This window comes from Manihot esculenta, chromosome 8 (genome assembly GCF_001659605.2).
Source record: "Manihot esculenta cultivar AM560-2 chromosome 8, M.esculenta_v8, whole genome shotgun sequence".
Classification (NCBI taxonomy): domain Eukaryota; kingdom Viridiplantae; phylum Streptophyta; class Magnoliopsida; order Malpighiales; family Euphorbiaceae; genus Manihot; species Manihot esculenta.
The window spans coordinates 406,109-476,032 of record NC_035168.2 but is presented as its reverse complement, the minus strand read 5'-3'; the positions used below and the strand labels follow the sequence as shown (position 1 = coordinate 476,032).

General features: G+C 37.4%; 5 protein-coding genes and 1 pseudogene across 24 annotated transcripts; 3 read left to right on the top strand and 3 right to left on the bottom strand.

Annotated features, from left to right (window-relative positions):
* Positions 1-9,856: 9,856 nt before the first annotated feature.
* On the bottom strand, positions 9,857-18,167 carry LOC110620332 (annotated as a pseudogene).
* Positions 18,168-18,393: 226 nt separating this feature from the next.
* Positions 18,394-32,814, top strand: LOC110620331 (pentatricopeptide repeat-containing protein At5g02830, chloroplastic). Of its 3 annotated transcripts, none has more exons than XM_043959155.1 (13): positions 18,394-18,956; positions 19,366-19,453; positions 21,435-21,639; positions 22,283-22,390; positions 22,905-23,069; positions 23,204-23,797; positions 28,937-29,002; positions 29,112-29,192; positions 29,334-29,473; positions 30,553-30,763; positions 30,978-31,038; positions 31,206-31,526; positions 32,338-32,814. In XM_043959155.1, exons 1-13 carry the CDS (start codon positions 18,404-18,406, stop codon positions 32,454-32,456), a joined length of 2,712 nt encoding a protein of 903 aa, XP_043815090.1. In that variant the 5' UTR covers positions 18,394-18,403; the 3' UTR covers positions 32,457-32,814. The 3 variants fall into 3 exon arrangements, with proteins under 3 accessions (XP_043815090.1, XP_043815088.1, XP_043815089.1); XM_043959153.1 differs by lacking the exon at positions 32,338-32,814 and adding an exon at positions 31,697-32,308; XM_043959154.1 differs by lacking the exon at positions 32,338-32,814 and adding an exon at positions 31,697-32,306 and having other exon boundaries at positions 29,334-29,431.
* A 354-nt stretch (positions 32,815-33,168) lies between these two features.
* LOC110621323 (thioredoxin-like protein AAED1, chloroplastic) lies at positions 33,169-36,254 on the bottom strand. 2 transcript variants are annotated; one of them, XM_021765556.2, is made up of 9 exons: positions 35,864-36,251; positions 35,649-35,784; positions 35,523-35,568; positions 35,117-35,176; positions 34,760-34,796; positions 34,509-34,588; positions 34,255-34,367; positions 33,990-34,050; positions 33,169-33,591 (listed from the first exon to the last, which is right to left on the bottom strand). In XM_021765556.2, exons 1-9 carry the CDS (start codon positions 36,042-36,044, stop codon positions 33,532-33,534), a joined length of 774 nt encoding a protein of 257 aa, XP_021621248.1. In that variant the 5' UTR covers positions 36,045-36,251; the 3' UTR covers positions 33,169-33,531. The 2 variants fall into 2 exon arrangements, 1 of the variants encoding a protein (XP_021621248.1); XR_006351734.1 differs by lacking the exons at positions 33,169-33,591; positions 33,990-34,050; positions 34,760-34,796 and having other exon boundaries at positions 34,307-34,367; positions 35,523-36,254.
* Positions 36,255-37,196: 942 nt separating this feature from the next.
* On the top strand, positions 37,197-46,127 carry LOC110621325 (two-component response regulator-like APRR7). 14 transcript variants are annotated; one of them, XR_006351671.1, is made up of 11 exons: positions 37,220-37,446; positions 37,913-38,543; positions 39,628-39,789; positions 39,904-40,037; positions 40,311-40,472; positions 41,705-41,828; positions 42,036-42,483; positions 42,598-43,426; positions 45,231-45,390; positions 45,725-45,830; positions 46,019-46,127. XR_006351671.1 is itself a non-coding variant. In XM_021765567.2 (10 exons), the coding sequence occupies exons 2-9, from the start codon at positions 38,198-38,200 to the stop codon at positions 44,052-44,054; spliced, it is 2,247 nt and encodes a 748-aa protein (XP_021621259.1). In that variant the 5' UTR covers positions 37,220-37,446; positions 37,913-38,197; the 3' UTR covers positions 44,055-44,085; positions 45,725-46,107. The 14 variants fall into 14 exon arrangements, 10 of the variants coding, with proteins under 10 accessions (XP_043814878.1, XP_021621259.1, XP_021621256.1 ...); XR_002488965.2 differs by lacking the exon at positions 45,231-45,390 and adding an exon at positions 44,013-44,085; XR_002488966.2 differs by lacking the exon at positions 45,231-45,390.
* Positions 46,128-48,046: 1,919 nt separating this feature from the next.
* On the top strand, positions 48,047-51,785 carry LOC110621275 (WRKY transcription factor 44). The gene is made up of 7 exons (XM_021765491.2): positions 48,047-48,358; positions 48,436-48,503; positions 49,209-49,650; positions 49,737-49,868; positions 50,002-50,738; positions 50,906-51,070; positions 51,229-51,785. The coding sequence occupies exons 3-7, from the start codon at positions 49,432-49,434 to the stop codon at positions 51,410-51,412; spliced, it is 1,437 nt and encodes a 478-aa protein (XP_021621183.1). The 5' UTR covers positions 48,047-48,358; positions 48,436-48,503; positions 49,209-49,431; the 3' UTR covers positions 51,413-51,785.
* A 1,072-nt stretch (positions 51,786-52,857) lies between these two features.
* On the bottom strand, positions 52,858-62,173 carry LOC110620162 (TBC1 domain family member 2B). Of its 4 annotated transcripts, none has more exons than XM_021763781.2 (19): positions 61,967-62,125; positions 61,559-61,727; positions 61,362-61,431; positions 60,095-60,877; positions 59,855-60,001; positions 59,623-59,736; positions 58,736-58,794; positions 58,340-58,406; positions 58,144-58,195; positions 57,944-58,036; positions 57,740-57,823; positions 57,195-57,595; positions 56,367-56,428; positions 55,800-55,869; positions 55,163-55,243; positions 54,689-54,790; positions 54,013-54,134; positions 53,537-53,627; positions 52,858-53,205 (listed from the first exon to the last, which is right to left on the bottom strand). In XM_021763781.2, exons 2-19 carry the CDS (start codon positions 61,603-61,605, stop codon positions 53,119-53,121), a joined length of 2,532 nt encoding a protein of 843 aa, XP_021619473.1. In that variant the 5' UTR covers positions 61,606-61,727; positions 61,967-62,125; the 3' UTR covers positions 52,858-53,118. The 4 variants fall into 4 exon arrangements, with proteins under 4 accessions (XP_021619473.1, XP_021619471.1, XP_021619472.1 ...); XM_021763779.2 differs by having other exon boundaries at positions 61,559-61,788; positions 61,967-62,122; XM_021763780.2 differs by lacking the exon at positions 61,559-61,727 and having other exon boundaries at positions 61,967-62,173.
* Positions 62,174-69,924: the final 7,751 nt, after the last annotated feature.

Sequence of the window (69,924 nt, the reverse complement as noted above, 5' to 3'; positions counted from 1 at the left end):
GTGTGGACTGACCAGTGTGAAGAGAGCTTCGAAGAGCTGAAGAAAAGGTTGACGTTGGCACCGGTGTTAGCTCTGCCAACTAGTAATGAAGACTTCACAGTGTTCTGTGATGCGTCCCGAGTGGGACCGAGTTGTGTGCTGATGCAGAATGAAAGGGTGATTGCTTATGCTTCTAGGCAGTTGAAGAAGCACGAGTTGAATTACCCTACACATGACCTAGAGATGGCAGCAGTAATCTTTGCACTCGAGATGTGGAGGCATTACCTTTATGGGGTTAAATGTGAGATCTTCACAGATCATAAGTTCCTACAGTACATACTGAGTCAGAGAGAGCTGAACCTGAGACAGAGAGGATGGGTAGAGCTGCTTAGTGACTATGATTGCAAAATTCAGTACCATCCGGGTAAGGCGAATGTTATGGCAGACGCCCTAAGCCGGAAATCACTTGGCAGTCTATCCCATATCACAGCAGAGAGGAGGCCGGTGGTGAAAGAGTTTCATAAACTCATTAATGAAAGTTTGCAATTGGAGTTGTCTGGTACAGGTGCTTTGATAGCCCAGATGAGAGTGACACCTGTGTTTCTGGAGCAGGTGGCTTAGAAACAACATGAGGACCCAGAGTTAGTGAAGATTGACAGGACTGTTCAGTCAGGCAAGAGCGAAGAGTTCAGATTTGACAGCAAAGGGATCCTCCGCTATGGGAATAGATTGTGTGTACCAGATGACATGGGTCTGAAGGGAGACATTATGAGGGAAGCTCATAATGCCAGATACAGTGTTCACCCTGGAGCCACCAAGATGTATCAAGATCTGAAGAGAGTTTATTAGTGGCCAGCCATGAAAAGAGAAGTGGCACAGTTCGTGTCAGCCTGCGAAGTATGTTAGAGGGTGAAGCTGGAACATTAGAAGCCGGCTGGAATGCTTAACCCACTGCCGATTCCAGAGTGGAAATGGGAGAGTATAGCTATGGATTTCATGGTGGGGTTACCGGCGATGTCCAACAGATTGGACTCCATATGGGTGATTGTGAACAGACTGACCAAATCTGCTCACTTCATCCCTGTTAGGAGTGATTATTCTGTAGATAAATTGGCGCAGGTGTTTGTTGATGAAGTGGTCAGGCTGCATGGGGTTCCTGTTTCAATAGTGTCTGATAGAGGTCCCCCAGTTCACCTCCAGTTTTGGCGGAGTCTACAGAACGCTATGGGTACCAGGTTGGACTTTAGCACTGCTTTCCATCCACAGATTGACGGACAGTCAGAGAGGACCATCCAGACTATAGAAGATATGCTCATAATGTGTGTGCTGGATTTTGGCGGTTCTTGGAGGCAGCATCTACCTTTGGTGGAGTTTGCCTACAATAACAGCCATCATGCTAGCATAGGGATGGCTCCATATGAAGCTTTGTATGGAAGGAAGTGCAGGTCGCCTGTCTGTTGGGAAGAAGTTGGAGAAAGGGCCTTGGCAGGGCCTGAGTTAGTAGAGATCACCAGCAGAGTGGTGCCCATAATCAGAGAAAGGATCAAGACTGCTGTGAGTAGGCAAAAGAGTTATGCAGATATCCGCAGAAGGCAAGTAGAGTTTCAGGAGGGGGATTTAGTATTGCTCAAGGTGTCTCCTATAAAAGGGGTGATTCGGTTTGGGAAGAAAGGTAAGCTAGGTCCACGGTACATCGGACCCTTTGAGATCTTGCAGAAGATTGGGAATGTATCGTACAAGTTGGACTTACTGCCTCAATGGAGAGAATCCATCCGGTTTTCCATGTTTCCATGTTACGGAAATTCGTGTCGGATCCGGGCAAGGTTCTTAGTGAGCCTGATGTGGAGATCCTTGGAGATCTCACCTATGTTGAGCAGCCAGTATGGATCCTAGAAATCCAGATCAGAAAGCTAAGAAATAAGGAAATCCCGATGGTGAAAGTCCTTTGGAATCACCACAACATCGAAGAGTGTACCTGGGAGACACGGGAGTCCATGCTCCAGCAATATCCTCATCTCTTCTAAGGTTAGTGTTATGTGTTTTGTATGTATGTTTATGTTTGATGCTATGCATGTGCTAGTTGAGGAACATTCGGGGACGAATGTTCTTAAGGGGGGAGAATGTAATACCCGGCTAGATTCCGGCATCGGAATCCCTACCTTCCGGCGGAATCTCCGTTGGAATCTGGAATTTCTGAAGATGCCAGAGTCTTCTAGAAGGGTAAAATGTGTTTCTAAAATGTTTTCACATGATTTTATGGTTTTTAAATGGAAAAGAAATGAGTTTTGAAAAGAATAGGCCAAGGAGGAAGGACTCAGGTTCGGCCGCCGAAAACAGGGCTGTGTCGAGAGTGCTGAAAGAAAGAAAGTTTAAAGTTTTTATGTAAATATTGATCATGTATGGGATTAAACAGGTATATAGGATGTATGTTAGGCTTGCTACGGGTCCCGCGGCCTTAAGCCGATCTGGATCCTAGCGCCGGTAGCGGTCCGATTTTCGGGTCGTTACAGTTGGAGCCTGTTGAGCTTGACCTATGACAAAATTTTTCATAACAGAGGTCAGTTCAGAAATCTGAGAGGCCAGAACAGATGTACTTACCTCATTGGCTCTTCTCTACAGTTGCTTTTCTTCTCCATATTGCCTAGATGAGGCTGCAAGTGTTGATATCAACTCTCTCATCTCCCTAGGTGTCTTATCTGCGATGGAACCTCCACATGCCACATCAATAAATCTCCTTTCGGATGGTAGCAAACCTCCATAAAAGAATTCTATGAGTGACTTGTCTGAGATATCATGTTGAGGACAACCTGTACACAATCTTTTGAACCTTTTCCAGTAGTCATATAAATCCTCATATTGTTTTTGCCTAATGCTACTGATCTCTCTCCTTATGCCAATGGCTTTAGAAGTTGGGAAGTATTTGTTCAGAAAAGCTATTACCATGTCATCCCAAGAGGTGATAGATCCAGGTGGTAAATAAAACAACCAATCTTTAGCACAATCATCAAGTGAAAAAGGAAAAACTCTCAATTTAACATGTTCTTCAGTTATGCCTTGCGGCCTCATGGATGAACAGACAATGTTAAATTCTTTTAAGTGCTTATGTGGATTTTCATTCTCTAAACCTCTAAATTTAGGGAGTAGATGAATCAAACCTTTTTTCAGTTCAAAGGGAACTATCAGAGGTGGATAAGTGATGCAAAGAGGTGCTTGATCACCTATAGGGGCGCCAACTCTCTCATGGTTCTTTCTCTTGGCATTGGTGCCCTCATGGCTGGATTTTGTTGCATTATTTCCTCTCGGATAGCATGTCCAGCATGGGCAGCAGGTTGTAGCATGTGTTCAGCCATCTCAGCGGCTTGATGGTGCAATTCAGATGATTCAGAAGGTGGATCTGCGATGGGGTGTGCTTCCTGCGCAGATTCAGCTTCAGCTGTCTCCCAAAGTTAAGTTGCTTGCTTTCCTAATCTCCTGATTGTGCGCTCAATTTCTGGATTGTAAGGCAGAGTTTCCTTGTGTCCAAATCTAGTCATGAAAGAAAAATAAACAAGTTAAATCAATTCTTCGGCAACGACGCCAATTTTTGACTTACGGTTGTCGAAACCGGTCAAAAATAACCTTTCTGGTTATCAACAATCTTACAACTGCAGATAGTGGTGAAAGGATCGAATCCACAGGGAATTGAAAACTTACTTATCTTCCTTATCAAAACTACTGAAAGCAAGAGAACTGAAAGCAAATTAAACTGAAAGCGGAATAAACTGACAATAAAGTAAGGGGGGTTTTGAGATTGATTGAATTGATCTAAACCTGAAAGCAATAAAAGAAAGCGAATAATAAACATAAGAGATTTCAATAATGAGAAAGATCTAGTCGAAGAATTAGATCCATTTCAGTTGTTGAGATTGATCATTGACACTTAGTTTCCCTTGATAGATTCAATAGATTAGTAATGGAGATGGAAGATGCTTCTCACCACTATGTCTCTCCTTAATCATAAACCAATTAGAGAACGTCCTCTAATTAATCACTAATCAACAAGTTGCCAAGGAACATCCTTGGGCCTTAGGCATCAAAACAACTGTCAATTGCATTAAGAAATAGAGAGATCTAATCCTAGCTACCCAAACGCATGGTGATATTGCTAGATTATGCAACTTCCTTAGTTTTTACACCAAGTGTTCTTGTGTTTGAATAATCCAAGCAATTACGGACTCAAAATTATTCAAACTAACAATATATTATCTTGCAATCAAGAATCAAGTGGCCACATTGATCATAATAACAATGCAATAATGGAATCAAGCATGAAATTGCACAAATATTGAATAACCAAAAGATAAACAACTTATGTTTAGATCTCACAATCCATAAAACAACCAAAGTATCACCTAATCTTCAACTAGAATAAAAGGTTTCAACCACTCATGGCTGAAACAAAACAAGAAAATAAAGAAAGGAAGAAGAAGAGATGGTGCCACTTGCAATCCCGTATGTGTGTATAAGGGAGAGTAGAAAAAGCATGGGGAGGCTCCTTATGTGTCTTTTTATAGTTGAAAGTATTGCCCTAGGTCCTTACCTGCTGCCCAAGTTGAATTCTTAGCTGCTCAAGTGCTGCCCATGCCGCCCATATCTTGCATTGATGAGGTGGGGCCTCTCTTTTGAATTTTGAATTTTGAATGTGCAAGACTTGAGGTGGCATATGTGAATTCTTTGGCTTCTTTGACAAGCTGAATTTGAATTTCAAATTTGAATGTGCATCTTCTAAAGATTTGGCTTCTTTAATAAGGAAAATGATTCTTGAAGATCTTGAATTTCAAACTGCTCTGCAGACTGCACTTTCCTTATTTGGCACTTTCCTTATTTGGCACTTTCCTTATTTAGCACTTTCCTTAATGAGCTGAATCTTGAATTTGAATTTTGAATTCTCTTAAGGATTTGAAATTTGAATTTCAAATTACTTTCCTTATTAGGCTCCTTTCAAGTTGCATTTGGCATGCTTGCTCTTTTTTGCTCCATTTTAGGCAGTTTTAGGGGCATTTTCACCAAATTGTCCCTTTACACTATTTTCTGCAGAATAAGATTAAAATCACAAAATTAGGCAGAGAAAGTGTAAATTAACATCATGATAATATGGTCTAAATTATGCTCTATCAGCAGTTGTAAAATTATTGATAACTGAAAAGGTTATTTTTTACTGGCTTTGACAACCGCACTGTCACCTGTGCTTCCAGACATACTAAGCTCCACATATTCTTGTACAACCAAAAGGGATCACGAAACCGATTGAGGAAATGAAGGTCATGCTAAAGGCCCATACTGGCAAAGGTGTAAGCCAAAAGAAATGAAACAGAGGCATGGTGCCAACCTCAAAAAAGAACCTCGGCACCCATAAGGCCCACCTAAAAATAAAGCTAAGGCATGATACCGATCTCAGAAAAATACCTCAGCACCCTTAATGCTTTACCAAAGATAATATTAAGGCATGGTGCCGACCTCGAAGAGGGAACTCGGGACTCCAAAGCCAAACTAGAATAAAATTAAGGCAAGACACTGACCTCGGAAAAGGACCCTGACACCACGAATACCGAATTACAAATAAAGAAAATTAGAACTTTGGAACAATATGAATCAATACAAAGAGCTGTATAAAGACTAAGGGAAATTACAGGAAACACAGACTTCAAAAATTTGCCTCTAGTGCTAAGTCAGCCCGGAGAAAGAGCTTACAACCTGACTGTCTAAAGGGTTCAGAGAGCCAAAAGGCATAAAAAAATCAAGAAATTCAACAAACAGAATTCAAAATGCAATACGTTAGACGTTTTTACGAGCAAAATATCAAACGAGTAGCTCGACATTATTTACAGACAATATAAGCAAAAAATAATTTAAGTATAGAAATACAAATGACATTCAATTAGACAAAAAAAAAATAAAACAAACAACTGAAAAATAATAGAAAGGTTCAAAAATTTATTAATTATTATTTCCCTACGCCATTCAAATGGGTTACAGAAGCAGTAGGGGAAGGGAAGCAAAATTGACTAAGTCATGTACAGGGTTTCCCTCCTGCAATGTAGGGGGCAAAAAATGGGGGGCGATTCTTGGGAAGAGGATTATCATCCTCTCCATAGTAGACCTCTTCGCCATCGGAATCGAGTTCGGGGGCTCGTAAGTCAGCCAACGGAGCGAAGGAGGGCATCATAAGCAGCTTTGAGGTCCAGGTTGAAGCTTGAAGCGAACATGCGAAAGGTCTCCTAATATATTTTTTCCTTTAGCTCCGCCGAGCCCTTATACTCCTCCAACCGCGCTTCGCAGGCCTATTGAATCTTCTCCTTTAGCTTTGCGGAGTCCTTATACTCCTGCAGCCGCACTTTATAGGCCTATTGAACTCTATCCTCTACAGTTTGGGCATCCCTCAGCAAGGAGGCACACCTCTCCTCCAGGGCAGAAACCTCTTGGCGGAGTTGCTGCTGCTGAAGTCGAGATTTCTCTTCCGCTGAAGTCATGCTTTTAGGTCCTCGATGTATTTTTTAAGCTCCTGCTGGAGGACAGTAGCACGAGCCAAGGCCTCGTCACTCTAGGCCCAAGCCTTATTGCGCTGGCGGCGAGTCTCCTTCAAAGTAGATAGTTGCGCGAGGGCTTCATCTCATTGAGATTCTGCCGCAGTAGCCCGTTGGGAAGACCCGGCGACCTCCTCCCTCATCTCTGCCAATTTCTTAGTGAGGTCTTCAATCTGCCCCCAGAACTTGATAATATGCCCACGAGCCTTATCTGTAGTGACTACATTTTCGTCTCGACGTGCTTCAGCAATGTGCTGGTCCATTGAGCTCTGGAGAGATCGATTTCGGGCATCGATCTCCATAAACACGCCAAAGGACTGCCACGAAAAAAAAAGTAAAGTTAGAAAAGTTAGAAACTCAAAAACACTTTCAAGAAGGACAAACAACTTGCCATGAGGAACATCTCCCTAAGGCTGTCCCTAAGATCCTCTAGGGAGCACGAGCTAAAGACTACTTGCTGTTTGGTAGCATAGGCCAGATGCCTGACAAGGGCCAGAAAACAGGGGTTGAAAGCATCAGAACCCCCCCAAACATCCTCTCACATAGCATCCCGGGCACAGAGCTGGCATAGACTCAGCAATCACCTCGCCAGCGTTTAGTAGTTCGTTGTCTAGGGCAGACGACAAGTGCTCTACCGCCTTTTTCCCCTTATCAACGGGAGGGGAAAGGGCTTCCCCTAAGGGTTCTGAAGTTCAGGCGCATTTAGCAGCCCTGCCTTCAATAGTGATAGCACTCATAACATGAATGGGTGGAACATCCAAAGGAGCAGTTCTAGTGCCATCTTCTGAGCTGCTCTAGCGACTTGCTAATTGCGATAAGCTCCTTAAGAACTTCCTTTGGAGCAAGAGGAGCATTGAAAGAGGCTTGCGGTTTGGAAGGGACCGACGTCCTAGAAGCCGCTGAGCGAGAGCCCCCTGACACTGGCACCAAAGCTAGAAAAGGTGGGGGGTAGGAGTAGAGCAGCGAACAGACGATGTGGGGGCTGCAGCCTGGAAAACCTCCCTAGTCACGTCAACAACATACTTGTTGACCTTAAAAGCAGCCAGAGTGTCCTTCATGCTCTCCCTAGATAGAGTGAAGTTCTTGGGAAGCTTGATGGAATGCATTGGCATGGTGGAAGTTGAAATAGTCAGAGCTCGAAACAACAAAAGAAGAACATAAAAGGAAATAAAACTAAAAAATACCAGCTTTCTAGCAGTCCCGCAGGTTAGACATAAATATGCACTTCTCGACAACTATATTTCTTCTTTACAGAGGTCAGTCGAAGAAGAAAAATTTGGTCTACTAGGCTTAACCTAGGGAAGTCATTATAGCTCTGAGGAACTTTTCCCCATGAGAGGTCGATATCCCAGTTAATCCTTGAGCTTTCCTTTAGCTCGACAACCATAAAATTTTTTCCCCAACCTTTAGTTGAGTCCTTGTACTTCACGAATATAGACAACCCAGTCCGAGGACCGAAGTAATAAAACCCATGGTTAGACTTAATAAGGTGGAAGAAAATACAAAACAACTCGATAGAAGGGGCAAAACCCCAACACAGGTAGATAGACTCGAAACAGCACATGAACAAAATAGAGTTAGAGGACAACATTCGAGGAGTCACCCTAAAATGACTGAAAACCTCGATAAAGAAAGGGGTAAAAGGGAAGGTCAGCCCGAAGTCATGTTGTTTGACAAAAAAAATCAAATTACGTTCCTACTGAATGTCTATCAGGCCAGTCGATGGTAGGTAGGGGAGAATAATTCATTCATTGGGCAAATGAGTCCTAATTTTAAAGATAGTGGTGTCAGAATAGTTGCAAAAAAATAGTTGGTGAAGGAGGAAGGAGTAACAGAAGACACCAAACCCATTACATTGAAAATCCTAGTAGAAGCCATGAGAGGAGTAAAATGTATCTCGGATTGAAAAATTAGGGATTACAGAGAAGAGAAAGAGTAAGATAGCAGAAACAGTACAAGAGGCAGAGCAACAAGTGAAAGCAAAAGCGCAAGTTTGAAATGGGTAAAGGCAAAAAAGGGACGTTTTGACAGAGCTTTCCTAGAGTCACGCGATAATAATTAAGATCTCGAAATTTACCCCTCATAAATTATGGAATAATTAATGAGTGGGTAAAAGGGCATTTGATGATGACCGGACTTTCGGCACCCAGGCCTTGGCAAAGACCGCGCTAGAAAGACTGGGCCTTAGTTCTATTAGGGCCTAGTGCAAGGGCCTACTCTTTGTACAAGCCCAAAACTTGCCCCAACAAGTCGAGCTGGGCGCGAATATGCATGTGGGGACTTGGTCTTAAATATCCGTTAACCCCGTGGGATAATAAAACCCGTGATATCTAAAATCGTGTCTAAGGCACTAGATGAAATTAAATGGATGCCTGACGATAGAAAAGGACACAATACATTCATACATACAGCCAGCATGACTATGATAGGAGAGTACGAGCGCAGGACGTCAATTACACGTCACTAGATGATAAAAGAGAAAAAGAATAAAAAAAAATAAGGAGAGAGAAACCCTAGTGATAAAAAAGAAAAATAATAAAAGAAAATAAGGAGAGACAAACCAAGTTTTCAGAAAAGATACCTAAATCTGACTCCTGATTAAATTTTAGACATCAATTTCTATTCAGGAAAGAATTCCTTTGTTTGAAATCAATTTAAATGTAATAGAATTCAATTAAAATTTTTTATATTAGATAAATTAATAATAAAATTTTAAATTAAATTAAATTTATGTATTATTTTTATTATTATTAAACTACACATAAATATTTATTCTTATAAATAATAATCATTTTATCGCATTCAAAAAATATTATTAATATTTTTTAACATTTAAAATTTAAATTTACATAATTGTTACTATTAAAATATAAAAATTATTTATTTAAATAAACAAAATAATATAATAAATTTTTAATATTAATTATAAATATATTAAATATTAACAGTGATTATTAGATTAAAATAATTTTTATAAAGAGTAATTATTAATTAAAAATAAAAAATAAAAAATAAAAAAATTTAAAAACTAATTAAGTAATTTTGATATAAATAAATTTAGACGAAATTATTTTTCGTAAAATTTTAATAATTTTAACAAAATTTACTTTTAATTCAAAATCAAATATCACAAGAAATTTAAGAGAATTGAATTTTTATACTATTGGTTTTGCTGAATACAATTTTTTTTCAAAAAAAAAATCATTTTTTTAAATTTTTTAAAATTTTTTCATTTGAATTTCTTCAAAATTTGGAATTGCAAGTAAGCGAAAATGATTAACAAAAGGGAAAAATTAAGTATTATACAGCGAATAGCAAATAAAAATATCAGCAATCCCTTACTAGGTAAAACTTAAGAAATATCAATCCTTAGTCACGTTTATGACCCTCTTCCCAACATCATTGTGAATGGGGAAACCTAGTGTCAAAACTACTAAATTAAAAACAAATTGCGAAGGCCACTTGACATGAACATGCATAATAAACTCATTTAATATCATAGATTGAAGGTATCAGGTAAACATGTTTCGCCGAAACCAGGAAGGCTTGTAACTTCCTGAAAGATTTCGCAGAACACAATCAATGGCTAGTAAAGTGGTTATAGGTCAAGAACATCTTTCTGCGGCAGGATCATGGAGTCAACACTTTAAAAGGCATGTAGACATCTGACTCTGCACCTCAAAATTAATTGACACAGCCAGGCTCCTGAATTTGGATTGATGTTTTTGCTAAGCTTGCTTCCAGTTCATTAAGCTCATCTATGTCCAGTTCATCATCGTCATCATCTTCATCTTCATCAACAGTTGTTGCTGCGGTACTTGGTCCATCAGCAGAAGATTTGACATTGGCCTGAGTAGGAGCAAACCCGGATGTTAAGTCAGTTGAAAAGAAATTTCATTTTGCAGTATCCTCCTTTCTTCTTCTTCCTTTTTTATTTTATTTTATTTCTTTTTTAATAAAAAAAGACCTTTGCTTGTTTCAAGCTAAAAGAAGTCGATACTTTACCTTCTCTTCAGGAACATCATATTGTTCCTCTCTTTGATATTCCTCATATGCCTCAGCATCATCCACAAAAACACTAGCATCTGATAGAAACAGCTCACGGCCACTGGGAAGCAATAAAAAATACATGTTTAGCAAATAACACCTAATGGACTAGACGTAAGTGATCATCTCTGTGAGTGTGGAAGGGTGTTTGTGGGAGGTGAATGCATGACCTGATGAGGAAATAGAAGGGGGTGGGGTGGGGGGAGGTTGTGGGGTTGGATGGGAAAGGTAGATATACCTCATCCGATCATTCTTAGCCCTTTCGGCCCTCTGTGCAGCCAAACCAGCATCTCTTTCTTCTATCTTTTTCTTCTTCCATTGCATGAACAACTCAGGAGTCATTGGGGTTGAAGTTGTCACTTTGGCGCGCTAAAACCAAGAACATCTATTTAGCCAAAAACTATTGCATGGTAAAAGTAATGACCATAACAAATAATGACATATAATCTGTTGTAAGATCCTGTTGCTAAATGCAAGGTATTCCTAACATAAGCAAAAATGTTATCACCTGATTTTCAATCTCCTCCTCAATGGGAATCTTTTCACTCTCTTCCTCTAACAAAGCCTTCATCTGTGACTTTAATATATATCCTGGAGGAAGAGCATGTCGATAATGACAATCTTACCCCCATTTGGACAGACCCAAAACCAGCCATATTGTTTCTTCTCCACAGCTTCCAAAAAGTATTTGCAAACCTGCATATATTTACATATAGCAAAAGTTGTACAAATAAATCAAAAATTAAATGTTCAATTAAACGAGAAATGTTCAATGTCTATAGCAGCCCAAATTATGGCAACAAATATTACTCCTTCTCAAGGCTAAACTGATATCCTTTAGCACATATGCCCAATCTGGTTTGCATTTGACTTTTGAGAGTAAGCTTGTATGCATCCTGAATGCATCATGCCACAAGCTCAACTATGCATGTACACTGAGCTTAAAGAAATTGGACTTCAAAAATACCATACAGACACCTCTGTCATCTTGCTTCATCTTGCTTCCTTGACATTCCCTTTTTATCCTAAAAGAACCTCCTTTTCTATCTAATATCCACAACATTTCTCTTAATCATGTAATCTCTCCACTAATAATTTTATACCCACTCTTAATACACTTGCTTGATCATTTTTCCCCTTGTGAAATTGACAAGAACCCTCAAAATCACTCTCTTTATATGTTTAGTAGATTTGTTAACCAATATAGAAGGTTTCTAACTATGAGGATTCAAATTTTTGGGATCCTAATTAGGCTTGAGTTAAATGATTTTATTTTTATTGTAAATATTCATAATTTAGGTTAATTTTTTTGTGTATAAATACTCAAACCTTGTAAAGATCAATTTAATTGGAAGAGAATAAAAAATTCATACCAAAATTCTTCATGGTATCAAAATTTTTTTTCTTGATTTTAGGGTTTAAATTCAATTTTTCTCTTAGGGTTTCTAAAACCCTAGATCTACTTTTTTTGTACTACCTTATCTAGGAACTTTTTTTTTTCATCTCACCGTCGCCACTAGCAGGGTCACCGGACCGTCGCCGGCCAGCTGTCCAGTTCCGACTCTGGAAAGCCACGCACGTGAGGCTCACGCGCCCTTGCAAGATTCTGTGTCTTTCCCACGCACCGGCGAGTGTGACGTTTTCCAGTGGTCTTTTCCGACGGCAATCCTTTCCGGCAGACTTGCCTTCAAGTCGCGCTTTTGATCTGCTGGACCCGTGCTTTTTTCACCTGTGAACAATAATTTATTCTTTAGTAACAATAATTTTTCACTGTTTTTTATAGAAAAAAGGTAGTTTTTTTCTTGAAATGGCAGTAACTTGTGTGGGTAATGTAAGGACTTCTGATAATACTTTTGTTTCGTCTCTTGATTCTACTCCATGGATTATTGATTCTGGTGCAAATAGACATACGGCGGGCTCCTCTGAAAGCTTCCTTAATGATCTTCCATGTCTACAAAAAGACACTGTTAGAATCGCAGATGGTTCTTCCACTCCTATTTCTGAAACCGATTCTATTATTTGTACTCCAAATATCAAGCTATCCATTGTTTTTTACAGAAAAAAAGTAGTTTTTTTCTTGAAATGGCAGTGACTCGTGTGGGTAATGTAAGGACTTATGACAATACTTTTGTTTTGTCTCTTGATTCTACTCCATGGATTATTGATTCTGGTGCAAATAGACATACGGCGGACTCCTCTGAAGGCTTCCTTAATTATCTTCCATGTCTACAAAAAGACACTGTTAGAATCGCAGATGGTTCTTCCACTCCTATATCTGGAACCGATTCTATTATTTGTACTCCAAATATCAAGCTATCCTCTATTCTTCATGTTCTTTATTTCCCTGTTAATCTTTTATCTGTTAGTGCTCTCACCAAAGCACTTAACTGTAAAATTGAGTTTTTTCCTGACTATTGTGTTATTCAAAACCTTCAAACTAGGAAGAGGATTGACAATGGTAAATTGCACGATGGCTTGTATATGTTGGAAGGAAATCTGAGTTTGAATTCAACTCGAGCTCTTTTTGGAAGAAATCAGGATGTCAACTAGGACATCATATAGTGACATCGACGGTTAGAACACCCATCCTTCTTTATTTTAGAGAAACTTTATCCTGATTTATTTTTCTAAGGTTCAATGTGGTTCTTTAGGTTGTGATGCTTGTAAGTATGCTAAGCATACAAGAACCTCTTATTTCTCCAGTAATAATAGGAATACGATCCCTTTTGTGACCATCCATTCTGATGTTTGGAGAACCTACTCAAATGATCTCACTATCTGGTAGTTGTTGGTTTGTTACTTCTATTGATTGTTGCACTTGCATGAATTGGGTTTATTTGATAAAGGCAAAAAGTGATGTGATTTCTTGCTTTCAATCTTTTCACAAGATGATTTGTACTCAATTTGATACTAAGATAAAAGTTTTGAGAACTGATAATGGTAAAGAGTACATGGATGGCCGTTTTTCTACATATCTGGAGTCTAATGGGATACTGCATCAAACTAGTTGTTCTTGCACTAATGCCCAAAATGTTGTTACTGAAAGAAAAAATAGACACTTATTGGAAATAACCCGATCTCTCATTTTTACCATGAACCTTTCAAAAACCTATTAGGAAGATGCAGTCTTAGCCACAGCTTATCTCATTAATAGAATGCCTTTTAAAGCTCTTGCCTTTAAAAGCCTTTTAGAGGTGCTACAAGGGAAAAATACTTATATTGTTCCACCAAAGGTGTTTGGATGCACGTGTTTTGTTCATAATAGGACAGATGGGAAGCTCGATCTAAGGGCTATTAAATGTATATTTGTTGGGTACTCTCCTACACAGAAGGGTTACAAATATTACCACCTCTATCTAGAAATTATTTTGTCAGTATGGATGTTACATTTAGAGAGACTGAACCTTACTTCAGTACAACCCCATCACCTCTTTAGGGGGAGGACAATGAGAGAGAAGAGACGATTCCTAGTCCTATAACTCTAGAACGTTTTACTCTAGAAGAGACTATTATGCAATGGGAGACTATTGGTGATCAGGAGACTATTATATAGGAAGAGACTATTGATGACCAAATTGAACGTTTGGATAAATCAGATTTAAGGAGATACTTAAGAAGAGACAAAACAGAAGCAGAAAAAGCCATTGTGCAGCTTACTCAGTATCATGAATCTTCTTCTTCTCCATCTGGTGAGTCATCCCTAAACCTTGAGCCATTTGATAATCTAAATAAACCAATTGCTCAAAGAAAAAGAGTTAGATCTTGCACAATGCACTCTATTTCTAACTTTCTCTCTTATGATTCTCTGTCTCCATCCCATAGAGCTTTTGCCTTATTTATTTCCTCTGTGTCTATTCCACAGAATTGGAAGGAAGCTCTTGCAGATCCTGAATGAAAGGGAGCAATGATTGAAGAGATGAAAGCATTAGCCGAAAATGAGACCTGGGAGCTTGTCACTTTCCCACCTGGGAAGAAATTTGTTAGCTGCAAATGGGTGTCCACTGTGAAACACAAAGCAGATGGATCAATTGAAAGATTCAAGGTTAGATTAGTGGCCAAGAGATATACTCAAACTTATGGAGCGGATTACCAGGAGACATTTGCTCTTGTTGCCAAAATGAACTCAATCAGAGTATTGCTATCTTGTGTTGTCAACTTTGACTGGGATCTACAATAATTTAATGTGAAAAATGCATTCCTCTACAGCGACTTAGAGGAGGAAGTGTATATGGAAATCTCTCTTGGATTTGCTGATGAAAAAACACTAGGAAAAATATGCAGGCTAAAGAAGGCTTTGTATGGGTTGAAGCAACCACCCAGAGCTTGGTTTGATCGATTCAGTAGAGTTATGATTTCCTTTGGCTATCAACATAGCAATACTGACTATACCCTGTTTATCAGATATCACAAGAATAAAATTACTCTTCTTATAGTCTATGTTGATGACATAATAATGACAGGAGATGACAGTGAAGAGATGACTCGGTTGAAATAGCTTTTGGCTCAGGAGTTCGAAATTAAAGATCTAGAAAAACTGCAATATTTTCTAGGAATCGAGATTGTTAGGTCAAAGAAGGGAATTTTTATTTCTTAAAGAAAATACATTCTGAATCTTTTAGAAGAAATTGGTATGTTAGGTTGCAAATTAGCAGAAACTCTCATTCATAGCAATCACAAGTTACAAGCAGGATTGGTGAATCAGTGAATATGGGCAAATATCATAGGTTAGTAGGCAGACTGATTTATCTTTTGCATACTCGACCAAAAATAGCATATGCAGTCAGTTTATGCATAATTCTCGTGAACCTCACATGCAAGTAGTTTTTCGCATTTTGTGATACTTGAAATCTACTCCTGGAAAAAGATCTCCTATTCTCTAAACACGGTCATCTTCATATACATTCATTCACAGATGTAGATTGGGCTGAATTCCTCGATGATATAAGGTCGACTAGTGGGTACTGTACACTTGTGGGTACTGTACATTTGTGGGAGGAAATCTTGTCACTTGGAGAAGCAAAAAGCAAAGTGTTGTTGCTCGATTAAGTGCTGAAGCAGAATATAGAACGATGGCACAAGGTGTTTGTGAACTCTTATAGTTGTAGAGATTGTTGGAGGAATTGAAGCTATTGGAGAGGGAAAAACTTCTCTTGTACTGTGACAACAAAGCTGCCATCAGTATAACTCACAATCCGGTTTAACATGACCGAACGAAGCACATGAAAATTGATTGACATTTCATTAAAGAGAAGTTAATAAATGGTGTTTTGAGGTTAGATCATGTGACTTCCGATAAACAGCTAGCTGATGTGTTTACCAAAAGGTTCAGCAACAAGACCTATCATACCTTAGTTTGCAAATTGAGCATGTGTGATATCTATGTACCAACTTGAGGGGAAGTGTTGACCAACATAGGTTTTTAATTAGGAGGATTCAAATATTTGGGATTCTAATTAGGCTTGAGTTACAAAATTTTATTCTTATTGTAAATATTCCTAATTTAAGTTGATTCTTTGTATATAAATACTCAAACCTTGTAAAAACCAATTTAATCGGAATAAAATACAAAATTTCTCTCAAAATTCTTCAGGTTTACACACTGTTTGGTTTAATTCCAATTCCTAAAATATCATGAAATTCAATTGAATTCCATGTTTTGTGGGTTTGGTTTGAAGAAAAATTAGAATCAAATTCTAGGAATTGAATTCCATGGAATTGGTTATAACTAAAATCAATTCTTTCAAATTTGGATGGAATTTAAAATGAATTCAACAAAACTTACATAAGAATATTTTGTGGACTAAAATGCCCCTTCAAAACTTTTCATTTCATGTATCATTTATTTTACTAATTAATTAAATAAATAATTGAAATTTAATAAATCATTAAAAAAATATTAATGATTACAAAATAAATAATTAAAAATTATTTTAATAAATAATTATATTTTTTAATTTTTATATTATTTGTAAATATTAAATAAAAGTAATAGACAATACTAAACAATAGGCCATCTACCTTAAACCTTCACGTTCTTGAATTGAAAACTTCCTTGCACAAGAGTATACACAAATATAACTCTCATGTTATTTGTTTTGATTTTATCAATACATTGTTAGAAGATTTATATTATTATTATGAATAAATTTTTTTCAATAATAGACTATATATATATATATATATATATATATATTACCCTTAAAGGTAGTTTAGGAATTTAGAGCAAATGAATTTCAATTCTGAAATTAAACCAAACAGAAATTATATGGAATTCAATTGAATTCTGCCGTTTAAGTTATATCAAATCAAACAGTGAAATTCATTTGAAATGAATTCCATCTGGGATTCAATTGAATTCCACGCAATTCTAATCATAGAATCGAACCAAACACTACGTTAAATTGCATGGACATATCATCTTTCCAAGTTTCCAAATATATCACATCTACCAAAGTACGAAGGACATATCATATTGAAATCATATTTTCTCGGACTAGAGGTAAAGAGCACCATTAATAAGGGAAAAGAAAGCATGAGTTCATGCCATGAACGCGAAGCTTAGAAGTAGGCTGTATATTGCATGGAAATGAATGAAAGATGAAGCTGAATTCCCTTTTGTTCTCCATGAAACAAACTCAAGTTTTTAAAGAAGATCACTTACAATATCAGTAGGTTTGTTTTGATTATACTCGATTTTCTTTGACTCCACAACCTTTTCCAATGTCTCTTGATCCCATTCCTCCATCGATCCTAAGGGGCAACCCAAAACAAAATGAGAAGCAAGAAAAATAACTAGAAGAAAGCTCAGAATTCAATGAAAAAAAAATTCTTATGCACTAACCTATGTCACGCTTGTCACTATAAAGATCAATCTTTTCTCCTTTCCTTTGAACATTCAAATCGTGTGAAAATTTGCATTTGAAACCTTTAGCACACTGTCCCACTTTGTAGAACTCGCACAATATAGACTTGGGATCGGCACCTGATGACATGGGCTATTAGTATAGAGCAAATTCAACCAAAATATGCGTACAACAAAAGCTCAAAACTACTCACAATCATATATTCAATTTGCAAAGATAGAATTACCAATGGGAACTTTTGGCTGGCTAACAGCCACCTTAAACAAATCGTTCAGCTCCTTCTCTTTTGCCTTATCTTCCTCCTCCTTTTTCTGTTAATTTTTTTAATAGAAACACTCAGAAAAGAGAAATTTTTCTAAGGAAGCATAAGAAACTAGAGATCAATTGAAAACAGCAGCTTAAATTCGGTGAAAAATTAATACACAAACACACAATGAAGAAAAAAGATAAATACGAAGAAATCGTACCTTTGCTGCAACCTTACTGGGGTCAGCTTTGGGCTGTACGGATTGCTTGAGATTCTGTACATATTTCTGTACATTTTTGCTCTTGTTTTTGTTCTTGAGCCCGAAGGTCTTGTCTTCGACGATCTTCTGCTTCTTCGCTAAATCGGCTTTTGACTGTTGCTTTGGTGGCATCTCGTATTTGCATCCGCTACTCCGATGGCTGCTAGGGCTTTTGATTGAGAAGACGAGTGGCGACGGCCGGGCGCGGTTTTCGTTTTCCAATATAAGTTACAGAAGCCAGAAGGCCAGCTCAATTGGGTTGGCTTGTCTATGCATCTCAATTTGGGTCTAGTCTTTCCTTCCCAAGGCCCAACGCCCAAACACGCCCTTCTACCGATAATACCAACCTTTCAAATTCAATCCACTCTCTATAGCAAATCGCATAAGCACCTCCCGAAAGCTTAAACCCACCAAAAATAACGGTTGGGGTCTTGGAGTATCAGCAATGCGAGAGCTTGTGATCCTCGGCTCCTCCTCCATTGTCACTCCCCCTAATCCTTCTTGTTCCTCTACTCCCCACCACCATTCTCCCAAACCTAAAACCAAACCCTCACTCCACAACAATCTTCCCTCTTCTTCATCCAAGCCAATTCCCGTATTGCATTCCCGCTCTCCTCTCCTCTCCACCACCCGATCAGACCTCGCCCGTCGTAAGTCCCTCCTCAACTACTACCTCGACCTTGCTTCAAAGCTCGTTGAGGACGGCCGCCTCCATGACTTCGCTACAGTTGCTGAATCAGTGATTGCTTCAGGTGTTGATTTTTCACATTTCGTTGATGGACTCAATGTGACTGCTGTAGCCAAGGGGATCTCCAAGAAGCTTAGCGAGGGAAATGTAGAAAGTGTTGTTGAGGTTTTGAGGAGAGTTGAGAAGCTGGGAATTCCTCCGTTGAAGCTGTTTGATGGGGTGGCTATGGAATTACTAAGAGCAGAGTGTCTCCGGATTGTGAATTGTCATGACCTGGAGCTGTTTGTTGTTTTAATGGAGACTCTTGCTGGTAAAATTTTCATTTCCAGAAGAGCTTTCGCCGTTTACTTCTCTTATTGATTGTAACAGTTTTTTATTGTGTGATTCTCATATGCGTATAGTTTAGTTTGCTCTATTCATAGTCTAGACATCGCATGCCTTTGGGTTCTATTTGGTTTTTGTATGAGATCCTCTTTCTGCTAGTTAAAATTGGCTTCAGTGTAAGTTGAAATTGCCTAAACACTATGGCATCTTGGGTTGGGAGGCATACTTGTCTATCTCCATCCAATAGAGCTCAACTCAAGTGAAAACTATGATATTTATGCATGCTTGTGTCAGAGATTTTATGTTAAGTTTTTCGCGCTGGGAAGATTAACTATGTACTTGCTACTGCATAAATGAGATTGTTTGAATTGGATAAGGGATGTTTCATGTTGCAGGCTTTTCCTTCTGCATCAGAGAACTAGTGGAGCCATCTCAATTTATCAGAGTCTGTATTCGTAAACGTAATCCAGAGATGGCAGTCAGGTAAGATAATTTTTTGTGAAAGAGTATGTTCCTAAGGCAAAATACAAAATTTTGAGATTTGATTTCACATCAATGGAACTTGTATCTCGCCGTGACCATGTTTTCACTCTTTTTTCTATGCTATGTTAAATTGTCAAAGGTGTGGCTCAAGCTTCAGGCACCACAGGCTCAAAGCCTAGCGAGTAGCACCTCTAGGACCCAAAGGCAGCCACTGTCTCTCAGGCACATGCCTTTTGAGCTGAGGCGCATGCCTCAGATGGTGCCTTTAGTATATTTATACTTTATTTTTTTTGTTTTTAAAAAAATAATAGTTATGTTGACCAAATCAGCATCACTCATCTGCTTCATAAGTTGGCTTAACATAGGCTTACCCACACAAAATCACACACAAATAGTAAAGAAAAAAATAGAAATGGCATACTTGAAGATGAAACTGAATGCCGAAAGCTTAGTGTTACTATTTTCTTCTCCAAACAGAATAAGCAAGATGGAGTTTACCATATCAATTTCCTCTTGGATGATGAGGATGGAGTTATGTTTGAAGTAGTTGCTAAAGCTACTGGAGTTGAAGAGAATTTCTATTGTACTACACCTAAGGAAATGGCAAAAGACAAAAATGTCTTCACCCATTCCAAGTGTTAAGCCTAAGAAAATGGCAAAGCATCTTCTAATTTGAGAGCCTATTATTTTCTAGTACTTGGAGATGAGGATAAAGAAGGGATTGAGGAGTAGTCTTCATAAGCAAGAAGAGACGAGTATAATGAAGATAGAGAAGAAGAGAACTTGTAAAGTTTTAAGATGGACTTAGAGATCATGTTACTCTTCATAAGGATCGAGTAGTTAGTTGCCTTAGGCAGGCGTCCACAGTCCAGTTCTGAATCAAAACTGAACTGAAACTGAACTGGTCAAAATCAGCTCGCAACCATGATCAAACCAGACAAAACGGTATTGACATGGCCAGCCATGCATAGGCCAATGCCTAACCAGCCTCCAACAGTTATAACTTAAAAAAATTTAATATTTTTTTCTTATTTTAATTATAAAATTACTAGTCTTTTGTAATAGCTATAGAAAACTAGCTTTTAAGGGTATTTTAAAAATGAAAAATTTTATAATAACCTTATAAATTCCACCTTAGCCTTTGTTCTTTCATAAATTTCAACATTCTCTCAACACTCTACATAATTCTTTACTCTCAATTATTATTTTCAATATCTTTTCTTTTACTCTCAATTCATTTTATATTTTTTTATGCTCTCAAATTATCTACATAATTCTTTGCTCTCAATAAAATTTATTGTAATTTATTTTTTTACTTATTTTTCTTTAACTGAATTTAATGTTAAAGGACAAATTAATTTCATTCTTTGTTTTAGCTTAATTGAAAGTTTTCATTTATTGCTTGTGTAATTTATTCTTTAATTTATTGTTCATGTTTTATTCATTTAATTTTGTTTTTTTTTTTTTTTTTTTTTGGTTTCAAACCAACCCAAAATCACACTTCAAATACACTGGTTTCAAGATACCTATCGAACCGTTTCAAACCAGGGCTTAGCTCGAAATCGGCAGTACATAGACTGTCCCCCCTGGTTCGATTCAGGTCCAAGATTTCCTTGAACCTGAACCAGTGGTTCAAAAACTGGAACCGGCAGTTCTTGAACTGTGGACATGTTTATTAGGTTTTATTGCAATTTAGTAATAAGTAATCTAGTCGAATGTAGGGTGTAGGTGTTCACTTCTAAATATATTTTGTTTGTTTGGAAATCACCACCTTAGTAATTGAACTATAAATGGTTTATGTTTTATGATAGTATCAATGGTGCTTGCTTTTTAGTCTTATTTAATTATGTCTTATTCTATTTTTGATGTGCCCTTATGTAGCTCAGACGCTTCTACTTGCACCTAGGCCTGAGGACCCCTTTGTGCCTTAATGCTCCTTGTACCTTTAATAACTTCATATTTTGATTATTTTGCATGGCAGGTATGCATGTCTGTTTCCACATGAAGGTATATTATTCTGTAGCATTATAAAACAATTTGGAAAAAAGGGCGACTTGGACTCTGCTTTGGCTGCATATGAAGCATCAAACCGGCACTCAGATGTTCCCAATATGTATGTATATCGGGCAGTAATTGATGTTTGTGGTCTTTGTGGTGACTACATGAAATCCAGATATATTTATGAGGTACTTTCCATAGGTTCTTGACTATCTCCATCTTCTAAAATTTCTTATATAGATTATTTTTGAAACTTCATTTGGTTTAAATGTCATAGCTCTCTGCTCTGGAAGTTAGTTTGTATTTTTCCAGGAACAGTTTTAATATGTATCTGACACTACATAGCCACTTTAATATGTATCTTTTATTCATTAACTTCCAACTTCAGCAGTCTTAGATAATTTCACCAACTTTGTTTATAGGCCACCAGTAATAAAGACGTAAACACAGAGATACGAAGGACGGCCCACTTCATAGGAATAATACATACAATTTGGTGAAGCTTGTATACATTTTGCCAATATTGTCTATATGATAAAATCTAAGAATATTTTTGTCTGAAACTGCTATGAGTCAGCAATTGTACATATCATGACCTTCCAAATTAATAATAGATCAATTTTGGATACACTAATATGAATAGGATTCATGGGAACTAGATTTCAATATTTAACGTACAGTTACATTAATTAAAATTTTTGTACCCTCGAAATGTCATGATCACTAATACCTCTCTCACAAACTGTGAATGTTAGAATCTGCACTTACGAATTGTTTGTGACACTTAAGAAAGTTCTGAGGACTTCCTTTCACATGTGAATGTTGCTGCAGGACATACTTAATCAGAAGGTCACCCCAAATATCTATGTTTTCAACAGTCTCATGAATGTGAATGCCCATGATCTGGCTTACACATTGCATGTGTACAAGAACATGCAAGTAACTCTCTCTTTCTCTCTCATGAATACTGGCTCACATGTATTGTCTAGACTCTAGAGTGTACATTTATAAATATGTTAGTCTATGCATTTTCATTCTTATCATCATTGAACTTTTGATTTATTCTTTTGCCATTTATTTGATTAGAGATGCACAATTATCAAAACTTTGGAATCATACTCTGCATTTCTTTGTCAAAACTATTTCTCATTTCCTTATATCATAATACTACTGTTAACTTAAAACATCAAGGTACGAAGTGCAAATTTTTCTACAGTGTAATGCAAAATTAATTGATATACTCTGCATTTCTTTATCAAAACTATTTGTCATTCGTTTATGTCATAATATTACTGTTAAAACATCAAGCTAGAAAGTGTAAATTTTTCTTCATATATAATGCAGAATTAATTGATAATGTCTCTTTCCTTGTAATGCTGGAGAGTGATTCAAATGCAGATGGCATTAATATCAGCTATAAAGTATAGTAATCCTCTTTTTGCTACATATTCAGAATCTTGGCGTAACAGCGGATATAGCATCTTATAATATCCTTTTGAAGGCATGCTCTTTTGCTGGAAGAGTGGACTTAGCCCAAGACATTTATAAGGAAGTAAAGCAGTTGGAATCAGCAGGATTATTGAAGTTGGATGACTTCACATACTGTACAATCATTAATGTACATCTCACTGTAGTATATGACTATGAATCTCAGTTTCTCCTCTATAGATAATCTCATTGTCCCTACCATATAGGTGGTTGTATTATTATATTGTTATCACTAAGTAGCTTTCGTATGTTGCTTGATTCCAGATCTTTGCAGATGCAAAATTGTGGCAGATGGCACTAAAAATTAAAGACGATATGCTATCATCCGGTGTTACTCCAAATAAGTTTACATGGTCATCATTGATCAGTGCCTGTGCCAATGCAGGACTCATAGAGCAGGCAATTAAATTATTTGAAGAGATGTACTTAGCTGGGTGTGAACCTAATTCACAGTGTTGCAACATTCTTTTACATGCTTGTGTAGAGGCTTGCCAGTATGATAGAGCTTTTCGGCTTTTCCAGACTTGGAAGGGAAGTAAAGTCCAGGATACTTCCAATGCAGATTACAGTGGGAGTGCAACTACTATTTCAAGTGCAGAGCACGCACAGTCACATGATATTATTACTGTGCCAATTGTAGCATATAATTCACATCATTTAAAATTTATTAAGAACTTTCCCTTTACACCATCAGTGACAACGTATAATATATTAATGAAAGCATGTGGTAGTGATTACCATCGTGCAAAGGCCTTAATGGATGAGATGAAGATTGTAGGCCTTTCCCCTGATCATATAAGCTGGTCAATCTTGATTGATATATGTGGAAGTTCAGGCAACAAGGAGGGTGCCTTACAGGTAAGTTTTATTGTACAAAAATAGTCAATCTTTATTATTATTATTATTATTATTATTATATCTTTGTGCCTAATTTTGATTATCTCTGTTCTGTGAGTATCATCCTAATATTACTTAACTAGGTTAGATTTGGAACCCTAAACAGGGCTATAAAACTAGGGACTGTCAAGAATTTTGGAAAAGTTTTTTTATTCTATTCTAATTAAATTGATCTTTATAAGGTTTGAGTATTTATACACAAAGAATCAATCTAAATTAGAAATATTTATAATGAGAATAAAATCTCCTAAAACAAGTCTAATTAGGATCCCAAAAATTTGAATCCTTCTAGTTAGGAACTCTATGTTGGTCATTAGATATCACACATGCCCAACTTGCAAATCAAAGTACGATACGTCTTGTTGCTGATCCCTTTAGTAAATACATCAGTTAGCTGTTCATCGAAAGTCACATGATCTAATCTCAAGACACTATTTATTAACTTTTTTGTAATAAAGTGTTGATCAATCTCTCTATGTGCTTCGTTTGGTCATATTGAATCGGATTATAAGCTATACTGATGGCAGCTTTGTTGTCATAGTACAAGAGAAGTTTGTCCCTCTCCAATAGTTTCAATTCCTCCAACAAACTTTGCAACCATAGGAATTCACAAACACTTACACTTTGCTTTTTTCTTTTTCAAGTGACAAGGTTTCCTCCCACAAATGTATAGTAACCACTAGTCGACCGATCCAGTCCAATCTGCATCTGTGAATGAATGTATGCGAAGATGACCGTATTTAGAGAATAGGAGACCTTTTCCAAGAGCAGACTTTAAGCATCGCAAAATGCGAAAAATAGCTTGCATGTGACTCACGAGGATCATAATGCATAAACTGACTGACTAAGCTGACTGCATATGCTATGTTTGGTCGAGTATGCGAAAAATAAATCAGTCTGTCTATCAACCTCTGATATCTGCCTATATCCACTGATTCACCAATTCCTGCTTGTAGCTTGTGATTGCTCTCAATGGAAGTTTCTGATGGTTTCAACCTAACATACCAATTTCTTCTAAAAGATCCAGGATGTATTTTTTCTGAGAAATAAAGATTCCCTTGTTTGACTTGGCAATCTCGATTCCTAAGAAATATTGCAGTTTTTCTAGATTTTTAATTTCGAACTCCTGAGCCAAAAGTTTTTTCAACCGAGTCACTTCAGTGTTATCCTCTGTCATTACTATGTCATCAACATAGACTATCAGAAGAGTAATTTTACTCTTGTGATATCTGATAAATTGGGTATGGTAAGCATTGCTCTGTTGATAGCCAAAGAAAATTATAGCTCTACTGAATCGATCAAACCAAACTCTAAGTGACTGCTTCAACCCATACAAAACCTTCTCTAGCCTGCACACCTTTACTTTTGTTTTCTCATCAGCAAATCCAGGAGAGATTTCCATATACACTTCCTCCTCTAAGTCTCCACAGAGGAATGCATTTTTCACATCAAATTATTGGAGATTCCAATCAAGGTTGATAGTGCAAGATAACAATACTCTGATTGAATTCATTTTGGCAATGGGGACAAATGTCTCTTGGTAATCCACTCCATAGGTTTGAGTGTATCCCTTGGCCACTAGTCTAGCCTTGAATCTTTCAATTGATCCATCTGCTTTGTGTTTCACAGTGAACACCCATTTGCAGCTAATAAGTTTCTTTTCAGGTGGGAGAGTAACAAGCTTCCAAGTCTCATTTTTTGCCAATATTCTCTTAGTATATTCGGTTCCAAAAAAAACTCACAAAGAAATAAGAAAACTCTAACCGTCATGGACATAGCCAAATTGGTAAACCACGTTAAATCTGTATGTTAATTTCTTTTCATGCTTATTTTTAAATTGTGTGATTGTTCGATTCTCGACAGAATAGACACAGAGGAAATAGACAAGGAAAATACTTTATAGGATGGAGACAAAGAATCATAAGAGAGAAAGTTAGAAATAGAGTGCTTTGTGCAAGATCTAACTCATTTTCTTTGAACAATTGGTTTATTTAGATCATCAAAGGGCTCAAGGTTTAGGGATGACTCACTAGATGGAGAAGAAAAAGATTCATGACACTGAATAGGCTGCATAATAGCTTTTTCTGCTTCTGTTTATCTCTTCTTGAGTATCTCCTTAAATCTAGTTTATCCAAACGCCCAATTTGATCACCAATAGTCTCCCTTGTATAATAGTCTCCTGATCATCAATAGTCTCCCATGTATAGTAGTCTTCTCTAAAGTAAAACATTCTAGAGTTATAGGACTAGGAATCATCTCTTCTCTCTCATTGTCCTCCGTAGAAGAGATGATGGGATAGTACTGAAATAAGGTTCAGTCTCTCTAAATGTAACATCCATATTGACAAAATATTTTCTAGATAGAGAGTCGTAACATTTATAACCCTTCTGTGTAGGAGAGTACCCAACAAACATACATTTAATAGCTCTCAGATCGAGCTTTCCACCTATCCTAGTATGAACAAAACACATGTATCCAAATACCTTTGGTAGAACAATATAAGTATTTTTACCTTATAGCATCTCTAAAGGGTTTTTAAAGGCAAGAGCTTTGAGAGACATTCTATTAATGGAATAAGTTGCGGCTAAGACTGCATCTCCCTAATAGGTTTTTGGAAGGCTCATGGTGAAAAAGAGAGATCGAGCTGCTTTCAACAGGGGTCTATTTTTCTTTTAGCAACACCATTTTAGACACTAGTGTAAGGACAACTAATTTGATGCAGTATCCCATTAGACTCCAGATAAGTAGAAAAACGGTCATCCATATACTCTGTACCGTTATCAGTTCTCAAAACTTTTATCTTAGCATCAGATTGAGTACAATTCATCTTGTGAAAAGATTGGAAGCAAGAAACCACATCACTTTTTGCCTTTATCAACTCTTTGCCTTTATTAAGTAAACCCAAGTTATGCGAGTGCAACAATCAATAAAAGTAACAAACTAATGATTATCAGATAATGAGACCGTCTGAGTAGGTCCCTAAACGTCAGAATGGATGGTCACAAAAGAGATCGGACTCCTATTGTTACTGGAGGGATAAGAAGTTCTTATACTAAAAAACCACATTGAGCCTTGAAAAATAAATCAGGATAAAGTTTCTCTAAAACAAAGAAGGATGGGTGTCCTAACCGTCGATGCCACTGTATGATTTCCTAGTTGATATCCTAATTTCTTCCAAAAAGACCTCGAGGTGAATTCAAACTCAGATTCCCTTCCAACATATACAAGTTATCGTGCAATCTACCGTTACCAATCCTCTTCCCAATTTAAAGGTTCTGAATAATACAATGGTCAGGAAAAAAATTCAATTTTACCACGAACAGATAAAAGATTAACAGGGACACAAGGAACATGAAGGGCTAGCTTGATATTTGGAGTACAAAAATAGAACCGGTTTCAGATATAGGAGTGGAAGAATCATTTGCAATTTTGATAATGTCTTTTTATAGACATGGAAGATAATTAAGGAAGTTTTCAGAGGAGCCCGTCATATGTCTATTTGCATTAGAATTAATAATCCATGGAGCAGAATCAAGAGACGAAACAAAAGCATTATCGGAAGTTCTTACATTATCCACAAAAGTCACTGCCATTTCAAGAAAAAACAACTCTTTTTTTGTCAAAAAAAGTGAAAAATTATTGTTATTGAAGAAAGAATTACTGTTCACGGGCGAAAAAGACACAGGTCGTGCAGATTAGAAGCGCGACTTGAAGGCGAGTCTGCCGGAAAGGATCACTGCTAGAAAAACCACCGAAAAATGTGTCCCACGCCGAAAAAAGGTGAACCAAGTCATAGGTCAGAGACGCGACTTGAAGGCAAGTCTGCCGGAAAGGATCGCCGTTGAAAAATACCACCGAAAAAATATCACACGTGCCAATGCATGGGAAAGACGCAAAATCTTGCGAGGGCGCATGAGCCTCACATGCGTGGCTTTCAGGTGTCGGAGCTGGATGGCTAGCCGGCAATTGTTCGGCGACCCTGCTGGTGGTGGCGATGGGATGAAAAAAGATTTCTAGATAGGGTAGTACCAAAAAGGTAGATTTAGGGTTTTAGAAATCCTTTGAGAAAAATTGAATTTAAACCCTAAAATCAGGAAAAAAAAACTCTATTGCCACGAAGAATTTTAGGTGGAATTTTTTATTTTTTTCCAATTAAATTGATTTTTACAAGATTTGAGTATTTATACACAAAGAATCAGCCTAAATTAGGAATATTTACAATGAGAATAAAATCTCTTAAATCAAACCTAATTAGAATCTTGAATCATCTTGACAAGGAACTCTATGTTGGACAACAGACTATAAATTATGGAAAAAGAATGCTACAGATTTCCCTCCATTCTCTAGCTAATTCTGTTGCAATATTCCTCTCACAACTACTTTTCCCTCCTTTCCCTTGAAACCTTGAAAAACTTTCCATTACTTTAAAAAACCTCCTTCCAAACAAAGGCTTAGTCTAGTCAATTCTCAGCACCCTTCTACCTCATTCCTTCAGCTGCCTATTACTCTCAGCCACTTCCTCTTCATTCTTCCCTTCTTCTTATACCTTTTCCTGACATGTGACATACTGCTGGTTGAAAAAGGATCAAAACCCAACAAACATATTGCACTTATCAGAAAGGTGAGTAAAAGTCAGTTAAGCAGCAATTGCATTTATTGCAACTCATCTAGGGAACTGTGTGTGTCATGTGCTGCAGTAAGCTAGCGTCACATTATGTGCTCTGTTATCTACCACTTACCTTTTGTCCTATCCCATTAAACACTCATCAATTGGATAAACTTTTGTAGTGGTTTCACTGATTAAGAAGGGACTCGGTCACTTAGAGAATTTGCAAGACCACTTATCTAGGCTGCAGGATTCCATTTTTTAGCCTCTTTTAAGCTTTGACTTTAATTTGTTTTTTTTTTCTTTTTATTTCTCGATATCCTTTCTGGAGTAACTTAAAGAAACATTGTTTCCCCAAAACAACACTTCCTCTGTTTCCACTGGCTGTCACTGTGTCCATTCATTCCCTTATGTTTTTGCCTCTGTAGTTGTCATGGACAAATTTTTTCTAAGAATATGTATATTCTCTAATAGGATTTTTCCCCTCGGAGCAGATTTTGAAGAACATGCGTGGGGCTGGAATTGAACCTGATGTTGTCACATATACAACAGCTATCAAGGTCTGAGCAACCTTTTGTTTACATGGGATCATAATCTTAACTGCATTTTTGGGGTTTTCTTAATTTGATTTTCCCCAGATGAGATATTTCATGTTCTTTTGCTTCACAGGTTTGTGTGGAAAGTAAAAATTTGAAGCTGGCATTTTCATTATTTTCAGAAATGAAAAGAAACCAAATAAAACCAAATTTAGTAAGTACTAAGAACATCTTTACTTATTATTATTATTCTCAATCATTATGTGAATTTCATTTCGCATGCCGCTTCATTCATATTTTAATTGCTGCTAATTTCATTTATCTTGAATAAGATAAGTCTTTTACCTTCTTTCAGGTGACATATGATACATTGCTAAAAGCTCGTACCAGATATGGTTCTGTGAAAGAAGTGCAACAATGCCTGGCTATATATCAGGACATGAGGAAAGCAGGGTATGCTAGCACAGACAATGAAGTTTCTGTAGCATTTGTCATTTAAAATCGCTAAAGCTTCTGTTCCCTCCTCTCCATTAGTAAAGAAACTTGTTATGGTTCCTTAAAGATATCAATATGCCAACATGCCCTTGCATCTTATCATATTCGAATTGTCAAACTGATGTTCACTTTGTAGTATCAATTCCATTTTTATGAATGCTTCTTTAAGTCATTCATTAGAAGAAGCTTCTAATGCTTTTTTTTTTCTTTTCACTAATTACCATATCACCGTAATCCTTTAACCATCTGGCCAGTTCTGTAAGCTTTCTGATGATTGCAAGGTGTGGAAGCACAGTCATGGCCGTCATTCTCCAATGCAAGGAGTGTTCTCATTTATAATGATCAAATAAAATTATCCTTGTCTGATAATGTCACATCAGATTTTTGTAAAGCAACTGATCTGGACTTCTTTGAAATCCAGAATAGAGATGGGAGGAGAGGAGAAACAGAGGAGGAGATGAGAAAGAACAGAGATGGGGATGAGAAAAGAAAAGAGAAAGAGATAAAATTCAGAGTAGAATGCGTTGAGAGGAGAAGAGAGAGAGAGAGAAATTATTGATTCTTGATTTCAATGAATGAGTACATAGGTGTTATTCTCTCCCCTTTATGCACCAATAACTGTCCAACAGATTCTGCTCTTTCCCTCAAATTCTAATTTCTGTTACTTCCCTCCTCCTATTCCAGCTACTTAATTTTCCTACACTCACAACTAACTCAACTACTTGTCTTCCTCCTATAATACGTGACAATTTTTTTCCTGTTACGGTACTTTGTGGTCTAGATTTATGTTGAGCTGATTTCTGGTTTATGTGGAACAGTTTCGGAAAGTTATAAAATAAATTATATGATATGTTTTAAAATAGTAATATCTTTCTGGAAAACTATACCGTGCCATAGAAGTGCTCATCAAACTTTATTAACAGAACTGACAAATTCTATGCTCTATTTCTCTGATTGCCTATGTATGTTCATATTTTGACTGAATCACTTTAAACTTAAATAGTTAGGGTATATTGCAGACAAATTGATTTTGAATCAGTTGGGTTCACTTTGCTTGTCATGATTTGCTGGCATTGCAGATATAAATCCAATGATTACTATCTTAAGCTACTAATTGAAGAGTGGTGTGAAGGAGTACTACAAGATAATGATCAGAGCCAAGCTGAGGTTGAAGCCTGCCAAAGAACTGACTTTGGAGGACCTCACAGCCTGCTTCTCGAGAGAGTTGCAGCACACTTGCAGAACAGTATTGCTGAAAGTCTATCTGTTGACCTGCAGGGCCTGACAGAGGTAAAATTAATATCAGTGCATAATAATGCTGAAATATTGTAATTTAATCATTCGGTAATAGCTCTTAACTACGGTCCTAATCATGGTTCCGTCATATGGTTTTTAAGACTCACGTAACAGTCCTGGTCTGAAGTTTTTTGTTTCCATGGTAGATTTAAAGATAACTATCAATGTTTTGTTTCTGTTGCTAATGCCTTTTTATTTTTCTTGACAGGTTGAAGCTCGGATTGTGGTTCTTGCAGTTCTCCGGATGATCAAAGAGAATTATTCACTAGGTATGATATCAACCATAGAATAGTAAAAGACACCCCCACTAGTGTTGATGGTTTTGTGCATTGGAACTTTGTATAATTAAATCAATTGCTGTACACAAGTTTTAAAGGATAAAATTAGATGCACCTAACTTCAAGCATTTTGATGCTTCACTAATTTCTGATTTCAGGACATCCAGTAAAAGATGACATGTGGATAACCTTAGGAGTTGACATAGTAGATACACGTCCTGCCACACAGAAATTAGAGGTGAAAAGAACAATATTTGAACTTCTGCAGGATGAGCTAGGGCTCGAGGTTCAGATTTCAAACCCTAGATTCACGGTTGATCTAGAGACAGATTTCGAAAGCCTACTTGATTCAGATCCAAAGAGAGCAAAAGGTTTTGGAAGAGATAGGAAGACGGTATCTCTCTCCCGCCGCCCTATCGATCTACAGAGGTTAAAGGTTACAAAGAATTCATTGCATTGTTGGCTGCAGAGACGAACAGGTACTACTAGAAAGTGATAATTGTTTATGTACAAATGCCAAATTTTTGTATATGATTGTATATGCGATTCTTCCTTTTTTCCTCCTATAATTAGAGCAGCACAAAACAATGCTATGATACAAAGATCAAATGTACTTAACGAAAATACTGAACAAAAATTTGTTCTTTAGTTGGCACCTATAGGATATGTCTCATCATTTTCTGCAACTCACCAAGTGCACAAGTGATGATCACTTCAAAAAGCCCAGGTAAATATTCTCAAAATTCAACGCATAGGATCAATGAAGAAGTTAAAAAGATGGAAAACTTTAGGAATGGCTTATTGTCCATCTCATCCAACTACAAATTGATACATGCTCTGAAGTGAAAATTTTAAACGATAAAGTGCAAAATTTAACTATATCGTTTGGCATTTATATTACTCCGGATCTGTGTCTTTTTTTTTTTCTCAGGATACTTTCCTCTTTTTCTTTTTCCCTCAAATTTTGAGGATACTTTCGAGTTTCGCCCGTGTGTTATGTGGTTATGTGCCACTAGCAGCTTCGGTAAAATGCTGAACTAGCACATCTAAAGTTTTTTTTTTTTTTTTAATTTCTTCTGATCAGTCAGCAAACGTGGGATGAATATACTAAATCCTTTGCGAAAGCTACCGTCAATACTGGGACAAACAATAAAGTGACAGTAGGATGAATACGGAAATATCAAGTCGCAAAATATTTAATATATGGATATATACATTATTTTAAATAAAAAGGGTAGAGCAATTTTTTTCCATTATTATATTGATAAGACCACAAATTTCGTGTTTTAGGTAAATTGTCTGTATGGTATTACCTGCAATATTGGAGTTTCGAAGTGCTACTACTTGCAGCATTCGACTCTTCTTGCGATGGGCAATGCACCATACTCATCATTGTTCATGGTGGCTGAGGATGAATTAGAGCCCAGATCTTCCATGGTGAGCTATCCACCTCAATAGTAACCATTTGTTAAATTTGAAAGCTGATGTCACCAGTAGGGGGTGGAGGTGATGCGTACAAATGCTATCACTTTTCTTGACAAACCAACAATGGGTTTGTAACTTTTCTCACTTCCTTTCCTCCATAGTAATGGGGCAAACAAATCGGCCCAAATTAAATTTTAAAAAAATTCATATTAGGTCAATAAAATTTTTTGAGATTGAACCAAATTTGAATTTGGCTCTCTAAACTTAAAGATGAATGTCAATAAACCCATTTAATAAATAGATCGAGCTTCTTTAAATACCAAATAGCTCATAAGCAACTCAACACATTTGTAATTTTAGCTAGTTGTATTTTTAAAGTAATAAATTTAAAACTAAATAATTACAATTAAAAAACATATATTAAAAAAAATAATTTCAAGTAGTTCATATTTAACTTGTTTATTAAATAAATTAAAAAAAATTAGAGTTAAATTTACTTCACTTAGAAAATGAAGCTAAATTTTTATAAATTAAACTTTAAATAACTCATAAGTAGTTTAATTCAATTCCAACCTGCTCGATAATGGGACAAAACCAGTTACCACACTCGAATGATATAGTCCGATGCTAGGAATGACAAGTTTTAATATCCTGGCGTTAAATTACTCTTACTGTGTTCTAACCTTAGTATGCCCATTTATTGGTAGTTGTAATTCATTTAATAGGAGCAAAGAATGCTTATACATGATAGTTTGTGAAAGTGGAGTTGTTGGATCCTAGCTCGCAATACAATGTAATCAATCAAGCCCCTAGACTCAATTTGGCAGTTGAAATTACCAGTAGTGTTACTTGTGCAGCTTTCAACTCATTGTACCTCAATTAATAATCACATAACATATATTACTTCAAATAAAAATCAAACTGTTGAAGTGCTGCATATATATGGCTGAAATTTGGACCTCGGTGAGCAAGAAGCAACTTGGTAATAAGTGGACCATTGATCACAATGCTTCCAGTACAAGGTTTGCGCACAAGAAGCAAAAGGACGCGCCATATTCTTTACGAGCAACAAGCTTCCAATATGTCTTCAATATCTGGATCATCCCCTGCTTCTCTATCCTGATCAACACAAAAGGAAAAAGCCAAAAAAAAAAGAAGGAAATAATTTGCAATTCATTTGGTATGAACTTTGAATTTGATTTGGTTTGTAAGAAGAGTAAAACCCATTCGATTTTTGATATCTTGAAAAATAAAGAGAGTGATTCAATGTCCGCGATGGAAATCACTATGATGTTCAAATGTTGTACCTAGTAAGCCTTTTTATCTTTATCAAATACAAGTCCAAATCCTTAAGTAAATGATTTATTATGAACATGTGTTATGCTTTCCTTACGACATGACTGCTGCACATCAAATTTTTTATGGAACAAAATATTTTGAGCTTGTTGATCAACAAAGCTCTTGGTTTTGAACCACTAGAAATCAAAATGGTGAGAACAGAAAGGATGGGCACTAACCTTGTGGATGTATGAGATATTTGTTTTACCAGGACCTACAACTATAATTCCACCTTGCTGCCTAAGAAACAATTAAATTCATTTCTAATGAGACAATGTTTAACACACACAAAGCACTGCAATATACCTTATTAGACCACATATATGATATCAATTTCCTACAATGACAACTGTAATATCTCACAGTCAAAACAAAATCAACTTCGCAAGGTGACTTCTTATGCATCTCGCTATAAGGATCGTTGAAACAAGATGATTCACATACCAGCCACTCTGGACACAGTCTCCTTTCAGATGAAAGTTTCCAGTCTTGTCGATACTCTTCCATGTAAGACTGTATTGTCTTAAGATGTAAGACTGTATTATCTTAAGACCTGCCTGCATGTTTGAAAGTTTGCTGAAAGAAAGCTCCATTGTAATCAAAGTGCTAAAAATTTGCTCATGTCCCATCTACAAGTCACCAGTATCCATAATATGAAAGAAAAAACAACATATAAAAATGTAACATTTCTTACATACTTTAGGAGTAAATGTGGTCAAAACCCCAGAAACGAATTTTAGTGCCTCATATGATGAGTGGTTAGGATCTGCATAAACTTCTGGAAAAGGGGGGACAAAAAAAATTGCAGTAAGAAAGCCAACCTCCTTATTTGCTCAAGGAAAAATCCATTTTGCAATTTTCTTAAATGTGCATAACAGCTTGTGATGCGTCTATAAACTTAAACTACCACAAAATACCGTAACTTATTTCAATTTCTATAGTAACATACCTCCTTTGAATTTAGTTTGCTCAAAGAATGTTTTTGCCTGCATCAAGTTTCTAAAGATGGTTATCAAAATCAAAACACACCCACCACTCTATGATGTGCTTAATATATGGAATAATATGTTAAGCAAGCGTGTAATTCACTATCAGTATAAAACTCAATCGCACTGGTAAGTGGTAACTAATTTCCCTTGTTTCCTAGGCTGGACAAAGTTTCACTAAATGCAACCAAACGTCTATGTCCCCTTAGTCTACGGATGGCATAGGAAACGCATCCAAGGATAAGCGCACAGCCATAGGATACTTGCAGAGATTAACAATTATGCATAAAAAGGTATCAACATGCCTTACCAAGACATACCTGATCTACGCTTCCAGGTCCAATTAAAACAAGTGCCACGCCGGATGCATCCATTATGTCCTATCAACAATCAGATCAAAGTTATGAAAGCCATAGCAAATAGACGACTCAAAACTAAATTTGTCTCATCTGTCATCTGAGTCCAACTGGTTCAGGAAGGACAAGGAAACACATTGTCACTTCTCAGTCTCAGGTTGGCCCAACATTTTCCCTAGATCAATGGTTCCTAGCAAAGCACATGTAGGGTTATAGACCATACTACAGCATAGAAGAATCCAAACCCAAGATGTACATTTGAGGTTCCAATGAAACAGTAAATATTGCTCGTTTTAACCACCAAGCAGAAGATACAAACAATTTATCAGTAGATATCTTTAGTTTTCAGTCCTTGCGTGTGATTGATTACCTTCTTGGCAGCAAGATAGTCAGCGCGTTTTCTACAAAGGACACATCTGAAAACCAACTGAAGATATAAGATCGCTTTGCCTGAAGTGACTGAGCAACCCACTTAGATTAAACTTGTCATTATTACCCAAAATAACGGGCAAAGGCAACAACAGCTTTCCTGTCTTTCCATAAATCTGAAACTGGAATTCCATTTCCATCCAAATCGAACACCTTAACCGTCTCCAGTAAATTCGCGCCCACCAAACTCGAAGTTTCATTTCCTATTCACAATAATCAAGCTTACGTAGGTTCATAAATAATTTCCCAAGTCAAGTGATAGTAACTAGTAAGAACACTTGTCGCGAGATCCCGAGATTGCAGAGCAGACGATGGGTCTTTGACGCTCGGTCAAGAATTTAATTGATCTGCAGCGGTGGCCCGTTGATGCGGCTTCTTGAAACAGAGGCGTCGAAAGTGTTGTGCTGATGACACTGGGTTGGGGTATTTTCGGTGAGAAAGCGGTGGACTGAGAAACCGCCATCTCTGGCTTGCGCGGCTAAGAAGCAAAAGCGGCAATTGGGTCGTTGGTTATGGCGAGGCCAAAACAACATTTGGAAGAACACCAGCAAATCAAAACGACAGTCAAAGACTTTGAAATTCAGAAAGCTAGCCCTTACCATTCTTAGCGTTTTTACAGGTGAAATTTACTAAAAAGCCACTTTATGGCGCAAAAGTTCTGCATGCAAATTTTTGATTCAATGGATGTGAGTGCAATTTATTAATGAAATCATGTAGAATTTTAAAATGATAATACGCTATGGACTTTGAGCTAATTAAAATTAACAATTAAAAAAAGGGAGAATTGAAAATGCGGTTAGTTTAAACTGACTGGACTGGACATCGGATAACAATAAAACTCCAAACAAATAAAAATTAATAAATTTATTTTTAATTTTAACTTCTATTTAATGGGTAGCTAATTATAAATTATTTAACCATGTACTACTATAATATCTTAAATCGAAATCAAAAGAAAATTAGAACCAATACTTGGTGAGATGGCTCAACTCTAAGTTTGCCTTATGGAAAGCTTAAAAAAGGGCATTTGAGTTGAGATTGAAAAAAACATATTAATTACTAAGAATTCCTATCAAAGTAATCATTCAAACACCATCTTTAACTTTAATTTGGCCTTTCTTTATATATAACAAACATTGGTATTAAAGAAAAATAAATACAAATTTAAAACTTATGGCAGGGACGACAAAGCGTAGATATTTTTACCTAATGCATGCCCAAATAAAATATATTTTTACCTAATTCTTCCATTGGCTTCAAAAAAAACAAAAATTAAACCAAACTGTCTAATATAGTCATCTTATTTAATCCAACGCCGTTATGACACCCCTTCAATTATAAACCAGTAAACAGCAGAATATACGCTGGACGTTTGCCGTCCGTGAAGCAACCTAAACCTCCCACGTGTCGTGTATCATATCTACGAAGATCATTATAGGAGCTATACAAACCTTGAGCTCCCGGCTTTTGATTTTGTCCAGCTCAGCAAGTCCATGTGTCCCCTACAGTCTTCGCTACGTGTAAATATCCCATCTCACATGGCACTTCTCGAACGTTCCACACCTCCATTTCGTCCATGTCAGCATCATCGTACTCATCTAATCTCTCTTCCCTTCTCCTCCTAACTATTAGGTCGCCGATATTTCCTTCTTCCTCTAGTTTCCTTGTTTCTTACACCAGTCAAGCTCAATTTCTTTCAATTTTTTCCACTTCTTCAAAAATTCTAAACTTATTTTTCAACTTTTAACAGTTGACATGCTTTGAGATTTTTTTTTTTTTTTGTAATGTGAAATTCTCTAAGATTTGTTGCTTAATCGAGCTTGATAATGAAATTGTGGAGGTGATTAATCTTCAGTCTTATCTGTGTAAGCTTTAGAGGAAATTTGTAATTTTTTTAAACTCTTAAATATTGTGACGAATTCATATTCATTTTTTTTTTGTTATTTTGCAACTTCTGATGCTTGAAGAAAGGGTTCTGCAGTAATTCGAAGATGCTTGAAATGAGTGCTTAGTAGAAGATTATAGATCTTTGTGATTGTCTTTTTCTTAATTAAATTGTGTTATGGTAGAAGCTTTGTTGATTCTCTGTTTGCTCTTGACTAGGGTTTGTTGATATCCTTTATACTATTATTTAATATATGGAATTTAGTCAACTACAATCCACTCTCTGTCTTGGTTGATATTTATGGGTCGAGTGGTAATTACGAATAAATTTTTTTTTTTTTTTGGGGGGGGGGGGGGGGGGGGAAGTTTGAGACTTTGTGTAGTGCCTATTTGTCTTTTTGGGTTGACATACATCTTAGATAACCAGATTGATGTTTATTCTTTTAGGACATTCTGAACATAAAGAGGATTGAACCCCATTTTTTGTCATATCTGAGGTGGTGGTGTTTATTTGGTTATGGATCTGCTCTCTGCGTCACTGCCTGCCTGGTGATTTGCTCCTTCGTTTCAGGTTGAGCTGAACTGGCTTAGAGGTTGGGTTTCTGGAAGTGGACGCTATGCGCCATTTGTTTTGTGGATTGAAGAGGGTTTTTCACTGTTCAGCTGTTGCATCTTCTTTGTTATTATTATTGTTATCAGGTTTTCTGAATCTGATTGACAGGGAGTGTCTAGATGAGCGTTGATGGTGATGGTGACAAAGATTTGAGGGAACTAAATCACCTGCTACAAAGTGTGAATAAGAGAGTTAAGGATGGGATTGTAAGTGAGGAGCAAAATTTAGCTGAAGATTGCAGTTTGGAAGTCAATGGCACTGCTGAAAACATAAAAGATGGACATGGAGGGGCTCCTCAGGCCCCTGCAGCTGCACTGCAAATAACACAGCAACAACAATCTCAAGGATCGACAGTTTGTTGGGAGAGGTTTCTCCATTTGAGATCCCTCAAGGTTCTGCTTGTGGAATATGATGATTCTACTCGACATGTTGTCACTGCCCTGCTTCGCAATTGCAGTTATGAAGGTTTGTCTAGTGTTCTTTTGTGAATGAATACTTTATTATAATAGTGAATTTTCATGGAAACAAAAATAAGGGTTTAGAGCTCTGAGTTAAATTATGCCTGCAGCAAGTGTTATACATTTATAAAATCTTGGGGAACAAAAGTGAATGGTTCTCGCACTCTGAAGATGGAAAAATCCCTCAGAAAATGTTGAAAGCAATATTAAATCACTGATTTTTTTCCTAAAATTTTGAAATTTATGTTTAAGGAACTTTTTATGTTTGAGGAACTTTATTAGTCTGGTACGTGGGAAGTAAGGACTCTAATACTGACTAATATATGGATGGCGATATCTTTCTGAAGAATGTTGACAAGATGCTTCTTTCAGTAAACTTTTCAAGTGTTCGAAATTTATGTAACTATGTGAAGGAACATTATTAGTTTGATGAGTGGCAAGATTCTAGAACCCCTGGTAAGGTGCTTGTGAGCATTCTGCCATTCATATGAACCCAAAAGACCAAAAAGACCAAGAAGTGCAGAATAACTTCATTCAGGTTGTTTCTTGTGGGCAAACTGTGGCCAGTAAAAAGCTTCCCCTTTTCTCAAAATGCATCTTTATGTGCAAAGTGAATTTCCACGCCCCAGGTCAGATTTGATAGCTGATTAATTTGGGAGATAGCTGGATGCTGCCATGTGTCCCAGACGAGCGGTTTGGGTCGATTACAAGGTGGTCCAAGTTGTAAAAGAGACGCTTGGAGTTATTTGCTAGGCAAGTCAATTTTAGAAGGCTAGCAAGATCTCCTCTGTGCTGGCACTTTGATGCTTAAGTTAGAAGGTAGTAGTGGTAGTAAATGAGGACTTAGGAAATAATAAATGAGGTATCTTTCTATAAATACTTTGTACTGTTACAATTGCTAGAAATCAGCGACTGCTAGAAATCAGCTTTAGATCTTGCTAGAAATTAGCCCTTTAATTGTTGTAAATTCATCTTTTTATTCAATGGAATCATGGCTGAAACAAGCAAGCCATTTTCATCAAATTCTGTGAATTCAAAAGTTATCAATTGCTACAGTTATGCTGTGCTTATTATTCTTATTGCCATGTCAGTTATCGAAACATCAAATGGATTACAAGCATGGAAGATACTAGAAGATTTGACCAATCAAATTGACCTAGTCTTAACTGAGGTAATCATGCCTCAGTTATCTGGTATTGGTCTTTTATGCAAGATTATGAGCCATAGGTCACGCAAGAACATTCCTGTCATCAGTAAGTTATTATTCATTCATTTTATTGGGTTATGGAATAAAGCCAACTGTTTAGTTATGAATTCTTCTTGAATAGATACTTTTAACAATCTTTTCTGATGAGATCTATGTGCAGTGATGTCCTCTCATGATTCCATGGGCTTAGTCTTTAGGTGTTTATCAAAAGGTGCTGTTGATTTTTTAGTGAAGCCTATACGGAAAAATGAACTCAAGAACCTATGGCAGCATGTATGGAGAAGATGCCATAGTGTGAGTAGTCAGAATTTTCCACCTCAATTTTAAATCCATGCCTCAAAACAACTAGTTCATCATAAGTGGCCAACTGCTTTTCCCTTTTTCCCATTTTTCTGAAGGCATACAGAAATAAACACCTGTTTGCATCACTGCTTAGACCATCCTTTTGACATAGATGGATTCAATTTGGAATTTGCATTTCTGCAATGATACTGTTTATGGTTTTCAGTTTCATGCATGGGCATATTGCTTTACATGCTTAATGTATATTTCCAATTTTTCCCTTAGTCTAGTGGTAGTGGGAGTGAAAGTGGCACACAGACTCAAAAATCTGTTAAATCAAAAAGTGTTGAGAAGTCTGACAATGACACGGGAAGCAATGATGAAGAGGATAATGAAAGCATTGGTTTAAATCTAGGTGATGGAAGTGACAATGGGAGCGGCACCCAGGTGCGTAATATCAGTCTCTTATTGCCAAGACCATGTTTTTACTCATTATTTACTTTGCGTATTGCATATGGCCAGAGTCCATCCAGACTCTCCTGGAAATTTGTTATTGGCGTGTATTTATTGTGATTGCATTTGGACTGTTAATATGCCACTTTTCAACTTGTACATAGAAAATTACTTTAGTTCTTGTAGACTGTAAACAGGTTTTTGGTTGCTAATGTCCTTAGCTTTTCTATAGGCAGTGAGCTGGATAGCCTTTGGTCTGTAACCTATCATTTTGATTTCATTTCTGCCATTGTTTTTTGGCCTTATTAAATTTATTCTAGTCCATCAGGACCATCACGAAGATGATATATGTTTCACCAGAACCAGATAAATAAAATTATTCTATCATTTTAAAGATTTTTTGTTCAGTTAATGGAATAGGCAAAATGCTTCTAAAAGATTCAAGAAAGTAATTCATTCTACAAGTATCTTCTTAATATTCTTGTTTTTGATTGAGGGGACAGCAATGACTTTCCTTCTCCTCCTTGAACCATAAGACTTACTTTTGTTATTACATAATTACTTTACCTATTTTTAAATGAAATCATTGGCATTTATTCTTCAATAATGATGATGATAATGACATTGCATGAATAGTATTATTCAAAAGCATGGTCTCAGTGGCAGTCAATATGTTATGGTGATAAGTTGCATCTTTAGGTTAACTTTTGCCAACTCTAATTTGTTTTCCTCAAAATCAAATAATAAAGGAGATCATCCAACAAAACTTATTGAACGTATGTCTCATGCAACATAGAGGCAGTAAGTTCATAGTAGGGAAAGTTTGAGTGATTATTTTCGGTATATAATATGATGGATAATGACAATAATTTAAATGCCCCCACATATTATAAATGCTATTGTACTTTGATCAGGCAATAAGTTATTTATTGGATTACTATGTCTTCTTCCAGACTAGAAGGGGCTTCCCTGACCCCCTTGAACACTGTGTCAGGGATATGAGATTCACTTATTAGACAATATTTTGAAAAGTTCCCTTCCAAAGATGAATTCTTGTATCTATGAATAAATATGCATGCAAAAATGATTGGGTATTTCGAGTTGATCTTGGAAAAGTCTTGAGATATGAAGTAGATTATCGTAAACTAGATTGTATGAGATCATTTCAATTTCAAACTCCCTTCAAACTAGATTAAAATGCTATGATAGCATGGGTATTTTTGCAGAGCTCTTGGACGAAACAAGCTGTAGAGGTTGACAGTCCACGGCCAGTGTCTCCTTGGGATCAAATTGCTGAATGTCCTGACAGCACTTGTGCTCAAGTTATCCACTCAAATGCGGAAATATCAGGTAACAAACCAGCTCCTGTAATCACTATAAAAAAGCAAGAAGAACGGGAGGAACAACTTGGTACGTAGATGATCTGTGTACCAAGGCTTTGATTGAGCTATCATTAGATGTTAATTTGTTGTTTAGGTCATTTTCATTTCTTTTTTAATGTCTGTTTTTCTTTCCCTCATGTCAAACCTATAGTGGGCCACTTTTGTTATATTTCAGATAATGCAATTGGTAAAGACCCAAAGAAAGTTGTGCCAGGAAATCTAGAGTTACACCTTGAATACCAAGTTGAGGATCCTATCAAACATGTAGATATAAAACAGAAGAATGTTCTAGAGAGGGAACCCGGTAAACTCAAGGAGCAAATTGACAAGGGACAGCTAGACCTCAACAGTGAGGGTCCATCAATCAAATTAAAGTATGAAGCTGCTAGTCTGACAGGTTTCATCACAAACACTATTGATCCCCATATGAATAGCATGGATTTTGAGGCTTCACATGGACATTCCAAGATCTCAGATATAAAAGATAGCTCCTCTAATGATGCTAAAGAAACACTGCCCTTTGAACTTAGTTTAAAAAGACTTAGAGGAGTTAAGGATGTAGGGACCACAATTCTGGAAGATCGTAATGTCTTGAGACGTTCAGACTCATCAGCTTTTTCTAGGTATGACAGAAGCAAAAAGAACTAGTTTCATTTTCTGTTGTCAAATTAGAGATCCTACATAATTTATATTGAATGCCTAGGATAGTTTTTTCATATCTGCTTTTCATTGTGCAGGTACAATGCAGCCTCAAATTCAAATAAGGCTACTGGTGCAAACATTAAGAGTGGTTGCCCAAATGATTCTAGTTTAGATGTTACCAAAAAAGGATCAGTTTGTGATATGCAATCTCATTCAAATGGTGATCACCCTAATCAATACTCAAATGTTGGTAGCAATAATTTTGATTTGGATTCCACAACAAATCACACTTTTACCGAGTCAGTCATCTTGAAAAATAAGTCAGCTGTATCATCCACAATCAAATATTTGCATCCACCTTCTACTTTCCAGCCAATGAAAGGTGACCCACTATGTGCTCCTCAGCAGATTTTATCAGAGAAAGCTAATGATGTAGCTGGTACAACAATGCTAACTCAAACAAGAGACACCATTCAGGAACTCCAAATTCCGCACCTTAATAACCATTATCATCATCTTCCCAGCATGCAATCACAACAGCAACAGTTGGCAACTGAGCATGATGATTCATCATTGAAGAAAATGGCTGCAGCTGTTCCACATTGTGGGTCCTCCAATTTGTTGGGTGGGACTCTTGAAGGTAATGGTGGCAATTACAGTATCAATGGAAGTGCTTCAGGTAGTAACCACGGAAGTAACCATGGGAGTAATGGACAAAATGGGAGTTGCACTGCAGTCAATGCTGGGGGGACTAATGTAGAAAGTGATAATGGGATTGCTGGTAAAGCTGGAAGTGGTGATGGTAGTGGGAGTGGGAGTGGAAGTGGGGATGGAAACCGAGTAGATCAGAACAAGTTTTCTCAGAGAGAAGCTGCCTTGACCAAATTTCGACAGAAAAGAAAGGAGAGATGCTTCAGAAAAAAGGTAACTGACATTGAAATTGGTTTTCATTCAATTAAGGTTGGAGTTTCTATATTAAGACAATTTCTTTTTTATCATTTTCTTCCCATTGTGGTTTTTCCTTTCAAGTTCCCCATTTTTATGGAAGGGTCTCCATTCTTTATTTTCTGTGCTTTTGCTTCAAAGGGAGATCATCAAATAAAAAAAGAAAATCTGGAGAATCACATTTCTGTTTGCTCTTTTCTTCTTTGCGTTGCAGTATATGGCATCCTTCTTCAACTTTCATTTTCTTTGGCTTACTGTGCTTGTCATTTGCTTATTTTCTATCTTTGTGCTAATAGGGCTAAGATAAGATTGCTTTAAATTTATTATGATTTTCTCATCCACTATTTAAATTGTTCTATGAAATTTTTGTGTGGACTGGAAGGATTTCCTCTTTGTTGGTCATACATTTCTCATACATCAAAGTTTCATATTTTGTTGGGAAAATGAGTACAACAAGTGCTTGCACTTTTAAGTGAACTTGAACTCTTCAACTTTAAATTTTTTGCAATCAAAGGCTTGATTTAATAAATTTTTTGCCAACTGACTTTGATTGTACAATCAACAGAATGTTCACATGGTTGTGGCTTTTAAGGTTCATATGGATTAGGGAAAAAAGTATCAACTGGACAGGCTTTTAGGTATGTTATGCTACTTCTAAGGAGTTATTTTTTGCTGCAGTTATTTCTTTGTAACTGTTCAGCTGGGATTATTTTTCCCACTCAACATGAACATGAATCTCAGAGAATGGTCCTTGATGTACAAATGGTCAAAACCATTTGAGTAGAAAAATTTTGTTTGTCCAGATTTGATTGCCAAATTTAAAATCAGTGAACTTGTGTATAAAACTTCACTGAACATTCAAGCACTACTATTTTCATTTTCTCAATTCTTTTGGGTGCTTCAACCTCTAATAAAAGGGGTTGGAACCTGTTAAACTTTCCTGCAACTAGAGGATGTGTATCTGCATGTATGAATACCCAACATGATTCTTTTTGTATTGTACGCTTGTGAGTATTACATTCATATCCAATCACACGTGAATGTCAGAGAAGGCTCCTTGATATACAAATGGTAAAAATCATTAGATTGGAAACATTTTGTTTGTTCAGACTTGTTTATTTCTACCAGAGCATGATTTCACTCCTTCAATATTCTATCATTGCATTAGGCTATGCTTCGGAGTTAGTTTTATTATTTCTGAATATCATCCAACTTTCCTTCTGTCTTTCAGGGTTGCATATATTCTCATATCAATTGGAATTGAGACCCTCCGTTTGACATTATTCGTTTCACAAGAAAAGAATTCAAATAAATTCAAACAAAATCATACATAGATTTCATTTTTCTTTGAAATTGAAAATTTTGTAAGTTAAGAAAGAAATCAATTCTTCCATTCCGTACAAGAAATTTGATAGACAAGAAATAGATTAAATTGAATTCATTTGAAATCTTTGATTCCAAACAAGGGGAGAAAGTTTTATGCTGATGTAGCAATGCGATCATTTCTTGTTTCCTTTGCGTGTCTTTTGTTGGCATAATGGCCAGATTTTCCTTATAAATGAAGTTCAAGTATTTTCCAGTTCTTATGCCAAGTCTTTGTATTTTTCATTATTTTGTGGCTGCACCTGATTTTGCTTCATTACTGCCTTCCATTATCTGTTAATACAAACAAGTTAAATCTTCTGTTATTGAAGGGTTTCCCAACCAACATGCTAATTGTCATACCTGCCAGTTTACCGGGAAGAAATGGCTTAGATTTCCTAACAATGATTTCATATTTTAGGTTCGGTACCAAAGCAGGAAGAAATTAGCTGAGCAACGACCGCGTGTGCGGGGACAATTCGTGCGGCAGACAGCAAATGAGAGCACAAGCAGAGCAACCGAGAGCTAATTGATCCCTTGATCTGATAGTGACAATTACGCACTGATTAGTCGGGGCATAGGTGGCTTGACATCAATAGATAGAGAACAAAAACTGTATTTAATTGATTGATGTGAACTTTGACTGCAGAACTGTATTTGTTGCTTAGAACTTTTTAACTGCTACTTCTATGGGAAGGTGGCTTTTCTCGAAAGAGCTATCCTTTGAAATAAATTGAATTAGATATTGTTTGTTGGCTGTCTGAAACTTGCTTAAGCGCGTTTTTTGTGAGAACTGGGAAAGACTGATTGATTTGTTGTTCTGTGAAGTTGCTATTTTGGATGATCTCTTACTTTTAATTGAGATTTGGGAGTCAAATGATTATCCCGTTTAAATGTGACAAGTTCATCGTGCAGGAAGAGTTGAGGAACAAGAAATGACACACACTTCCTCTGGAGGAAGAAGGATACATTCCTAAGCTTCTCTTGAACTACGCCAGTTCCTTCAAGCAAAGCAAACATGGTGAGCTGTCGGAAATGCCCTTATTTAGTCAAATGTATTTACATGCAAATACAGAAGAGGCAAAACATGGAAGACATTATATGTGATATTTAGTCTTTGATAATATCCTTTCATCTTGTGATGGTTTTAACACTATCAAATGCCTCTCTTGTTATTAATGAGCTTGGAACCGTTGTGCTTTGATGCAGGATGATGACTCTGAACTGTGGATCCATGCAATAACTCAGGATACTAGAATCAATAAGTCTCTAAATAACAGCAAATAATATTTATATGAGAAAAGTAAATAAATAAAAAGCCAAGTGTTCTGGATAATGGGAGATTTGAATGAGTGGACTAAACACTAGCATTAACAAAGACTCATAAATTAGTAGGGAAGCATTCTGTTGAACTTGCAGATATTATGTTGAGTTGATGAATGCATGTGGAATTAAGATGGCCCAATTGTATTGCTGCTCATAGAGTATCGGTGTGGAAGGGAAATTTTGCACTGGATCTTTGTAGCTATTCCTTTTTTTTTTTCCACCCTCCTATTAATAATATGCTTTAACGAGTAAAATTTCACTCCAAAGAGAAGCACACGAGATGTGATTGTTAGTCGGACTTTATTAAATAATAATATTTGACTGGTATGCTTTTCAATATGGGATTTTTTTGTTTTTTTTGTCTCTTTTTTATTTGGGTTTCCAGAACAACAGTACCATTAAAGATATAGAGAGTTGAGAGTTGTGCACAATGAAATGAGGCTCTTTGAGAATGATTTAGCTGATTTCTTAATCCAATGAATTTAGAAATTCTTGGACAAAAAAGGGATGCTGAAAACACTAATTTTCATGAGAGGTCCTACATAATATTGTTTAATTTTGAATGTTGTTATTTATGTCATTTTGATTCTAATTTTAAATGAGTTAGTGGCTGGCAATCACTGATTTTAAATTAGTTAGACTAATATTCTGAATGTCTATTTATTAATTAACATTTCCAACTCCCTCATATTCTTAGGTTAGAAATGAGTCATTATAAGAGAACTAGAATTTGCAATATTTTCATAGAGAAATTATAGACTTGGTGTTTGGTTGTAGAGAAAATATTTCTTCTAGGCCAAGAGAAAAAAAAAAAAGGAAAAATGCATCTATTTTCAAATTCCTCGCAAGTAATTTCTCTAAAAATGAAGAAGTTGGAATAAAATGAGAAGTTGAATTAATTTCTTGAGAAGTTTAAAGTTAAATTATTGGGACTAAATAAGGCATGAGTGCTTGGATGGAGCAATGGTAAGTAAAGAAGAGGAATGATTGGCACGTGTAAGGCATGAGACAACTACCCGTCTTGGCGATAGAATTTCAGTTTGCAGGTTTGGACTTTGGAGGGGTCACCTTCACACGTGTCCTCAACTAACATTCTCACTTTGTTTTTTCTTCTTTTAAATTTTGTTCCCACACAAATCTTTCATTATAATTAAACCAATTTTCAAGATTTTACTACAAATCTTCTATCATATATACTTTCTTTTAATTATTTTTAGCATTAAAAAAAATAACTTTAATTTTGTACTTTAGAAGTTTTGAAGCATTGAATGCAGGCATTTTCAGTAATCTTAAAGTATAAAGAGGGTGAAAAAGCAGAAACAAACAAGTGTCATAAAAATAAATTTATCATTTTTATATGTTCAAAATTATAAGTTTTTTAATTTTATTTACCACGTTACTAATGTGTCATCATTTAATATATATTGATACATAATTATTTGAAAAAATAAATAAAATTTAAATTATGTGAAAATAGAAGTAATTATATTTATGTGGAATAAAAAAAAAGTATTATTTTTAACAAGTACAACATTAGACTAATGAATAGTTATTATATACTGAAAATTAACAATATTATATCCCATATAAATATAATTTTTATAAAATAATTTCTACTAAGTAAAAAAGGGATTAAATTATTATTATTATTATTATTAATATTATAGAATGAAGTAATTCGATAAATGCAAGTGGGACCTCTCTTTCCTATTTTTATTTTATTTAGGGAGAGAGTTAGTTGGGCGTACCCTTCACTTCACCTGACTTTCTTTTTCATTTCTAAGCTCAAAACACCAACCAATCCTACCACCTTATTACTCTCTTTTCTATTTCATTTTCTAATTATCTTCTACTTCTTTTCTTTCCTTTTTTTTTTTTTAAAAAAAAAAATTAAGCAAAATTTGTTGGGATTTCTTTCTTTTGCTCCCTTCTCTTTCTGCCAATCTTCTTCTGTCTTAAAAAAAAAAAATTAAGCAAAATTTGTTGGGATTTCTTTCTTTTGCTCTCTTCTCTTTCTGCCAATCTTCTTCTGTCTTACTGCTCAAGGCTGAACCTTTCAACTTTCTGGGAAAACTCCCTTTATTTCTCTTATTCTTTTTATATGTATATATATATAGTTTAAAATATATATAAAGAAAACTGTTTGAAGCATCCTAAGCAAGAACTTTGCATTCTGCTGCTATTACATTCATGTGCGAGAAGTGTTTGCTCTCAGAGTCCAAGGTCAAGTTGCTGCCTGCAATTACATCACCTTCTTTAATTTCTTTACTTCTTATTGAGTTGCTGCTTCTGCAATGCAGGTTTACTTTCATACAGAGATGTTCAAAATCACATTTTCTTCAACCTTATCATTTCTTAATACATTCTGGTTAGTTTCCTCTTATTTTCCGTCTTCTCTTTTTATGTGCTCTTCTTGATGGCTATTTCTAGGGTTTGGACCTTTTCTATCAACCTTCAAATTCTACTTTTTTTTTCTCTTCCAGACCTTGTTGGTTTTTCATCTCTTACACTAACTTACTAGGGTGTAATTTTATGCTAATTTTTGTTGTGATTTATTTTTTATATCTACGTTCTTCTGTTGAGTTGTGTTCTACTTTTCAGAAAAGTAAAAATAAAATTTGGGTCAGAACTTATTTTAACTGAGGAATTTTCAACATTAAAAATTATCCCATATACAGATGAGAGTTTTTAATTTCTGGGCAAGGGAAGTTAATGATTAAACTGATAACTTTTTTCCAATTCTTCATGTTCATGTTCATCATTATGAACAACATATGCTATCTGAAGAAGCTAAATGATTCTGGTTCAACAATATCAAAAGCAAATATATCATATGTTATAATCTTCCACAAAATCTTGATGTATTAACTTTAAACTAGAAACTGAAGTGGGAAAATTTTGTTTACCAAGAAGTAGGAGGCCGATTCACATGGTTTTGTGATGTGCTCTGAGCTGTGGGTGGAGTTGGGAATTGCTGTTTTATGTCTAATGTAGCAAAACCTTCAAGTTAATCCAGAATTTTATCTGCAATTTTTTTCGTATTGACCATCAACATAATCCTTGTATGATGCAGATTCAAAGAATTTAATTTTGATCCCCAACTCAAAGAAGAGCAATTCCCAAGCATCTACTGATCATCTATCTCTGCCAAGAGTGCCTGCTTAGATTATTTTGGCATTCAGTTAAATTGGGAATTAGGAGTCAATAACATTTGGAGTTCCAAACTTTCTTCATGTTCAATTTGCATGTCATTCACCATTAAAATGTAAAGTTGGCAATCCAGTTATTCTCTAAAAATGGAAATCAAGGAAGCAGAAAGAGTAGTTATAGCCAAACCAGTAGCTTCCAGGCCTACTTGCTCCAATTTTAGGTCTTTCTCAGAGCTCCTTGCAGGTACCCTTAATGTTTCACCCCCTAAGGCATGTTCAGAAAGCATAGTTGCCGCTATTAGACCAAGGACAGTGAGGTTCAAGCCAATGGTGAATCGTGCTCCAGCTTCATTGGTTTCTTCCAAGGTAACCGCATAGTTCCTCGAGTTGTCCTTCTCCTTCAAGAAATCTTCTCTCTTAACCTCACATTTCTTTTTCTCAAATAATTTCAGGCTGATCTCTCTGGAAAAGCACCATGCAATTCATATGATACAATTTCAGAATCAGATAGTAAGCCTACTGTCATATATAAACCGCAGGCCAAGCTTGTATCGAAGGCAACTGTTTCTCTATTGGCAAATATGGTTAGTACTCATAATGGTTTTTTTTTCTTGTCCTGATATCTACATGTTCTTCTGGAATACTATGCTTTTGAATATGCAGCTCTGCTTTTTTGAGACCCTATAATGCTAGAATAAAATATTTTCTTCTGACCAGGGAAATTTTAACGCTGGCCATCAACAACAAACTCTACCATTGGTTGTGGCTCAAATTCAACATCCAAGCGAAGATAAACACAACTTTACATCTCAGATTATCTCAAATGTTCACCAGAACATTCCATCTCAAGCGCAAACAGATCAGACAACTGAACCCTCAAGGCTTGCTTCTGAGAACCAGGAGGAGGATCAGAAAACCTTATCTGCTGCATATAATAGAGATCGACCTTCATATGATGGTTATAATTGGAGAAAATATGGGCAAAAGCAAGTGAAGGGAAGTGAGTATCCACGAAGTTACTACAAGTGCACACATCCAAATTGTCCAGTCAAAAAGAAGGTTGAAAGATCATTGGATGGGCAGATTGCAGAAATTGTCTACAAGGGTGAACACAACCATTCAAAGCCTCAGCCTCCTAAACGAAACTCATCAGGGACACAAGGGCTAGGAATTGTATCCGATGTCAATGATCAGGACATAAGTACCCCATTATGGAATAATCATCTCAATGAAAGAAATGAAGGTTCTGAAGGTAGAGTTGAAGATCAGAATGAAACAGGATTGCCTGTTCATTCGACTTATCAGGGAAAAGCTCCACCATCCCATGATCTTGCTGGAACTGGATCCATTAACGCAGGCGTTGTAACTCCTGAAAACTCTTGTGGGCTTAGTGGGGAATGTGATGAAGGAAGCAAAATGGAGGGAGATGACGACGAGCCTAAAATTAAAAGGAGGTAAGAGACGAAGCATTACGTAATAGTTTGAAAATCTGTGGCCTTGACCGCATTCACCATACCGTTCAGAAAAGTGATAATCACCTGGTCATTCATTGGCGTTGACTGCTATTAATATTTCCTAAATAATGATGATCATTATGATTTTTTATTTGATAATCTCTCAGGAAAAATGATAATCAATCAAATGAAGCAGGCATATCAGGGGAAGGTGCACAAGCACAAGAGCCTTGCCCGGTGGTACAAAGTTCCACTGAAACTGAGATCGTGGGTGATGGTTTCCGCTGGAGAAAATATGGCCAGAAAGTTGTGAAGGGAAATCCATATCCCAGGTTGATACTCAAGGACTTGTTTAGGATGTATACTATTTTCTGATTCCTTTGATTTAGAATGCATGATCGCTTGTAGTTTTAAGTTGTTTGATAGTTTATTCAGAAACATCAATAGATGCTGCATCTTTGCTCACAGCTTGTTTTTGTTAATATTGCAGAAGTTACTACCGTTGCACTGGTCTAAAATGCAATGTCCGTAAGTATGTGGAGAGAGTATCAGATGATCCTGGAGCTTTTATTACAACATATGAGGGGAAGCATAACCATGAGATGCCAGCGAGGGGCACAAATTCATCATCAGAACCCAATTTACAGGCTCCTAGCAGTAGAAGCAGGGCATGATCTCATGATGTTTGTTCTGAACAGAAAAGAGAGGCTTCGGAAACTATATCATGATGTTGCCGGACATTTCTACATCTTTGTCCTGTGAAATCCAGTGGGAAGCTGGCAGGCAGGCACTTATTGTTGAAGACCGTTTTGTGCTTGGTAATTCAGATTATTTTCCTTCCGTCACCTAATCTCTTATTGCTTCCTCAGCTGTCTTTGGCTTTATTATTTAGGAGAACAGTTTTCTTTTATGTCAAATTAATTTTTAATTAAGCATAACAATGAAATAATGACTTACCTTGGAATAATTAGGATAATCAATGTGTAATATGGAGGGGGTTCCATTTCCTATCAACTTTGAATAAATTTAGTATTATAAAGCTGTAAATACTATAATTTGTCGCGTAGAGTGAGGGAGCATTGAAGCCCCTGTCCATGTTATAGTTTCTTTCTAATTAGCTTGAGCATTTTGAACAGAACATTATTGTTTTGAATCTCATCAGCAGAAAGAATAACTAATTTGGAAAAAAAAATGCTACTGCCAAGAAGGAATTGAATTATTTTTATTCCACACCATATGACAAGAGTGTGGAGTCAGACTACTCAATTACTGCCTAATTGATATTTTCTTGCTATTATAAAGGTAATATTATAAAACAATTTTTTACGTGTTGTATTAAGTATTTTTCTCTATGAATAATAATTTCAGAATTCGAATCCTAATCAATTAAAAGATAAACAAAATCACTAGCTAATTATTATCTCCTTTATCCAATAGCCTTTACCTCGTTGATGAAGTTGTCTCCCAAATTTAAGTCTCAAGTTAAAATCAATTATATTATTTTAAAAAAAATTAAAAAAAAAAAAAACTCTCTTTGAAATTGATTAAGATTTTCTCATAGAATGACAAAAAAAAAAAAAAAAAACAATTATTTTGGATGATCAAGTAAATTTCACTAGGCCGTGTAAAGTGCCAGGTCATCTCCGCCGCATGATCTCATAAGCTGTAGTGGATAGCTGATGTGGTCACAGGATTGACTTAGCTTGCTCCACAAAAATATGGCGCAGATGCACAGACGGTCCAAACCCATCCATGGGCCCCTAGCACTCCTAGATCATAGAAGGAAGCAAAGCTCAGTAGTGGCTGGGTCTGAAAGAGACGAAACCAAGGGGATTAAGTTAAAAAGATTGTTCCACTAGTGATTGTTGATGGTCTGGATTCCTTGTGCTTCAAAAGGAAACTTCGCGTACAAATCCTACAATTTGTATGCAATATTTCCTTCTCAAGCACAAGTGATTGCAATGATGGTACTACAATTTGCATGCAGTGCTTCCTTTTCAAGCATAAATGTATATTCAGGAAATGTTTAGATGATCAGTACATGGCACCAATGGCAAAATATTTATAAATTTTGGAAAAGGAAAGACGGTTTATACTTCATTCAGCTTTGAAAAAAAAGTAAATAAAAAAGAACCTTATATACTATAAAATGTTATAACTGATGATATTCTACAATTGGTTCTCAGAAGATGACGATGATGAACAGAGGGAAGATGAGGGAGGAACAAAAATTGACTACTTTGAATTGACATGGATACAAATATATGGCTCCCTTTCTCCTACCCCCATTGTATGCATAATTACATAGAGAACTTAGCGAGTTCTTGGGCAGTAGCTGCCATCCTAGAGGCTTTCTGAAATTTCTCCCCTAAATCTTCTCTTAGTCTTTGCTTTCTTTCTGCCAAGTGCTGCAATCTTTTCCCTCATTACTGGATATACTATGAGCAGACTCATGATTCGGTTTCCCCTGTCACAGAATTTTTATGTAATCAAAAATTACAAAACAACCAAATCATTGCTTAAATCCATTAATGGGATACTGTGCACAAGAAAATCTTCAGAACAATTAAAGGACCAACAAAGTGGACTATAGCCATTCTCATTTAAACTAAGTAAAGCAATTAGAACAACTGAAAAATTTTGCAACTTAATACACACCAGGAAATTCTTGGCAAATCTGTCCTCTAATTATTGATGACTGCTTTCAAGTATATTAAGCATTTCTCTAAATCATCTTCCCTTGTTTTGAATATAACACTGATAATCATCAAAAGTGGGGAAGAAAGTACAATACTTGCCTTAACTTTTTCACGCCATCCAAGGCCAAATTTTAACAGACTCATACTTCTTCCAGGGGTTTCTTCTGCGGAGCTTTGATTATGCCCTGATCTGCAAGCAAATTACATGTAGAAACTCAATGCCGCTTAGATGCACAAACTACATAAATACACATGAATTTCCAGTATGCTGAAGTAAAGTGACTGATGAAGAGATATGTATGCAACAATAGTGTGACTAGGTGAACGCATGGTTGCAATGCCATGCAGAAACAATGGTTCCCATTGCATCCCTCTTTTCTTAGGGGTCTTTAAAGAATTTTCAAGATGTTGCATTTTATGTTCTCATAGTCAGTTGGCTGGACTTCCCATCGTATCCCTTGCTCTTTCATTGGTTTTCAGTCACATATTCATGCTGAGCAGAGTCTATTGTTTTCATCTACTATAATGTTAGTCCTGCGAAGAAATAGAAAACAATGATGATTTTCCTTGTGCACCTTGGAGAATGTGCTTTAGCTTGCCCAGATTCATAATTTATGGTAGCCTCCAACATTGATTCTGCCATAACAACCCTTTGCTCCATCTGAGAGAGTGAAGCCATAGCCTTGTCATATTTTTCCTGCACATACAATTTTTATTCTGTAAATAGATACAATATTGCAAAGTAAAGATAGAAAGTGAAACATAATGCTAAATCCCTGGGATCATAATTCTTGAAGGTGCAGAGAGAATTAACAACACAACACAACCTTCCAGGTAATATCAAATAGTTGTTTCCCACAGCTTTACATTGCCATGAAGGGACATGAAACAAACTATAGAGGAATAGTTGTTTTCAGTTTCATTTCATCGAATCCTCTAAGTTGCAAACTCTAAAAACTAATTTCTATAGATAAATATTCAAACAACAGCTGGATAACCATAACCAAGCATGAGGTAGTGTTCTTAAATGAAATACATCAATAAAGGGCCTCTCAATGTAAGACATGTAGAGTTCACTATAAAATGTTGTAGACTCATCTACCGGCAAATTCCACTAACAAAGATATATTAGGTGGTTATTCAATCCATAAAACAATCTCGCAATCCTTTTATTTTACAGAAATGCAGATCTGCTCAGCTGCCCCCCGTATTGAAGAATAAGAAAACCAGAGAGGAGGAGAGGTTGGAAACCTGAAGTATAGTTACTGCATATCTTTGAGCAGCTGCATCTTGCTCAGCAGTTTCACGAGCTTCTTCAGTTATCCTCTGTTCTTGCTCTACCCGCATCAGAACCTGGAACACCAATCAATAATATTCATATTAGATAGGACTCCACATAGCATACTCCGAATTCTAAAAGTAGACCTAACAGTTGTTAAGATTTAAGAATACAGAAGAGAAAAAAAAGGAGGGAATAGAAGAGAAAGAAAATGCTATACGATAGAATAGGTCACATATTTATATATAAACATCCCTAAAATCGCTCTAACTAACTAAGCCCTGAAATTATGCTATATTAATTAGGAAGTCAAATATTTATTTAGTTGAGTTTTCGTAATACTCCCCTTAAGTTGGAGCCCGAAATTTCATCAATTTCAAAAAGAAGAAAATATCAGACTATTAGGAGGAAAAAGGATACTAAAGAAATTATTATAAAATGTTGACCTGAAGCATTGCAGCTTCCTGTTCTTTCTTATCAGAAAGGGCTTGCTGCAGATCAGCCACCTCTTGCTCCAATTGCTCAATCTGCAAAATCAATTAAGTTTCACTTAGCCAAACAAATTAAGTGGCAATAAGACCAAATGCAGAAGCGAAATGGTTATATTTAGCAACTACGGGCTAATTCAGCTTGTAGCTTGAGGGCAAGGCATATTATATTCATGCCTTAGTGGAACTTTGAATTGGTCCCTTTTCTTTAATACTTAAAAAATTAACAAAATTCATAATAGCCTTCTCTCAATCAGGTCCGCAACAATCAGCACTGGAAACTTCACATGCCAGGTTGTAGTTATTGTGATTAAACTCAAATCAAAACAAAGTAAGATCCCTAAAAAAATGTGCTCCACCACTCCAAAGCATCAAAAAGTACAATTTAGAGAACCTTATTGGAAAACATATATCGTTTGCAGGCAATATTTTCACATGTGGCATGTGGCTGAAGGATTCACGATGCTTTATCATGTCTATTCAAATAAGTCAACCAAAAAAATTCCAAACCTAGGAAGAAGAAAAGTTTAAATTATACCACCATTTATATCTTTCACAATGGATTAGAAAGAAATCCAAATCAACTTCAAAGTACCTTTGCACTCAATTGCCGTCGATTGTCTTCTTGTACCATCTCCATCAATGCTGTTTCCAGTTCCTCAGATCTGGAAAAGCACAAGAATGAATATCATAAATACGACTAGATTTTTTATGGATACGAGTACAAGACAAAATTAGATAGGTCAATCAGCGATTAAAATTTTGTTAGAAGTCATTTCTAGCTTTGAACTGATATGACATCTATTTGTTATCATGAATGACTACCACCAACAATGAATAGCTGCTAAAGAAGCAACTGATGGACACAGAACTAGACAGCAGGATGGTATCTGTTGATCCAAATAAAAGTGAACTGAAAATTAATGCACATCAGAATAAGAACAATGCAATCAACAAGCTAAATCCTGCAATGAAGATAAATTACAACACAACCTGCAGAATATACAAGGCAATGTGATTCTGACAGCATTATCTGAGCTTCCAGGAAGCGTGCATTTTTCTACTTTTTAGAGCAATCAATCCTCATGTTATCTCCACTATATAAGAGCAATGAAACAATTACATCCTAGAAAGTTGAAGAAGCTAGACGAAAAATACAAACCTGAGTATAGCCTGTCTTTTCTCCTCCAGCAACCTGCACAATTCAACCTTCATCCAAACCACCTGCACAAAAGCTGTTAATGACTGAAATTTAAAATGAGTGAAAACAATAACTTGCCTTGCTCAAACTTCTATAAGTGTTGAGACAGATTACAAGAACACTTTCAACATGTATTTCTTCATGAATTTTTTAATTATGAATGCTTGAAAAGGATTAGCCACTTAAATTGAAATTCACCAAGTCATTCTAATTTTCATAATGTGCCCATTGAAATTCTAATAATGAAATTATCATATACAACAAAGTTATGGTCAAATGCATTAAATTAGATTTCTCTTTTTTTTTTTTTTTACCAAATTTCCTTTTCATATATGAGGGCAAACTATATTTTTGGAGGTGGCATAAGTACATTTAAAAATGATATGCTAGAATTCTTTATTATGTTATGAAACTGAGTGAACATGAAATCTAACCCAAAAAGATTTCAAATCACCAAACACGGATGACTAAAATCTTGTCAAACCTGAAAAGGAGAAAAACCATTAAAAGAACGTATCTTGTCCCCAGATAAATGAGTAATTAATAAATTGGTTAGCAATTACTTGAAGGCAGTATTCTGGATTTTGTTTTTAAGAAAAAGGACTAGCATAGCTGCTCCAACTCCAAAGCCCAGAAAGATGAGGCTGGTTGCAATAGGTTGGCAGCTAGTGTAAAATTCAGTCATCTCTCATGGTATGGATCATCTTGATATAAACTAGCATCCATGTTGACAGATTCCATACAACCCAAAAAGGCAGCATATAAAGATAGAAAAGAGAAGAAAAGTACTTGATCTTGAAGATTAGGCAGCAAATCTGCTTCAGTTTCAACATTTGGACTACCAAGCAAAGCATCCAGATTAGAGGATGGACTCTCAAAGTCAGAGTTGCCTCCTTCACCATTATTTTTTTCTTCTGTTATAGATCCAGGATCATGCTTAAAACTGTACAGCTTAGAAGCAAGCCCCTTTGAGTCTTTCCAAACTCTATTCTCTTTTGATCTTTCCTCTACTAATAGTAGCACAGCTGGTCTATGCTTTTCTCTCAGCTCTTGTAGTTTAGCTTCATTTACAGCCAAAAACCCCATGCAAGCAGTAAAAACAAGCTGGCTGCTATCAAATGTTGACCCTGCAAGGGATTGCAACAAAGTAATTGCGTCCCCAGCATCTTTAGTTGTCAATAAGGCAGGACCTACAGAAAATTGCATGGCATGGAATTATGTTGCTTTACCTAGAAACATAAAAAAATTGGAATTTACCCAGAAGATTGAAAACGAAAATCATAGAAAGCAAAAACACTTGCTTTCAACTTTTCATAATATAAATTAGCCAGTACCGTATATTTCCATTAAAGCAAGTGCAGTTCGGAACAGCATCACACGATTTCCTTCAAAAAGAAGAACATCCCAAACTCGAATAACTGAAGGAAAGGAATGATTACAGTTCAAAGTGAATATTGAAATTAGAATAACAAATATGTAATTAAGCAGAATGACAATTGTGAAAGAATTTATTGTCATCTGAAACTACATAAGCTCACCACTTTCCCAAGGAATCATATTGACAAAGATGGAAAGGAACCAAGGTCCAGATATCCATGCCACCTGCACTCCCAAGTAATCCAGATGATTAACTGCGCAAAAGGCAGAAATGGAACGAAAGATTATCCCTACAGATTCATTTGAGAAAAGAACCACAAAACAGATTGCTAAATACAGCAAATGTTAAACATTGACAAACCCAATTTAGGAAATCTTTCTCGCATCAGCTCTTCAAAAACAAGTTGGTCCACCTAACCATAAAAAAAAAAAAGATCAAAAAACAGAAAAATTTTCCAAGCCTTTCATAAATATTTGATTGATCAATCTAAATGAACATATAAATGTATGCTAAAGCAGAAAATAACAAGTGACTTTGGATGAGAAATGACTCACACCTGAGATTCTATCATTTCTTCTGTATAGTAACCATCAAAATAGTCATCAATAATTCCAACCAAAGTCCTGAGAAATTCCACCAAAACATACTGGTCCATCAAGCTCATCTGCATATAATTATAATGTGTATTTGTGCATATCATGAATGAATAACAGATACATGATGAACTCATTTTTAGTAGAGAACTGATGAAGCAAAAAATTGCACTGATTTTTCAAGTCAAACATAATAAAAGAAACTATATTATGGGTAGAGAGATAAAACCAGCTTTAGAACTTATCTTACAGATATGAACAGAGCTATTCGTAATTTTTATTTAATAAACCTTTCTTGGTTCATTTTCATTAGATATCTGTTTAAAATAATAAAACAAAAGAGATCTTCTCAAACGTACCAAAAGGCATTTTCCTCAGGCATCAAAAGTAGCAATAGTCCAGCAAAGAAATTCATTGCCTGCATTTATTTAGGTAACATTGTGAATAACCAGAATGATTATGGCAATCTGTCATCAACTTATTATGCTATGATTTTCTTGAACTGAGTTGATATAAGGATTATATGTTAAGAAGACAACCAAATGAAGCGAGTGCAACACATTATGACTAGTGCAAGACATAACCTGACCAATCGCCAGAATTCACTATGCCAATAAAGTTGAGTTTGGAGCATATTAAAACCAAATTTAAAAATAAATTTAAGAAAAGATGCCAGCAACGTGCTTGTCTTTTGGGATGATAAGGACTTTATTAATTGATAAAATGAAAAAAAAAAAAAATACAACATGCTAAGACCTCCACAATCAAATGTCAATAAACCTCTAACGAAATTGCAAAACCTTAGGGTTTTTGGTCATTGCAATTTCGTTGTTGGAGGAATTTGATTTGAACAAAGCCTGGCTTCATTTTCAGAACCTTGAAGAAATTATGACCTCTTCGCATTTAGTTTACAACACGTTTTGTGTGAGTAATCAAGAGAAGATTTCTAAAGAACTGAAAAAAGAAATTAAGAAGAGGGAGGGATGGAGTGAGAGAGAGGAGGAGGAAGAGAGTAATCAGAGAGAGAGAGAGAGATGTTCAAAATCAATGGATAGTCTCTCGTTCTTTCTTTTTTTTTCCTAAAATGATAACTGTCATAGGGCTCAGGATAACTCAGTCTGATGGATAAAAACAATGTGTATCCAAATTCCTGTCAAAATGGAAAAATATTGAAGCAAATGTATTGAAGCATCATTCAGGGTTAAGCTAGAATACACAGAGAAAGATTAGCTTGGATACCAAATACCTGACAATACCCAACAGAGGGATTATGCCGCGCATAGGCTAAAAGTAAACGCCTCAAGGAATCCCTGCCATGCTCATCCAAAGCAGGATGACCTGGGAAAGTTCGTGGTAAATCCTGCAATGTAAACATAAAATCATTCTAGGGAGAAACCTGGATTGCAATCCAAAGCAAAAGAAGTAGCACCTACAAATTTAAAAGATTGAACGATAAAGTCCTAGGCGCATGCATCAACCTTCTCAATTTGCCTTTTCCATTTCCTAGCCACATCAGTTGAGTTACCATGGTCTTCGCTTTCATCAGCATCAGTTTCTTCAGCCAGCAACTCCTCATAATACCTCTCCACGCGACGTGCCTTTACCCCAACAAAGGCTTGCCATACCTATAAAAGCAGGACAAACTTGGTGAATATGCAATTACGATATAGATATAACAACTTCAAGTGCATTAACAAACTGAACAGTGTCTGAATTACCTCTCCTCTAAGATCCTTCGGCACTCCCCCATGAACAAGGAACACAAGTTCTTCTTTCCAAGGAAAGAACAGCTCCAGCGAGTTCTCATTGTCTGCAGTATTTTCTTCTGTGGTTTTCTTGACTTTTTCATCAAAAGTGTCCTTAACACAGACATCCTCCTCAACGTCCTTGGCTTGTCCTCCAAGTTTTGCGTCTTTTGTTGATAGAATATGATCTCTGCTTGCAGTTATCTGATTGTCTTTCATATTCTTTGTGTGCTTAACACGTGAACTCATCATTTTCTCAAGGGCCCGGAGGGATTGTCTAATCCCATACCATGTTTGAACTTTACCGGCCTTTGATTGTTTTAAGAGCAGCTTATCCTCTTTAGGTTCTTTTGAAAGCTGCACCTCTTTTTCTGGTTCTCCCAAATGATGCACTACTTGTTCAAGTTCCTTTGAATTCTGGTCCTCCTTTTCAGGTTCTTTGGAAAGCTGCACCTCCTTTCCAGGCTCTGCTGAAGACTGCTCCTTCTGTTGTTCCTCCAAATATTGGACCTCTTTCTCAGGTGCATCTGCAAGTTGCGCCTCCTTGTAGTGATCACATTCTTCTGAACCATGAAAATTAGATCTCCTTCCACTAGAATAATCCCCCTCTTGGCCCCTTACTGAAATGGTCTCTTCTCTCAATTCAGCAGCCTGCAATATCTGTCTAGGTTCCTCTTCAGATGAGCAAAATTGATTAGATTCTTTTTGATTTTCTAGGAAGATCCTCCATTTCTCTGATCTTTCCTCTTCCTCCTCCTGAAATCATGAACATATATCTAAGCTGGGGAGAAACAGCTTTTTTACATTTTTTATTCCAATCCGTTTATAATACTTCATGAAATTATCTAAAATTAACATCTTGAAGATACTTGGCCATGAAGCATGAAGATAACATATTTCATATCTTGTAAATGACAACAACAAATTACAAACCTGAATTTTGCCTTAACAGTGAAATGTTTGCAGTAATAGCTTTTCTGGGAAAAAAAATTAAGGAAAAAGACAGCAATTGTTTTGTTAACATCTGAATCACTTGAAATTCCAAAATACAAATGAATGAATTTCAATTTATCAATCCTTATAAGCGGTCAGTAGTTCTAAATTGATTAGAAACAGCTCTACAAATCACTGTAGAAATTGGTTATAACGCGTCTCTGCTAATCAGAGTGAAAAAAACTTGTCTCTAATATTAGCTTACATGAAATTGCTTCAACTAGTCAGGACGAAAAGGGTAATATACCTTATAGATTCTAGCGTACTCTCTATATCTTTGTACGTGTTGAGGTCTCAAAGCAAATCCATAGGAATCCCTGTAGACAGTGATAACGATCAGACAACCAGAAGCAAAAGCAACCAAATATAACCAAATAAGCAAATGAGGAACTCCAAATTCTAAGATCCTCAAATGAAGACAGAATGGAAATAAAAAAAACTTGCCTGGTATCAACCTCCAATGAGCGCCTACTCACCAAGGACAACAACATACTTCACATAGAACTCCAACTCTACTGCCCATAGCTCTCTTCTGTTTTACACCAATCTCAAAGTTCCATCCCTCATACCACATAATCTAACAACCTAATCTAACTCTATCCTCGGCTCAATACTAGAAGAATAAAAAGTTTGATTATTTTCTCCAATTAGCATCTCCACAATCAAGTTGAGCACTAGAAATTCAAATACTAAACATTTTAGTGGTAGAAAAACATAATGCAACACAACATCTTTAGCTACCAATCTAAAAACTACATTCTTTGTTATCGAGAATCTTTCAAATAACTGTGGAGAAATTTTAGCTGCAACTGACGCATGGACAGACAAAACAGTAGAAAACGAAAAGTGTACCTCCTGCTCTTGACAGTGTGGAGGAGATTAAAGCTCTTCTCCGCCATATGCGATCCACCGATCAAGATTTGGCGATTCGGAGATTTAGTCCATGATTGTGGTAACAGAATTTAGTGAATTGCGGGGAGCTGAAATTTGCTGAATCCTCCTCCTCCAACTCGTTAATGCGTACGATGCTCACGTGGGAGGGAGGATTTCTCATGAGGACATGCTAAAGGGACATGGCTTAATGATCTTGCTGGCCCACTGTGGCTACGTGACACTTTTTTATTAGAACACGTGCTAATGTTTAGACCTTAGAGGGTGATTTTCACCACCCTGGGGCTCCACCCCCGTCGGTTGAACAAGTTTTAAATTATTTATTTTAATAATGTTAATATAAAACCATACTCAACTAAAAATCCAAGCTTTTACGAGGATTTTTAATTTTTAGCGAGTACCTTTTCTTTTGATAAGTTTAATCAAATTAAAAGTTTTAGTAACAATTTTAATAAAATAAAATAAAATATCTTGATGCAGCTACTTTGCTAACAAATAAAATAATTTTTTAATGTGGAATTCATATTATCAAAATAAACCATTATTATATTTTAATTTTAATTGAAAATTTTAAATTCACTTAAATCACACCATATATACTTAACAAAGCGATTTTAATATAGCTCTATAAATTTAGATGGAGATAAAGACACTCCTTCTCCTTTATCATTTTTTCTTTGGCGGCTAGTAACACTTAACGATCTCTATACTACAGTGCCATATGTCTCCATCATTTAGGTCCGTACGTACGGAAGCGTCAGAATTTCTCTCCACACCAAGCGGCCATTTAATTTCTCTCGGTATGTCTACAGGCAGCTGACCCTACTTATTTTCTTCATATCACATCACCGAATTGAACTTTTCTCTCTACTGAACTTAGATGTAACGACCCGAAAATCGGACCGCTACCGGCGCTAGGATCCGGGTCGACTTAAGGCCGCCGGGACCCGTAGCAAGCCTAACATAATACTTGTAAACCTGTATAATCCCATACATGATCAACAATAAGCATAAAAATTAAAACTTTTCTTTACATATTCATCAACCAAACTCAACCTGTGCATGAACATAAACATAACCTTGATCCCTCTGTGGGATCTCATCTATGCCCTCAAAGGGGTAACATAGCCTGTGTTGAGCTGGTTTACATAAACATCAAAATCTCTAAGATCATGTATAAAAAGGGATACAACATTCTATGGTCAAGCACATACTAACATCCATAAAACTCATTACATAACTATACTGTACTTTTACATTACAATTTGATCATGTCCATCACTAGCTATTACAAAGGCATAACTTCTTCACTCTAACCGAACTCCCGCACTATACTGTACCTGCAAGCCTGGGGGTAAAGGGAGAGGGATGAGCTAAAAGCCCAGTGAGTAGAGCTAGTAAAACACGTTAACACTATGCTCTATGAAATGCATCATAACACAGACAATTCACATAAGGGTTGGGTGAACTTGTCACCAATTAGTCCAAGTTAACTCTGTGCCAGGCCTGTAGAATGGGGCCTGGTCTTCCTGTCATAACATACATTACTTACCATTTTCCAGGGCCTCCTCTGGGCTCCTGGTCTTCGAGTCCCATAACCGTGCCTTACTCTGTGCCAGGCCTGTAGACTGGGGCCTGGTCTTTCTTACTCTGTGCCAGGCCGTAGCATGGGGTCCTGGTCTTCCTGTCTTGGACTAATTGGGTCATCCAACATTCACCCACATCAACAACAATTTATGCAATGCGGCATATTCGTGAAAACTAATGCAATCATCCTATTGCATAATCATGATGCATGAAACATGATAAAGCATTTAATTTAAAAGATTTAGTTTTAGTTCCACTCACCTCTGGCTGACTCTGACAACACCAAAGCAGCTGAACTCACTGCTGGGGTCCTCGGTTCCTCGGGTCCGAACCTACACAGGTGGACTCAAATGAGGGACCAAACATACGTAATTACAACTCTAATATACTCCCCAAAAACCCCCTAAAACATCCTGAAAATATCACATGAAAACATGCAAGAAACGGCTGAACAGGGCACTTTCGGCGGCAGGTTCGGCGGCCGAAAGTCCCTCCAGAGCCGAAAGCCAGGCAAGTTCGGCGGCACCTTCGGCGGCCGAAACTCCCCGACAGAGACGAAACTCATGCATGTTCGGGGGCACCTTCGGCGGCCGAAACTACCCGACAGAGCCGAAACTCCTCTTTCGGGGGCAAGCTTCGGCAGCCGAATGCTGCCTCCACAAGGGGGTTTGGCGGCCGAAAGTTCCTTCGGCTGCCGAACCTGGTTTCTGCCAAAGGGCAGAAACTTGGTTCAAACATGCACATTTGCCTCCCATATCATCAATCATGCATAAATCTTACTCTACAACATGCATACTCATACCACAAGCTCCTAGGGGTCTCAAACTACCTTAAACCCCATCTACAACACATCCAACACATACACATTAACCACATTGTTCAAAAACACATATATCAACTCATAACTCAACATATAACCTAACATGCATTTCTACCCATAGATCTTGCATAAAACTTACTTAAAACACATAAGGAGCTTAAGATCGGCCCTTACCTCTTGAAGATCGAGAGGGAGACGACCTAAACTTGGAGATCCACGAAAATGAGCTCCTGAGTTCCCAAAGCTCCAAAACTCGGTTTAGAAGCTTAAAACTTGCAAATATGAGTTTAAAACTCAAGAAAAATGAAAGAGATTTGGAGGAAGAACACAAGAGTTGCAAAAGGGAAGGTCGGAAGCTTGCTGTGGCCGAAAATGGGAGAAAGCTCGCCCATTTCGGCTAAGTGCCCCTTTTATAGGTGGCTGGCCAGGCCACGTTCGGGGGCCGAAAATGCCTCCGCATCCATGCAATGTTCGGCGGCCGAACTTGACTTTCGGCGGCCGAACCTGGACTTCCCTAACTCATGCTTTCGGGGGCCTAACGTGCCTCCAAAACGCATGCATGTTCGGCGGCCGAACCTGACTTTCGGCGGCCGAACCTGGGTTTTCCTCCAAGGACTTTTCATGCAAAAACTCATTTAATTTCATACTTAAAATCATAAAACACATTAAAACATTTTTATAAAACATGATTCTACCCTTCTAGAGGTCTCCGACATCCGAGATTCCACCGGACGGTAGAAATTCCGATACCGGAGTCTAGCCGGGTATTACATTCTCCCCCCCTTAAGAACATTCGTCCCCGAATGTTCCTCAACTAACATACAAGGCATGGCATCAATCATAACATACAACACATAGAACTACTAACACTCACCTCAAAACAGATGGGGGTATTGCTGGAGCATGGACTCCCGTGTCTCCCAAGTGCATTCTTCAATATTGTGGTGGTTCCAAAGGACTTTCACCATTGGGATTTCCTTGTTTCTTAACTTTCTGATCTGAGTGTCAAGAATCCGCACTGGCTGCTCAACATAGGTGAGATCCTCTTGGATCTCCACATCAGGCTCACTAAGAACCTTTCCCGGATCTGACACGAACTTTCTCAACATAGAAACATGGAAAACCGGATGGATTCTCTCCATTGAAGTAGGTAAATCCAGCTTGTATGATACATTCCCAATCTTTTGCAAGACTTCGAAGGGTCCGATGTACCGCGGAGCCAGTTTACCCTTCTGCCCGAACCGAACCACTCCTTTCATTGGAGACACCTTGAGCAATACCAGATCCCCCTCCTGAAACTCTACTAGTCTTCTGCGGATGTCTGCATAACTCTTCTGTCTGCTTGCAGCTGTCTTGATTCTTTCTCTGATCATGGGCACCACCCTGCTGGTGATCTCTACAAGCTCGGGTCCTGCTAAAGACCTCTCTCCTACCTCTTCCCAGCAAACAGGTGATCTGCACTTCCTTCCATATAAGGCTTCATATGGAGCCATCCCGATGCTAGCATGATGGCTGTTATTGTAGGCAAACTCCACCAAAGGTAGATGTTGCCTCCAAGAACCGCCAAAGTCCAGCACACACATTCTGAGCATATCCTCTATGGTCTGGATGGTCCTTTCTGACTGTCCATCAGTCTGGGGGTGGAAGGCAGTACTCAAATCCAATCTAGTACCCATGGCATTCTGCAGACTCCGCCAAAACCTGGAGGTGAACTGGGGCCCTCTATCTGACACTATAGAAACAGGGACCCCATGCAGTCTGACTATTTCATCAACGTACACCTGCGCCAACTTGTCCACAGAATAGCCACTCCTGACAGGGATGAAGTGAGCAGATTTGGTGAGTCTGTCCACAATCACCCATATGGAGTCCAATCTGTTGGACGTCGCCGGTAACCCCACTACGAAGTCCATAGCTATATTCTCCCATTTCCACTCTGGAATAGGTAGCGGGTTAAGCATCCCAGCCGGCTTCTGATGTTCCAGCTTCACCCTCTGACATACTTCGCAGGCTGACACGAACTGTGCCACTTCTCTCTTCATAGCTGGCCACCAATAAACCTTCTTCAGATCTTGATACATCTTGGTGGCTCCGGGGTGAATGCTGTATCTTGCATTATGAGCCTCTCTCATAATGTCTCCTTTTAGCCCAATGTCATCTGGTACACAAAGTCGACTCCCATAGCGGAGGATCCCCTTATTGTCGAATCTGAACTCACTGTCCTTGCCTGACTGAACAGTCCTGGCAATCTTCACTAACTCTGGGTCCTCATGCTGTTTCTGGGCCACCTGCTCCAGAAACACGGGTGTCACTCTCATCTGAGCGACCAAGGCACCTGTACCAGATAACTCCATCTGTAGACCTTCCTCAATGAGCTTGTAAAACTCCTTCACCACCGGTCTCCTTTCTGCCGTGATGTGGGATAGACTGCCTAGTGACTTCCGGCTTAGGGCATCTGCCACGACATTCGCCTTACCCGGATGATACTGAATCTTGCAATCATAGTCACTCAGCAACTCTACCCATCTCCTCTGTCTCAAATTTAAGTCTCTTTGACTCAGGATGTATTGCAGGCTCTTATGATCTGTAAAGATCTCACATTTAACCCCATAGAGGTAGTGCCTCCACATCTTGAGTGCAAAGATTACTGCTGCCATCTCAAGGTCATGTGTGGGGTAACTCAACTCATGCTTCTTTAGCTGCCTAGAAGCATAAGCAATCACCCTCTCATTCTGCATAAGCACACAACCCAGTCCCACACGGGACGCATCACAAAAGACTGTAAAGTCCTCACCACTAGATGGCAGAGCTAAAACTGGTGCTGAAGTCAACCTCTTCTTAAGCTCTTTAAAACTTTCCTCGCACTGGTCGGTCCACAGAAACTTCTGATTCTTCCTGGTTAGTCTGGTTAGAGGAGCTGCTATCTTTGAGAAGTCCTGAACGAACCTCCTGTAGTAACCTGCCAAACCCAAGAAACTCCTGATCTCTGTCACTGAAGTGGGTCTAGGCCAGTTAGCCACAGTCTCTGTCTTCTTGGAGTCTACCTCAATCCCATTCTCTGACACTACATGCCCCAAGAATGAAATACTCCTCAGCCAGAACTCACATTTAGAGAACTTGGCATACAAGCCATGTTCCCTCAAGGTCTGCAAAACCAACCGCAGATGATGGGCATGCTCCTCTGCATTTCTGGAATACACTAAGATATCATCTATGAAGACAATAACAAAGTGATCCAGGTACTGGCTAAACACTCTGTTCATGAGATCCATGAATGGTGCAGGGGCGTTAGTTAACCCGAACGGCATCACAAGGAACTCAAAATGCCCATATCTGGTCCTGAAAGCTGTCTTTGGTACATCCTCTTCCCTGATCCTCAACTGATGGTACCCCGATCTCAGATCTATTTTGGAGAAACAACCCGCTCCTGCTAACTGGTCAAATAGATCGTCGATCCTTGGCAATGGGTACTTATTCTTGGTAGTGACTTTGTTCAACTGCCTGTAGTCGATACAAAGTCTAAGGGATCCATCCTTCTTTCTCACAAACAAAACTGGAGCACCCCAGGGTGAGGTACTCGGTCGGATGAAGCCCTTGTCTACCAGCTCCTGTAACTGCTCCTTCAGCTCTTTCAATTCTGCTGGCGCCATCCTGTAGGGAGGGATAGAGATCGGTCGGGTTCCAGGCATTAGTTCTATCTCGAACTCTATCTCCCTAGCAGGTGGTAAACCTGGCAGTTCGTCTGGGAACACATCTAAGAACTCTCTAACCACTGGCACCGAGGCGGGCTCTCTAACCTGACTATTAAGCTCTCTCACATGAGCCAAATACCCCTGACATCCCCTCCTAAGCAACCTACGAGCCTGAAGAGCTGAGATCATACCTCTAGGTGTACCCCTCCTGTCTCCTCTGAAGACAACCTCTGATCCATCCTGACCTCTGAACCTGACTACCTTGTCCCTGCAGTCCAAGGTAGCACCATGGGTAGATAACCAGTCCATCCCTAGAATGACGTCAAAGTCTGTCAAATCTAGAACCACAAGGTCGGCGGACATGCATCTCCCCTCAACAAAAATTGGACTACACTGACAGACTGACTCTGCCACTGATGGATCACACTTGGGTCCACTGACCCAGAGAGGACACTCTAACCCAGAGATCATCAATCCCAACCTCTCTACGGCCCTCGGAGCAATAAAAGAATGAGATGCACCAGGGTCCATCAAAGCATATACATCCGAACATCCAATGACTAGATTACCTGCCACCACGGTGTTGGATGCGTCTGCCTCCTGCTGTGTCATTGTGAAGATCCGTGCTGGGGCTGATGGACCTTCACCTCTGAAACCCGCTGAAGAAGAGGCTGCTCCTCTCCCTCTGCCTCTGCCACTGGCCTGAGTCATGGCTGGAGCTGCTGGCTGCGCTACACTGCCTGAAGCTGTCTGCTGGGACTGAGCCATCGGGGCCGCTCTTGGACAGTCTCGAGCTATATGCCCCTCCTGACCGCATCTGAAGCAGGCATTCGTCCCAAACCGACATACTCCCCTGTGTGGCTTACCACACCTCGCACAAACTGCATTATCCGCACCAGAGCTTGAGCCACTCCCAAATCCCAGACTAGACTTGACCTTGTTCCAGAACTTATTCTTCTTACCCTTGGGTTTACCCCATCTCTTGCTGCCTGAAGCTGCTGCACTAAGGGTAGAGGGATCTAACTTTCCCCCACCCGGAGTTTTAGAACCAGAAGCTTGTGCCACTGTCTGCTTAACTGTCCCCTGAATGATGGCACTAGCTTCCATTCTCCTAGCCATGTCTACTATGGCGTGAAAACTCTCTCTATCTGCTGACTGTACCAAGGAGGAATACCTGGGATGGAGCTTCATGATATACCTCCTCGACTTCTTCTGGTCTGTGCTAAGGTCTTGCCCTGCAAATGGCAGCAACTCCATAAACCTGTCGGTATATTCGTCTACACTCATGTCATCAGTCTGCCTCAACTGCTCGAATTCTATCATCTTCAATTCCCTTGAACTATCAGGGAAAGCCCATCCTGCAAACTCGTTTGCAAACTCTTCCCAAGTCATGTTGTCCACTCTCGGTTTCACATAATTCTTGAACCACTCCCGTGCCTTCTTGCACTTAAGCGTGAACCCGGCCATCTGAATGGCTCTACTGTCATCCGCCCCTATCTCATCTGTAATTGCCTTGACCCGCTCCAAGTACACGAACGGATCATCACCGGTTTCAAACTGGGGAGCACCCAGCTTCATATAGTCTGTCATCTTAACCTTGCTCCCACTGGCTGAGCTAGGTCTAGGTGGTTGAGCAACTGGGGCTGCTGGTTCTGCAGGTGGTGGAGGTGGTACAATATTTTCTGAGGTAGGGTTTGCTGGATTTGGATAATAGGGTGGAGGTGGATACATCGGGTACTGAGAGTATGGTGGGTAGTATGGTGGGTATGGCATCTGCGTGGGATAATGGCTAAAACTGGGGTAATCCGATGTACCTCCCA

Bases quoted from the DNA above. Each gene is read 5' to 3' on its own strand.
- LOC110620162 (XM_021763780.2), bottom strand. From the start codon at position 62,013: ATGGCGGAGAAGAGCTTTAATCTCCTCCACACTGTCAAGAGCAGGAG. The intron at 60,878-61,361 runs GTATATTACCCT...TCATGATTTCAG, and splicing joins AGTACGCTAGAATCTATAAG to GAGGAGGAAGAGGAAAGATC. The intron at 58,795-59,622 runs GTATTTGGTATC...AAATAAATGCAG, and splicing joins CCTCTGTTGGGTATTGTCAG to GCAATGAATTTCTTTGCTGG.
- LOC110620331 (XM_043959153.1), top strand. From the start codon at position 18,404: ATGCGAGAGCTTGTGATCCTCGGCTCCTCCTCCATTGTCACTCCCCCT. The intron at 29,193-29,333 runs GTAAGTACTAAG...ACCTTCTTTCAG, and splicing joins ACCAAATAAAACCAAATTTA to GTGACATATGATACATTGCT. The intron at 31,527-31,696 runs GTACTACTAGAA...TTTGTTCTTTAG, and splicing joins TTGGCTGCAGAGACGAACAG to TTGGCACCTATAGGATATGT.
- LOC110621325 (XM_043958943.1), top strand. From the start codon at position 38,198: ATGAGCGTTGATGGTGATGGTGACAAAGATTTGAGGGAACTAAATCAC. The intron at 39,790-39,903 runs GTAAGTTATTAT...ATCTATGTGCAG, and splicing joins CAAGAACATTCCTGTCATCA to TGATGTCCTCTCATGATTCC. The intron at 40,038-40,310 runs GTGAGTAGTCAG...TTTTTCCCTTAG, and splicing joins TATGGAGAAGATGCCATAGT to TCTAGTGGTAGTGGGAGTGA.
- LOC110621275 (XM_021765491.2), top strand. From the start codon at position 49,432: ATGGAAATCAAGGAAGCAGAAAGAGTAGTTATAGCCAAACCAGTAGCT. The intron at 49,869-50,001 runs GTTAGTACTCAT...TCTTCTGACCAG, and splicing joins TTTCTCTATTGGCAAATATG to GGAAATTTTAACGCTGGCCA. The intron at 51,071-51,228 runs GTTGATACTCAA...TTAATATTGCAG, and splicing joins AAGGGAAATCCATATCCCAG to AAGTTACTACCGTTGCACTG.
- LOC110621323 (XM_021765556.2), bottom strand. From the start codon at position 36,044: ATGGCGGTTTCTCAGTCCACCGCTTTCTCACCGAAAATACCCCAACCC. The intron at 35,569-35,648 runs GTAATAATGACA...GTTGGTTTTCAG, and splicing joins GCCTTTGCCCGTTATTTTGG to ATGTGTCCTTTGTAGAAAAC. The intron at 34,368-34,508 runs GTATGTAAGAAA...TCAAACATGCAG, and splicing joins TGACCACATTTACTCCTAAA to GCAGGTCTTAAGATAATACA.